Source organism: Phalangium opilio, unplaced genomic scaffold, assembly GCF_054372755.1.
Source record: "Phalangium opilio isolate 3A_F unplaced genomic scaffold, DU_Popi_V2 ptg000038l_1, whole genome shotgun sequence".
Classification (NCBI taxonomy): Eukaryota; Metazoa; Arthropoda; class Arachnida; order Opiliones; family Phalangiidae; genus Phalangium; species Phalangium opilio.
Genome location: NW_028324161.1, coordinates 3313853 through 3385941, shown reverse-complemented (window position 1 = coordinate 3385941; position 72089 = coordinate 3313853). Strand labels below are relative to the sequence as shown.

Sequence of the window (72089 nt, the reverse complement as noted above, 5' to 3'; positions counted from 1 at the left end):
ACTGAAATGCCGAATTCTGAACCGAAATTAATGTAAGATAGAGACCATCTGAACTTTTTTGACTATTTTGCTGAAATGCCGAATTCTGAACCGAAATTAATGTAAGATAGAGACCATCTGAACTTTTTTTACTATTTTGCTGAAATGCCGAATTCTGAACCGAAATTAATGTAAGATAGAGACCGTCTGAACGTTTTGACAATTTTGCTGAAATGCTGAATTTTGAACCGTGAATTTTGAAAATGGAGTAGAATGGGGACCGTCTGAACTTTTTTGACTGTTTTGCTGAAATGCCGAATTCTGAACCGAAATTAATGTAAAATAGAGACCATCTGAACTTTTTTGACTATTTTGCTGAAATGCCGAATTCTGAACCGAAATTAATGTAAGATAGAGACCGTCTGAACGTTTTTGACTATTTTGCTGAAATGCCGAATTCTGAACCGTGAATTTTGAAAATGAAGTAGAATGGAGACCGTCGGAACGTTTTTGACTATTTTGCTGAAATGCCGAATTCTGAACCGTGAATTTTGAAAATGAAGTAGAATGGAGACCGTTGGAACGTTTTTGACTATTTTGCTGAAATGCCGAATTCTGAAACGAAATTAATGTAAGATAGAGACCGTCTGAACTTTTTTGACTATTTTGCTGAAATGCCGAATTCTGAACCGTGAATTTTGAAAATGAAGTAGAATGGAGACCGTCTGAACTTTTTTGACTATTTTACTGAAATGCCGAATTCTGAACCGAAATTAATGTAAGATAGAGACCGTCTGAACTTTTTTGACTAATTTGCTGAAATGCCGAATTCTGAACCGTGAATTTTGAAAATGAAGTAGAATGGAGACCGTCTGAACTTTTTTGACTATTTTACTGAAATGCCGAATTCTGAACCGAAATTAATGTAAGATAGAGACCATCTGAACTTTTTTGACTATTTTGCTGAAATGCCGAATTCTGAACCGAAATTAATTTAAGATAGAGACCGTCTGAACGTTTTGACAATTTTGCTGAAATGCTGAATTTTGAACCGTGAATTTTGAAAATGGAGTAGAATGGGGACCGTCTGAACTTTTTTGACTGTTTTGCTGAAATGCCGAATTCTGAACCGAAATTAATGTAAAATAGAGACCATCTGAACTTTTTTGACTATTTTGCTGAAATGCCGAATTCTGAACCGAAATTAATGTAAGATAGAGACCGTCTGAACGTTTTTGACTATTTTGCTGAAATGCCGAATTCTGAACCGTGAATTTTGAAAATGAAGTAGAATGGAGACCGTCGGAACGTTTTTGACTATTTTGCTGAAATGCCGAATTCTGAACCGTGAATTTTGAAAATGAAGTAGTATGGAGACCGTTGGAACGTTTTTGACTATTTTGCTGAAATGCCGAATTCTGAACCGAAATTAATGTAAGATAGAGACCGTCTGAACGTTTTTGACTATTTTGCTGAAATGCCGAATTCTGAACCGTGAATTTTGAAAATGAAGTAGAATGGAGACCGTCGGAACGTTTTGACAATTTTGCTGAAATGCTGAATTTTGAACCGTGAATTTTGAAAATGGAGTAGAATGGGGACCGTCTGAACTTTTTTGACTGTTTTGCTGAAATGCCGAATTCTGAACCGAAATTAATGTAAAATAGAGACCATCTGAACCTTTTTGACTATTTTGCTGAAATGCCGAATTCTGAACCGAAATTAATGTAAGATAGAGACCGTCTGAACGTTTTTGACTATTTTGCTGAAATGCCGAATTCTGAACCATGAATTTTGAAAATGAAGTAGAATGGAGACCGTCTGAACGTTTTGACAATTTTGCTGAAATGCTGAATTCTGAACAGTGAACATTGAAATTAAAGTATGAGATCGTCTGAACGTTTTTGACTATTTGCTGAAATGCTGGATTCTGAACCGTGAACTTTGAAATTAATGTAAGATAGAGACCGTCTGAACTTTTTTGACTATTTTGCTGAAATGCTGAATTCTGAACCGTGAATTTTGAAAATGAAGTAGAATGGGGACCGTCTGAACTTTTTTGACTATTTTGCTGAAATGCCGAATTCTGAACCGAAATTAATGTAAGATAGAAACCGTCTGAACTTTTTTGACTATTTTGCTGAAATGCTGAATTCTGAACCGTGAATTTTGAAAATGAAGTGGAATGGGGACCGTCTGAACTTTTTTGACTATTTTGCTGAAATGCCGAATTCTGAACCGTGAATTTTGAAAATGAAGTGGAATGGGGACCGTCTGAACTTTTTTGACTATTTTGCTGAAATGCCGAATTCTGAACCGTGAATTTTGAAAATGAAGTAGAATGGAGACCGTCTGAACTTTTTTGACTATTTTACTGAAATGCCGAATTCTGAACCGAAATTAATGTAAAATAGAGACCGTCTGAACTTTTTTGACTATTTTGCTGAAATGCCGAATTCTGAACCGTGAATTTTGAAAATGAAGTAGAATGGAGACCGTCTGAACTTTTTTGACTATTTTACTGAAATGCCGAATTCTGAACCGAAATTAATGTAAGATAGAGACCATCTGAACTTTTTTGACTATTTTGCTGAAATGCCGAATTCTGAACCGAAATTAATGTAAGATAGAGACCATCTGAACTTTTTTTACTATTTTGCTGAAATGCCGAATTCTGAACCGAAATTAATGTAAGATAGAGACCGTCTGAACGTTTTGACAATTTTGCTGAAATGCTGAATTTTGAACCGTGAATTTTGAAAATGGAGTAGAATGGGGACCGTCTGAACTTTTTTGACTGTTTTGCTGAAATGCCGAATTCTGAACCGAAATTAATGTAAAATAGAGACCATCTGAACTTTTTTGACTATTTTGCTGAAATGCCGAATTCTGAACCGAAATTAATGTAAGATAGAGACCGTCTGAACGTTTTTGACTATTTTGCTGAAATGCCGAATTCTGAACCGTGAATTTTGAAAATGAAGTAGAATGGAGACCGTCGGAACGTTTTTGACTATTTTGCTGAAATGCCGAATTCTGAACCGTGAATTTTGAAAATGAAGTAGAATGGAGACCGTTGGAACGTTTTTGACTATTTTGCTGAAATGCCGAATTCTGAAACGAAATTAATGTAAGATAGAGACCGTCTGAACTTTTTTGACTATTTTGCTGAAATGCCGAATTCTGAACCGTGAATTTTGAAAATGAAGTAGAATGGAGACCGTCTGAACTTTTTTGACTATTTTACTGAAATGCCGATTTCTGAACCGAAATTAATGTAAGATAGAGACCGTCTGAACTTTTTTGACTAATTTGCTGAAATGCCGAATTCTGAACCGAAATTAATGTAAAATAGAGACCGTCTGAACTTTTTTGACTATTTTGCTGAAATGCCGAATTCTGAACCGTGAATTTTGAAAATGAAGTAGAATGGAGACCGTCTGAACTTTTTTGACTATTTTACTGAAATGCCGAATTCTGAACCGAAATTAATGTAAGATAGAGACCATCTGAACTTTTTTGACTATTTTGCTGAAATGCCGAATTCTGAACCGAAATTAATGTAAGATAGAGACCATCTGAACTTTTTTTACTATTTTGCTGAAATGCCGAATTCTGAACCGAAATTAATGTAAGATAGAGACCGTCTGAACGTTTTGACAATTTTGCTGAAATGCTGAATTTTGAACCGTGAATTTTGAAAATGGAGTAGAATGGGGACCGTCTGAACTTTTTTGACTGTTTTGCTGAAATGCCGAATTCTGAACCGAAATTAATGTAAAATAGAGACCATCTGAACTTTTTTGACTATTTTGCTGAAATGCCGAATTCTGAACCGAAATTAATGTAAGATAGAGACCGTCTGAACGTTTTTGACTATTTTGCTGAAATGCCGAATTCTGAACCGTGAATTTTGAAAATGAAGTAGAATGGAGACCGTCGGAACGTTTTTGACTATTTTGCTGAAATGCCGAATTCTGAACCGTGAATTTTGAAAATGAAGTAGAATGGAGACCGTTGGAACGTTTTTGACTATTTTGCTGAAATGCCGAATTCTGAAACGAAATTAATGTAAGATAGAGACCGTCTGAACTTTTTTGACTATTTTGCTGAAATGCCGAATTCTGAACCGTGAATTTTGAAAATGAAGTAGAATGGAGACCGTCTGAACTTTTTTGACTATTTTACTGAAATGCCGATTTCTGAACCGAAATTAATGTAAGATAGAGACCGTCTGAACTTTTTTGACTAATTTGCTGAAATGCCGAATTCTGAACCGTGAATTTTGAAAATGAAGTAGAATGGAGACCGTCTGAACTTTTTTGACTATTTTACTGAAATGCCGAATTCTGAACCGAAATTAATGTAAGATAGAGACCATCTGAACTTTTTTGACTATTTTGCTGAAATGCCGAATTCTGAACCGAAATTAATTTAAGATAGAGACCGTCTGAACGTTTTGACAATTTTGCTGAAATGCTGAATTTTGAACCGTGAATTTTGAAAATGGAGTAGAATGGGGACCGTCTGAACCTTTTTGACTGTTTTGCTGAAATGCCGAATTCTGAACCGAAATTAATGTAAAATAGAGACCATCTGAACTTTTTTGACTATTTTGCTGAAATGCCGAATTCTGAACCGAAATTAATGTAAGATAGAGACCGTCTGAACGTTTTTGACTATTTTGCTGAAATGCCGAATTCTGAACCGTGAATTTTGAAAATGAAGTAGAATGGAGACCGCCCATGTAGCACACGACTGTCGGTTCGTAGTCGGCAGAGAGTCTGGCAGTCGGTTACTGGTCCGGTTGGCTTTACCGACCACTGCCAACCTCTGCCCGACTTATTAAAATATTTTATTATCGGGTCTTCTTTTCCTACTCTTTGCCGACAGTGAATAAGATCGTTATAACGGCGTTGGCCTTTCCGAAAGTTCTATTTCCAAAATTATTTTGTTAACTCCACTCATTTTGATAACTATAGAGAGTCGTTAGTACCGACGGTTGTTCAATTTATTTATTTTGTCTATAGTCGGCATTACTTACTGTTTTACAGTGGGAGGTAAGGGTTACCTTATAGAGTCGTTGGTACCGACGGTGGCTCCATTTAATTTTGTGTATAGTCGGCATTACTAACTGTTTTACAGTAGGAGACGAGGATCACCTTTAAGAGTCGTTCGAACCGACGGTGGTTCCATTTAAAATTTTGTATTTAGTCGGCATTACTAACGGTTTTACAGTGAGAGACAAGTACTACCTTATAGAGTCGTTGGTACCGACGGTAGCTCCATTTAGTTTTGTCAATAGTCGGCATTACTAACTGTTTTACCGTATGAGAAAAGGATTACCTTTAAGAGTCGTTGGTACCGACGGTGGTTTCAATTAATTTTGTCTATAGTCGGCATTCCTAATTGTTTTACAGTGGGGGACAAGGATTACCTTTAAGAGTCGTTCGAACCGACGGTGGTTCCATTTAAAGTTTTGTATTTAGTCGGCATTACTAACGGTTTTACAGTGAGAGAAAAGTACTACCTTATAGAGTCGTTGGTACCGACGGTGGTTTCAATTAATTTTGTCTATAGTCGGCATTACTAATTGTTTTACAGTGGGGGACAAGGATTACCTTTAAGAGTCGTTCGAACCGACGGTGGTTCCATTTAAAATTTGTATTTAGTCGGCATTACTAACGGTTTTACAGTGAGAGACAAGTACTACCTTATAGAGTCGTTGGTACCGACGGTAGCTCCATTTAGTTTTGTCAATAGTCGGCATTACTAACTGCTTTACCGTATGAGAAAAGGATTACCTTTAAGAGTCGTTGGTACCGAGAGTGGTTTCAATAAATTTTGTATTTAGTCGGCATTACCAACTGTTTTACTGTAGTAGCTTCTTTACATGATATAAAAGAAACGTTGGAACTCGGGTTGGGGGGTTTGCAGACAGTAAATGTCATGAGGCAGAAGTAGATTTAAATAGCGCTAACCTTTTATTTCTGCATTTGGGTTTCAATTCCCACTTCGTTAACGGTAAAAATATACTATTTATTTTCTAGAACAGTTTTTAAAAATGTTAGATAATACTAAGTGTGTATGATAGTGTTTTTTTGCGTTGTTATAAAATAAATGTAACAATCATTTGGTAATTTTCATTCCATTTACTTCTAAGGAGAAAATCTCCGTAGCCGACTTTAGGCGGAAGAATAAACAAGGGTAAAGTACAAAACGGAGAAACTATTTCTTCTGTACTGTGGGGTCGGACAATATATAAAAAGAAGCACTCTACATTAAAGGTTCTCAGCCTAAAATTATCACGATTTTTTTTTAAAGTAAAACATAAATCACTATTTTACTAACTAAACCAGGCGCAGTCAGCGCAAAAAAAAATTTATAGGTCTGAATCTCTCTCATGCAAGTGACCGACCCCTCGTTTCCCCGAAGCAATGCGTGAGAAAAACGGTTATTTTATTACTTTAAACTGAAGCGGTGACGCACGTGCGGGTGCGGTACAGTGAATCGCATTTTGTTCGGGCCGTGAACGATATTACTACGCAGTCGGACAACTTAACCTCAATTACAAAACTACCGGTATCCTAATTAAAATTGAATAGTTGTGTTACGTCCAAAGATAAAGGTGAGCTTTGATACTTTCAATTATCATGATAAAAATGACACCCAAATTCGGTAATGTGAAACTTTCATAGCTTGATACTTGGGCCTTGGGCCTTTTTTTACGAGATTTGAATAGAAACTGATTTTAAAGCAAATATTATGTTAAGAATTAAATAATTTTTAAGATGGATAATAGATTAAATATAGAAGATGACGTTGGGGTAAGGCAAAAGCGAAGGAGAAGATCAGCCTATTTGAAATCAGTTTTAGACCGAATTTCCACGGAAAATGTTAATCTAGCTGTACCTTTAAGTATTTTTCAAGAAGCCTCGAGTAATGGCACTCCTTTAGAATCGGATGACTCCATAGAACCTCCAGCCCATTTACATTTAGTACCCAGTTCATCTTCCTCCGCAGGGAATGGTTCTCAAATGGGTTCTGAAGCGGGTAACGAGAGTGACACGAACCAGAGTGTCAGTTCAAATTCTTCATTAAGTTCCTCAGAATCTGAAACTAGCGCTGATATGTCATCAGGTCTTAGAACGTGGGCTTTAGAACACAATGTTAACGCAGTAACATTAAACAGTTTACTAGTTCTTCTTCGTCAGAATGGTCATGATTTACCAAAAGACTCAAGAACATTGTTGAAAACACCAAGAACGACTAAAGTGACGCAGATTAAAAACGGTGAATACTGGCATGTGGGGTTTAGCAATGGATTAGACAAATTTTTGATGAATAACAAAGGGTATTCAGAAGAAATATCTTTTGCGGTCAATATTGATGGTTTACCTCTTTATCACAGTTCAGTTATTGATTTTTGGCCAATTTTAGCATCTGTTTTTAGCTTTACGAAGGGAATGATTGGGTCACCTTTTGTGGTTGGAGTGTTTTGTGGGGAAACTAAGCCTGGGAACCTTGAAGAGTTTTTGGGACCCTTTATAGAAGATTTACAAGATCTTGTAAATAATGGTTACAATTTTGAAGGGAATCAATATTCATGCAATGTTAAAGGCCCATTCATACTAGACACACCAGCGCGTGCTTTTGTCAAGAATACGAAAGGTCACACTGGATATCATTCGTGTGACAAATGCACAATTAGTGGTAAAAGACATCAACATACAACGTTATTTTGGGTAAATGATGAGGTTGAAGAAATTTTTGAAAGAACTGACGCGTCATTCAGGTCCCAAGATGACGAAGAACATCATTTAGCAGGTCCATTAAGCCCTTTATGCAGGTTAAATATTGATATGGTGCGTCAATTTCCACTAGACTACATGCACTTAATTAATCTTGGGGTCACAAAGAAGATGTTAAAGTCCTGGCTTAGTGGAAAACTAGCTGTGCGGTTAAGTTCTTTTCTAGTTGAAAAACTCTCAAAAAATCTGGAAGGTATTCGTAAACACATACCTCATGAATTTTCCCGAAAACCTCGTTCAATTAAACATATTGACCGCTGGAAAGCGACAGAACTTCGTCAGTTCTTATTGTACACTGGCCCAATTATCCTTGGAAATATTCAGAGACAGGACGTACTAAATCATTTCAATCTTATTCAGTGTGCCATTTATATTTTGGCGCATCCAGTTTTGCACAAGACGCATTCAAATTATGCGAATGAATTACTCAAAATGTTCATAAATACTTCATATGAGTTTTATGGCAAAAAATTCATGGTTATGAATGTGCACGCTCTTTCTCATATGGCTAAAGATGTAGAGGTTTTCGGGCCTTTAGATGCATACAGCGCTTACTCATTTGAGAACCATTTACAATTCATGAAAAAAACACTAAGAACCCCAAATAAACCGCTACAGCAGCTTCTAAAACGAATGGGTGAATCAGCTTCCTTTCAGATAAAAGAAAAAATATCAAATATTAGTCTTAAAAAGCCATTCAAGTCCAATGACCCGCATGTCCCAACAAATGCTATTTCGTACAAAAAGGTTCATACGCGTAAATTTGTTATTGGTATTAATGAGGCTGATAAGTGCTTTAAAGTGGAATCAGGAGAAGTGGTCGTGGTTAAATCAATTTATCAGACTCAAAATCAAGTTATTTATGTAACCGCAAATATTTGTAGATTTCACAGAGATTTATTCGATTATCCTCTCAAGTCCAGTGATTTGGGGATTTTTATTGGGAAAGTGTCAACTCAAACTAATTCTTATCCACTCGCAGCTCTTAAACAAAAATGTTTCTTAGCTCCTAGCGAGGGTCCTTATGCAACTGTAATTCCGTTGTTGCACTACTTTTAATATTTTTAAATCTTTTCCAAACGACATTTAAAAAACTACCACATTGTAAAAGTATTTCTTACTATTGAGGATATAGCTGAAATTTAAACATTTGATAATATTTAGAAATATTTCAAAACCCAGTCTGGTAGTTTATAATTTGAGAGATGTTTGCTGTTGTGCTTTTCGTAAATAATGACGGAGTACAGTATGTTCCATCTTCATGGCTTCAAGACAAAAAATATTGTCTGTGGCCCAATGGAGTAAAATCTAACGAGGTTTGCAAACTAATTAACTCGTGTAAACCACCTGGAAAAAATTGGACCAAGTACAAAGTGAAGATTTTGGCCCATGATGGTGAGAAAACTAATTTATAAGCACATTTAGATTAGAATGTATATATGTTTTTGTTTATTTACAGTTTCGGATATAGCAAGAGCTCGTCATTTATGCAAAAAGGCAGAAGACACGGATGATTTAGTCAGTGAAATTGACATTGGTAAACCAATAGGCAAAAGGAAAGCCAGCCAAAAACAAAAAAAAACGCGTATCGTTCATGAAGATACAACAGATAGTGGAAAATCTGAAGATCCATCTTCAAGTGAAACTGACATTGAAAAAGGTAATTTAAAAGTGTAGCTTATTCAGAAGTTAATTCATTATTTGAAAGTATTTTGCTTGCGCCGCTGATAATTTTATAGAAACGAAAGTTCCAAAAAAGCGGAAAAGCACCACAATACGAGAGAAAACAACGTCTTCCAAGTCAATGACAAAGCAAAAAGATAATGTTAAGGCCATACGCCTTCCAGAACCACCTGTATTCAATTCAAACGATGCGTCAAAAAAGAAATCTCAGGCTGATTTAAACCAGTTACCTTCAACTACAGAAATTAATAAGGATCTTTCAGGTAATGGAACATATCTAACATTATTTTCACTGATATTAGTGGGTCAAAGAGCTTGATTAATCATGAAATGGTATTAAAGGGAAATTTAAATAACCAAACAAGTATTTTTTTAATCGATTTTGACTCCTAAAAGAACATCATTATCATATGAGAATACTTACCAAAGATTAGCCGTTGATTTTAAATAAATTTTCAAAGTCTCAAAAGTTGACCTGTTAAGCCTTAAAGCAAAGCGCGGGTCCCCTACAAGGCGACTTTCCTCCTGTACTCCAGTTTTGGCTTGGCAAAGGCTAGTGGGTGGGATTTATAAGGGCACTTATAAATCCCGCCCACAAATGTCTCCTGCCTTAGCTAAGCCAAAACTGGAGTTCATAAGGAAAGTCAACTTGTAGGGGATCCACTGGACCCACGCTTTGCTTTAAACTTTAATAAACAACACGTGTATGTTTTTGAAATACCTGTAACCAATTAGCGACCGCGACTTCACGAGAGCTTTCTGCAGAGAACGCGCTCTTATTATTTATGAAGAAACCTCTAATTTTTTAGTGGCTATAAAATTAAAATACACGTGTTGTTTATTAAAGTTTAAAGTTAGGCTTAACAGGTCAACTTTTGAGACTTTCAAAATTTATTTAAAGTCAAAGGATACTCTTTGGTAAGCTTTCTCAAACGATTATGATGTTCTTTTATGAGTCAAAATCGATTAAAAATACTTGTTTCGTTATTTCATTCTCCCTTTAAGTATATGTGTACAAATATTCGAAAGAAAACTACTCTTATTGTGTGTTCTTAGATGGAAATACATCACCGAAGTATTTTAATTTTGCCTCAAGAGAACAACCGGCTGTTTGTTCTGCCAAAGAAACGGCCCACATTCCTGAAGGTATTTTTATAAGCTAATTTACAATTTGAGAAACACATACAACGCTGACATTAATTGGTTCTAATCTCATGCTAATATTATAGATTTAGGTCCTAATTCCCAGAAAAAGTCGGTTGAAAGTTCGATCTTTGAAGAAGAAATTAACGAAGAAGATTTCAGCACTGACGCACCATTAATAAATGATCTGAGGAATACTGAACAATATTGCCCTTCGCCATCACTATTACCACAACCAGAGTTGTTTGCTTCTCCAGGTGAAGATTTAGGTTATGAATAATAAATATATAAGATCGCTGATTGTACTGTTTTACATTTTCAGCAAGCGATAATCCTAAGACTCGCATTTCAAAACATAGAACTCTTTTTCAAGAGATAACTACTCCATCTTGTGGTATGTCGTCCACTATTATATGGGGTTTCGAAAATAATTATTGAGATTTGTGGTTGAAGTTTGACAAGTAGGGTTTTTTCTGGTTCTGAGAGAAGATAGAAGAAAATAACATAGATCAATTTCGAAAGCTATCAAAGGGGATCGCTGCAAATATTCGCGGATTTCGCTGCTTCTGTACTTCATATAAACTACCATTTCAAACTCTTAATTAGTTTTAAAGCGACCTCTTTAGTTTCTGCGACCCTCTTTCATTTTGATATTGGTCTATGACGTCAAAGAAACCTATGCAATCTTAGTCCTAAAACCAATTAAACGTCTGGAACGACGCATTTTAAAGATATTCATTTTCAACCCCAAATTAAATTTAACGTCCATTTATCTCCAAATTGCTGAAAAAATACTTAGCTAATCATTTTTTTGGATTGAATTTATCAGGTGACATGGACCGCACAAAAACAGCTCGTGATCCATCTTCTACCAATAGTGTACAAGATTTACAAAAAACAAACATTCCTTGCAAGAAATGTAATTATATTCTTGCTAACATTGACTGTCCCTTATACGATATTGTTTTTAGGCTTGGATAACGAGAACTTTCAGAAAAAAGTCATTGTCATGCTATCTGACTTGAACTGTAAGACAACACAGATTTTAGAGGCTCAATCAAACTCTACCGTTGCGGATGTTCAAATAAACGGACTTCCGGCGTGGCCGATAAACTCAAGAGAAAAATTAGAAGAGTTGGAAAACTTATTGGCAGATGGAGACAAGAGATTCCAAATTGTGAGGCTCATGGGACTGTGGGGCGGTAGAAATGCTAGAGACGCAACAAGAAGAGTCTTAAAAAACACAATTGCTCATCAATTGATCCTCCAGTGTAATTGGAATGGTGCTAATGGCAAAATAGCTTTTAGGGATTTGAAACTGAAGGGAGCTGTTATCGGTAATAAGTGCTTCATTTTATCTGAATTAAAATTCTAATAGCTCATTTTTATATCAGATGCAGTGGGCAATATCCCAAAACTCAATAACACGCGGGAATATGATATTGAAACTGTCATGAAAGGCTGGATAAAGCACTCGAAGGATCGCGAAGGAGGTAGGAGTGAAAGGCAACATCAAAAAAAGTCAACAGAAGAGACGGAATGAACAGAAGAGACGGAATGAATAGATGTAAAGACAAAAATTCCTAGTCTCATTCTATTTGATCTCATATTTAAGTTGTTCGTACTAGAACTGCTTGTTCTTTAATAAATGAAAACGTTTTTGAACTTAATTAGTTTTAATTGAACTTAACCATGGAGTTTTACGCACAAAATAAGCATTTTAATTTAAAGGTTAAAACAATTAATAGTGATAATTGAAATTACCGGCCACGTATCTCTCCAAGAAATTGTCGGTAAAAATATCTATTACCGCCACATCTCTTGGATCGGTATAATGATCTCTTTTACCGACCATATCTCTTAGGTCGGTAAAAAGATCACTTTTCCCGACCACATCTCTTAGGTCGGTAAAAAGATCTCTTTTACCGACCACATTAAGGGTCGGTAGAAGGATCTCTTTAACCGCCCACATTAAGGGTCGGTAGAAGGATCTCATTTACCGACCACATTAAGGGTCGGTAGAAGGATCTCTTTTACCGACCACATTAAGGGTCGGTAGAAGGATCTCTTTTACCGACCACATTAAGGGTCGGTAGAAGGATCTCTTTTACCGACCACATTAAGGGTCGGTAGAAGGATATCTTTTACCGACCACATTAAGGGTCGGTAGAAGGATCTCTTTTACCGACCACATTAAGGGTCGGTAGAAGGATCCCTTTTACCGACCACATTAAGGGTCGGTAGAAGGATCCCTTTTACCGACCACATTAAGGGTCGGTAGAAGGATCCCTTTTACCGACCACATTAAGGGTCGGTAGAAGGATCCCTTTTACCGACCACATCTCTATTAACCGCACACAATTAAATACCAGTAATAAGTAAGTAGGCCAACACTTTATTGGGTGGGTCATTAAGTGTATATTAAGGATATCTGTTAGAGGGAAGGGCCGACATCAAAACGTACCCTTAATAAAACTGAAGGCCAACGTAACAAATTTGAGTTGGGGAAGGTACCTTTTTAAGGTAGGCCAACTAGCATTCCTATAAAATTGTTGATATAGTTTCAAACGGAAAATTCCACTGTAGGCCGACCATAAAACTAACGACCATTAATCAGATGGCCGACTTGAAAATTCTTAGTCGGTAAAGTGTTTTATAAGATGTCGGCCGGATGTATGACGTTTGTAAGTCGGCCAACAGTCTTTTGGGTAGGACATCCCGACTCTTCAGTTGGTATCCTTTGCCCAGCACTACCGACCCCGTCTTCCCTACCCAAATTTTATGCAGTTGGGCCGACTGCTTTTTGCTACATGGGCGTCGGAACGTTTTTGACTATTTTGCTGAAATGCCGAATTCTGAACCGTGAATTTTGAAAATGAAGTAGAATGGAGACCGTTGGAACGTTTTTGACTATTTTGCTGAAATGCCGAATTCTGAAACGAAATTAATGTAAGATAGAGACCGTCTGAACTTTTTTGACTATTTTGCTGAAATGCCGAATTCTGAACCGTGAATTTTGAAAATGAAGTGGAATGGGGACCGTCTGAACTTTTTTGACTATTTTGCTGAAATGCCGAATTCTGAACCGTGAATTTTGAAAATGAAGTGGAATGGGGACCGTCTGAACTTTTTTGACTATTTTGCTGAAATGCCGAATTCTGAACCGTGAATTTTGAAAATGAAGTAGAATGGAGACCGTCTGAACTTTTTTGACTATTTTACTGAAATGCCGAATTCTGAACCGAAATTAATGTAAAATAGAGACCGTCTGAACTTTTTTGACTATTTTGCTGAAATGCCGAATTCTGAACCGTGAATTTTGAAAATGAAGTAGAATGGAGACCGTCTGAACTTTTTTGACTATTTTACTGAAATGCCGAATTCTGAACCGAAATTAATGTAAGATAGAGACCATCTGAACTTTTTTGACTATTTTGCTGAAATGCCGAATTCTGAACCGAAATTAATGTAAGATAGAGACCATCTGAACTTTTTTTACTATTTTGCTGAAATGCCGAATTCTGAACCGAAATTAATGTAAGATAGAGACCGTCTGAACGTTTTGACAATTTTGCTGAAATGCTGAATTTTGAACCGTGAATTTTGAAAATGGAGTAGAATGGGGACCGTCTGAACTTTTTTGACTGTTTTGCTGAAATGCCGAATTCTGAACCGAAATTAATGTAAAATAGAGACCATCTGAACTTTTTTGACTATTTTGCTGAAATGCCGAATTCTGAACCGAAATTAATGTAAGATAGAGACCGTCTGAACGTTTTTGACTATTTTGCTGAAATGCCGAATTCTGAACCGTGAATTTTGAAAATGAAGTAGAATGGAGACCGTCGGAACGTTTTTGACTATTTTGCTGAAATGCCGAATTCTGAACCGTGAATTTTGAAAATGAAGTAGAATGGAGACCGTTGGAACGTTTTTGACTATTTTGCTGAAATGCCGAATTCTGAACCGAAATTAATGTAAGATAGAGACCGTCTGAACGTTTTTGACTATTTTGCTGAAATGCCGAATTCTGAACCGTGAATTTTGAAAATGAAGTAGAATGGAGACCGTCGGAACGTTTTTGACTATTTTGCTGAAATGCCGAATTCTGAACCGTGAATTTTGAAAATGAAGTAGATGGAGACCGTCTGAACTTTTTTGACTATTTTACTGAAATGCCGAATTCTGAACCGAAATTAATGTAAGATAGAGACCGTCTGAACTTTTTTGACTAATTTGCTGAAATGCCGAATTCTGAACCGTGAATTTTGAAAATGAAGTAGAATGGAGACCGTCTGAACTTTTTTGACTATTTTACTGAAATGCCGAATTCTGAACCGAAATTAATGTAAGATAGAGACCATCTGAACTTTTTTGACTATTTTGCTGAAATGCCGAATTCTGAACCGAAATTAATGTAAGATAGAGACCATCTGAACTTTTTTTACTATTTTGCTGAAATGCCGAATTCTGAACCGAAATTAATTTAAGATAGAGACCGTCTGAACGTTTTGACAATTTTGCTGAAATGCTGAATTTTGAACCGTGAATTTTGAAAATGGAGTAGAATGGGGACCGTCTGAACTTTTTTGACTGTTTTGCTGAAATGCCGAATTCTGAACCGAAATTAATGTAAAATAGAGACCATCTGAACTTTTTTGACTATTTTGCTGAAATGCCGAATTCTGAACCGAAATTAATGTAAGATAGAGACCGTCTGAACGTTTTTGACTATTTTGCTGAAATGCCGAATTCTGAACCATGAATTTTGAAAATGAAGTAGAATGGAGACCGTCGGAACGTTTTTGACTATTTTGCTGAAATGCCGAATTCTGAACCGTGAATTTTGAAAATGAAGTAGAATGGAGACCGTTGGAACGTTTTTGACTATTTTGCTGAAATGCCGAATTCTGAAACGAAATTAATGTAAGATAGAGACCGTCTGAACTTTTTTGACTATTTTGCTGAAATGCCGAATTCTGAACCGTGAATTTTGAAAATGAAGTAGAATGGAGGCCGTCTGAATTTTTTTGACTATTTTTCGGAAATGCTGAATTGATAATATGCCGGGGGAAGGGCAACTAAATGAACTTCAAGGTCTGTCGACAGAAGTATAGCTATGGTATTTTTAGGACATACAGAATTTACCAAAACCATTCATTTTTGGTAAAGTAATCTGAGAAATTTCCAAATTATTGTGTGAAGAAAATTTTAGAGATTCCAAAAATAAGGAAAAGGAGAATATAAGCGGGAAGTTGCGAAAATTACATTAGCGATAATTTAGTTTCTAAAAAAAGCATTAAACCAATATTTTGGGAAAAAGGCACTAATTGGTTTTTAAGTAACTAGGGTTTCTCAACTAAAATTTTCTTTTTCCAAAATTTTTATACTCAAATAAAATGAGACCTTTTCTGAAATTTTTCTCAAGTAAAATCCACCTTTTTAAGAATTTAGATGCTTACTTCATTTACAACAAGAATAAAATGGGACCTTTTCCTAATTTTTTCCCAATTAAAATCCACCTTTTCAAATATTATTTGCATAAATTTCATAATTTTAATAGATTCTGCTTTTATTTGTGAGATCTAGAATTCAGCAATTCAGCAAAATAGTCAAAAAAGGTTCAGAGGGTCTCTATCTTACATTAATTTCAAAGTTCACGGTTCAGAATTCAGAATTTCAGCAAAATAGTCAAAAAAGTTCAGACGGTCTCTATCTTACGTTAATTTCGGTTCAGAATTCGGCATTTCATCAAAGTAGTCAGAAAAGTTCTGACGGTCACCATTCTACTTTATTTTCAAAATTCACGGTTCAGAATTCGGCATTTCATCAAAATAGTCAAATAATTTCAGACGGTCTCCAATCTACTTCATTTTCAAAATTCACGGTTCAGAATTCAGCATTTCAGCAAAATAGTCAAAAAAGTTCAGACGGTCTCTATCTTACATTAATTTCGGTTCAGAATTCGGCATTTCAGCAAAATAGTCAAAAAAGTTCAGACGGTCTCTATCTTACGTTAATTTTGGTTCAGAATTCGGCATTTCAGCAAAATAGTCAAAAAAGTTCAGACGGTCTCTATCTTACATTAATTTCGGTTCAGAATTCGGAATTTCAGAAAAATAGTCAAAAACGTTCAGACGGTCTCCATTCTACTTCACTTTCAAAAATTCACGGTTCAGAATTCGGCATTTCAGCAAAATAGTCAAAAAAGTTCAGACGGTCTCTATCTTACATTAATTTCGGTTCAGAATTCGGCATTTCAGCAATAAAAAAGTTGAGACGGTCTCCATTCCACTTCATTTTCAAAATTCACGGTTCATAATTCGGCATTTCAGCAAAATAGTCAAAAAAGTTCAGACGGTCTCTATCTTACGTTAATTTCGGTTCAGAATTCGGCATTTCATCAAAGTAGTCAGAAAAGTTCTGACGGTCTCCATTCTACTTTATTTTCAAAATTCACGGTTCAGAATTCGGCATTTAATCAAAATAGTCAAATAATTTCAGACGGTCTCCATTCCACTTCATTTTCAAAATTCACGGTTCATAATTCGGCATTTCAGCAAAATAGTCAAAAAAGTTCAGACGGTCTCTATCTTACGTTAATTTCGGTTCAGAATTCGGCATTTCATCAAAGTAGTCAGAAAAGTTCTGACGGTCTCCATTCTACTTTATTTTCAAAATTCACGGTTCAGAATTCGGCACTTCATCAAAATAGTCAAATAATTTCAGACGGTCTCCAATCTACTTCATTTTCAAAATTCACGGTTCAGAATTCAGCATTTCAGCAAAATAGTCAAAAAAGTTCAGACGGTCTCTATCTTACATTAATTTCGGTTCAGAATTCGGCATTTCAGCAAAATAGTCAAAAAAGTTCAGACGGTCTCTATCTTACGTTAATTTTGGTTCAGAATTCGGCATTTCAGCAAAATAGTCAAAAAAGTTCAGACGGTCTCTATCTTACATTAATTTCGGTTCAGAATTCGGAATTTCAGAAAAATAGTCAAAAACGTTCAGACGGTCTCCATTCTACTTCACTTTCAAAAATTCACGGTTCAGAATTCGGCATTTCAGCAAAATAGTCAAAAAAGTTCAGACGGTCTCTATCTTACATTAATTTCGGTTCAGAATTCGGCATTTCAGCAATAAAAAAGTTGAGACGGTCTCCATTCCACTTCATTTTCAAAATTCACGGTTCATAATTCGGCATTTCAGCAAAATAGTCAAAAAAGTTCAAACGGTCTCTATCTTACGTTAATTTCGGTTCAGAATTCGGCATTTCATCAAAGTAGTCAGAAAAGTTCTGACGGTCTCCATTCTACTTTATTTTCAAAATTCACGGTTCAGAATTCGGCATTTCATCAAAATAGTCAAATAATTTCAGACGGTCTCCAATCTACTTCATTTTCAAAATTCACGGTTCAGAATTCAGCATTTCAGCAAAATAGTCAAAAAAGTTCAGACGGTCTCTATCTTACATTAATTTCGGTTAAGAATTCGGCATTTCAGCAAAATAGTCAAAAAAGTTCAGACGGTCTCTATCTTACATTAATTTCGGTTCAGAATTCAGCATTTCAGCAAAATAGTCAAAAAAGTTCAGACGGTCTCTATCTTACATTAATTTCGGTTCAGAATTCAGCATTTCAGCAAAATAGTCAAAAAAGTTCAGACGGTCTCTATCTTTAATTTCAATGTTCACTGTTCAGAATTCGGCATTTCAGCAAAATAGTCAAAAAGGTTCAGACAGTTTACGTTTTGTAGGATGTTAGAATTTTATAGTAGGAATCCTACTATTTTCAGCAGTTCACACGTTCAGATATTCAGCAGATTAGTCGATCCCGATATTTTCTGGATGTTTCACTATGCAGAATGGTCTTATAATTAGTAGAAGAATCGATAAAAAAATTATTTGATTTTTCATTTCACCCTCCCATTAAACACATTCTTAATCGTATTCTAAAAGACAGACATAAACTCTAATGAAATTAGGAGGGAAAGCAATGTAATATTATAAATAGAGATGCGCCCTGTTCGCTGGTATTTTTTTTTCCGTATGAGTAACCAGCCAACGTCGTGACCGGTATTAATATTAATAACCTGATAGTTATTCTTGACTAACTTAAAACATTGTTTTAGTGTATGGTTTCAGGCTCAGCAGGACATTTGCCCAACCCATACGTCCCGACTCGTTGCAAGATTTCTGGAGAAAGAAGGAATTAACGCTTTGGATTGGTCCGACTTGAACCCGATTTAGCGTTTATGTCTGTCATTTAATAAAAGATTAAAAATGTGTTTAAGGGCTACGGGAGGTTAAGTAAAATATTAAGCTACAATTGAAACTGAAAGAGATAGTTGTTTGTAATAAATTGTTCAAGAACGCAGACCTGGATGTTTCACTATGCAAGAAGAATCGATAGAAAATCACTTTAATGTCCTCTTCATCCTCCCTTTAAAGGCTAGGGGATGTCCAATAAAATAGCAAGCAACAATTCAAGCTGAAAGTGACTGTCTTGTTTGTATAAAATAGTTCAATAAAGCACACTAGCATTCTTCAATTTGAAACTCGAAGGAAGTCTTGTTATTTGAAAATGTTCGTCCAAATTTTATAAATATTTTTCAACTTTTAACTAGTTATCAATAATGATATTAATAGTTATCCAAATTTCTTTAAAAAGGCTAGTTACCTTTCCTACACAATAAAAGGCTTAAAACACAAAATGGCCTAATATCCCAATACCTCCCAAAGTTAGTATTTTTGCCATAGAAAATAAACGAAAGGAGTAGCAGACCAGCAGCGCAGAGAGGCCAACTTCAAGTGTTTACCGTTCGGGTTCGTTTTAGCTGTTAGCTGTTATTTTCAGTTATGATCATTGTTACCGGCATTAATTTTTTTTCATTTAATTTTTAGGTTTTTCCATCGGTAGCTTTGAACGTCAGTTGTGAAATACTCCTTTGCCCATGCTTTGGTTGCGGTCGGCTTTATTATTAAGCCTCAATAGAGATAGATTTAATTTTAGAAGTAGGATTCGAGAACGGTTAGTGTTCAATTCAGTTCGACTCATTGCCCAGTATAGAGCCCTCCCTCTAACGCGTGATGAAAAGTTTAAATTTTCGTATTGCTCAATTAAACTACGTTTTGCTGACGTTGCTGACGGGATCGGCAAAAAATACGTTATTCCTTTTACCTTTGTCGCTTTGACACGCCTCTTCTTTCATAATCCTCCTTTAAGTGGAAGAGGGTCCGGGAATTTGACGCGCTCATAGATTACTCTATTCTCTATTCCCACTTCTAAAATTAAATCTATCCCTGGCCTCACATTTGCGCTAAACGCGGGAGGCTATAGCCAACCTCAGGCTCCGTTTAGCGAAGCTCAATCGCGTAGCGAACATTCCTAGCATAGAAGCCCTCTCCTCTGAAGTTGTTTCTTATATGGAATAGTCGAATATGTCTATTTGAAAGGATCTCGTGAAGCGCATAAGCCATCATGAATGAGATTTTCACTATGCTGCAATGAATCGGGCTGAAGACCTAGACGTAATTAATATGAGTTCTAAATATTATGATATCATGGGCTCATGGCCCAAATAAAAATATTTTAAAAACCGCTTCTCCCCTTCAAAAGACACGAGTTTTCTCTTAGAGGGAGTGGGAAGTGGAAATAAAGGTGTTTTTTATCGATTCAAGACCAGTCTGAACCATGAAAAATTCAGGAAATACCTCCCATTGATTTTAATATTCAAATTAGGCTAGGATTTTAAGAATAGTTTTAAATAAGGAACTCCGACCAATCCCGTAACGCCGTGCCTTTTTGTTAACAAAATTCTCGTGGCACACTCCATGTCTCGCGCCACAATTGTCACATCGTGCAAATTTTTTCAAATCTCGCAATAAATTGATTCAACACGGAGCGTGCCAAGAGAAAATTGTTGATAAAAAGGCGGGGTGCTACGCGATTGGTCGGAGATCCCTATTTAAAATTATCCATGAAATTTTAAACTATATTGTCGTTTAAAAATCGTTCGGTGTTATTTCCTGGATGTTTCACGATGCAGATTGGTCTTATAGAAGAATCAATAAAAAATTACTTTCTTTTCCACTTCACCATCCCTTTAATGAACGTCTGATTTGTTTCAAAGTATTGCGCCACAAGACCAATCATATATATATGCATAAAGTGCCATAACATCTAACAAAAATTATTACGACAAAGATTTGAATTTGGTGAAACTTTTCAAATATGAATCGACCCCAAGGAATCCGAAAATCGCATTTATATCCATAAGAATCCAATATTTTCAAAGTTGATAATTTTGACATTTCCGGTTTCCGGTATAAGTATGCAAAGGACAACTGTGGAACGGGTAAAATATGAAAGAGGAATGCAAAACTTTTATAACGCACTTTATTCCAGAGCTAGCTTGAATAGTTTTTGAAATATAGTAAAATATGTGCGAAAAACGCAACGCGCAAAGACTTTTTAACAGTCTGTACACTTCTATTTTAGCAACAATTTGGAAGAAATATTTGTTCATTGTTAACTATCTATTAAATTTAGTTTTTTAATTCTAAATTTTATGTATGAGCAAAACAGTTTAAAATTACTTTGTTATATGTATTAAAATTAGGCCAACATGATGGCGCTTAACAGAGCCTAGATCTGACTTAGATAACCAGCCTTCTGATAGATTTTCATAGCCTAATACCTAACTTATATTAAAGAGATAATCCATAAGGAAGAGAGAGACCAAATAAAATAACGAACTGTTTATTATTAAACAAGTGAGAGAGTAAGTGATATAAATGATAACATAACATTGCTATTTATAGCAGTTACTAAAAAACAGTATTAAGATATTATTAACCGGTTAAAAAACTAACATCGCATTTCGCGTAGAGTTCTATAGGCCCGTGGGGCCCGAGCCCCCCCAAAAATTTTAGAAGTGGCCACGGGCCCCTCCAAACATTTGTCATCCATAATACCGAAATCATGAAGATAGTGACCTCATAAAAATAATTTTTGCGTTTAACTGACTGCAAAAACCATTAAAACCACTACAGAGCAGTGTTTTCCGAACAGAATAGTTTTATTTTGTTCTGTAAAATATAAACAAGACGGTCCAAGGGCTGGGCCATAATAGTAGCCACATCGTTATCTACTTAATTATTCTTACTTCAATAAATTTACTTATGTTATAATTGTAATAGTGGGACAGAAACAGAGAACTTGAAATTTACTTCTGTTATAATTGTAATAACCCGGTTCCGAGAAGCTTTTGCTTTTAAAATTCCCGACGATTTCTTTGAATGTTGAAATAGGGGAGTGTTATTGAAAGCGTGAAATACTTGTCGACGGGTGATAGGAATTTTAAAGGGATTATTAAACCTTCCATTTTAAGGCTATATCATAATCCTTTCTCTCTCTCGCTTGAAACATAGAGAAAATGTGAAACAAACAATGTTTAACCTTACTAGTAAAATTTAATGCAATGCTTAATCCTCTCTTACTTCAATGACGAACGAAAAATATCACCTCATCACAATCTTCTCCCGTCAGCTTCCATTGACTCTCCCTTCAAAGAGGAACAAAAAATTTTATACAGCCAAAGGCAGTACAGAGAGACTCCTACATTGCCACCGACAACAGGGCAGGTCATACTAATGTCCACATCGCCGATACCTAGCCGAGGCTTAATGTAGTTTTCGAGTCTACTATTATTCGCAGAGCTATTTTTCTGTTGAAATTAAAAAAACTCTTATAATATTTAGTTGAATGACTCGAAAATTTTCGAAACTTGAGCTTTAAAACGTTTAATATAATATAACGACAAACGAACGATACCGCAAATTTGACTTTCGAGCTTCCCGGTTATGTCGCCGGCGAGGTCGAGTCGAGGTCCCATGCAAGAAAATAGTAATAGCCGTCGCCGATTGATCTGGTATGAAAGAGGCTATCTACGGTTAGGGGACTTACTGGTTGGTTAAAAGCTTTTTTGTTCGTCTGTTTAGTTTTTACTTCGGGAATGTCTTGAAATCTATGGCCAAAGCTATGGAAAAGTGGAACTTACGTACTTTATGTGTGAAGCATAATCCGCTTTTGGAATAGTGCGACGAATGTAAGGCCAGGGATACTAGATGCTTTAAGAAGGATTCGAAGGGAGACGGAAATTGCGACAGAGTTAACGGCGTGTCATGCGCAGTACAGTCTACCGGACTTCTAGATTTTAGTGCAGTTCAAAGCCAATCAAGGATGATTGCGGGAGGATGTGAAATCTGAGAGAAATAGGCGCGCTGTGGAACGGCTTAGGTCCGGTGGAACGCAAAAAATGGGGGAATACTCGGAATAGGAATTCAATTTGTACTTGATAGGGAAAAACAAGACGGCGCGCGTTATAGATCCCCGTTAAAAAAAACCTCTGCCGCAGTCTTATCTGAACCAGGGCTAATCCACCCCTGTCTGAACGTACGTGAAAAGGCTCTAGCTGATCATCCCTCTTTAAACATCTAGTATCCCTGGTAAGGCGCGGCGCTGGCCAACTCCATAGAGTAGATAAACAATTTTCAAAATCTTTTTCGAGGCACAAGTGTAAATTAGTCTTATGGGTTAAGTCGCTCTCATGGTTTCCTATGTTGGTGATTTTCCCGAGTTTTGAAAGTGGTCTCGAAATTTTTTGTAAGGATTTTTACATTCGTATTGTAATGCGCAAATACGGATAAATTTGTTTTAAAACGGCCTATATTATCTTTAGAGGAAACATAGTACATGGATATACTTAAGAAATATACTATATAATGTAGTATATATAAATGTATTACTTAATATTCGTTAGGAATTTATATACATCATATGCATGCATCATGTAAGTATTGGTCCAGTCCGGTTGGGCCGGGCCCCACCAAACATTTACGAAACTCTACGCCTATGTCTAAGGTTACAGAGTTAATATAATCCGAGTAGATAAGAGTCGATTTCTCCAACACCCCTTCTCGACGATTATCGGAAAATCCGGCCTTGGATATCAGGTGCTTTAGTTCTTCTTTTGTTAAAGGCTTGGTTAACATGTCGGCGGTCATTTCCTCGGTTGGACAATAGTTGATATCGATGATGTTGTTTTCTCTCATATCCTTGAGGAAGTGGTATCGGACGTCAATGTGTTTCGTCCTAGCGCTGATCCGTTCGGAAAGACTCATCTTGATGCATCCTTGATTGTCCTCAAATAAGTAGGTTGGCGTGGTAGCCGGGAATCCAACATCTTCATTCTCGTTCAACACCAACATATCATCTACGTATAGTAGGATATACGTCCAGGTACCGTCTTGTTCCAATTTCGAGTAAAGTCCTGGATCGGCTTTGCTACGACTGAATCCTTCATCAACTAGGATTTGATTTTCTTTGACGTTCCAGGCCCTTGCAGATTGCTTCAACCCGTATAGGCTGCGCTTTAGTTTGCAGACCTTCTCTTCATTTCCAGGTTGGATGAAACCCGGAGGTTGTTCCATGTACAGGTCCTGGACTATGTCTCCATGCAGGAATGCGGTTTTGACGTCAGAGTGTTTGACCCGTAAGTTCTTGGCTGCGGCGATACTGAGTAGAAGTCGTACGGTCTCGTACTTCACAACAGGTGCAAACGTCTCGTCAAAATCTTCGCCAAACTTCTGAGAATAGCCTTTGGCCTCTAATCGGGCTTTATATTTGCTGAGTGCTCCATTTTGATCATGTTTGGCTTTGAAAACCCAACGACAACCAATGGCCTTCCGATTTGGTGGTAGGTCTGTTAACTCCCAGGTTCCTCTATCATGTAAAGATGATATTTCTTCTTTAGCAGCATCTGTCCAGTTTTTCCTTTCTCTCGGATTTAAGTCGGCGAGTTCCTCCCATGAGCTTGGTTCGCGTGGATATTGAACCGTTGCCTTGTACGTCAATCTCTTTGATGGAATGCCCTTATTATCCCTTTCTGATCGCCTTGGAAGAATAGGAACTGATGGTATTTCTTCAGATTCTTGTTCTCCATCAGATGATGATTCTGATTGTTCCTTTTTCGGATGTGACGTGATCAAGGAGTCAGCTGAATTAGTCTCTTTTTCCCCTTTTGGCTCTGATATGATGCTTTCTTCAAAGGTGTTGTCTCTTGTTCCTTCGTCGAAAGTGACAGAACGGCTGAAGTGAACTTTGGCAGTCTCAGGATTGAGAATACGATAGCCTTTCGTTACTAAGCCATATCCGACCAGGACTCCTTTAAAAGCTTTGTCTCCGAATTTTACTCGTTTCTCCTTGGGAATGTACGAATACGCTTAACTTCCGAATACACGGATGTGTCCAATTCGTGGCTTTGAACCACTCCAAAGCTCATAAGGTGTTACGTCAATGGCTCTTGTTGGCAGAAGATTTTAAAGATAGGCGGCGGTCGTGACAGCTTCACCCCAGTAACGGTCCTCAAGTTGTGCGTCTAACAGCATGCATTTGGCCATTTCCGTCAAAGATAGATTCTTGCGTTCCGCAACTCCGTTCTGTTGTGGATTTTACGGTACGGTCAACTGGTGTTCGATGCCAAGATCCTTGAGATAATCTTCAATTTCACGGCTGATATATTCTCCACCATTGTCTGATCGAAGAGCTTTCGGGTATCTTCCGAATTTGGTCCTTACGGATGCAATGAAATCCTTGAATGCAGTTAGAACGGAGTTCTTGGTCTTCATCAGATAGAGCTGTGTAAATCTTGAGTAGTCATCGATGAATGTTACCATGTATCGATTACCGCTAGGTGTCACAGTCGGCATTGGCCCGCATACGTCCGTATGGATTAGTTCCATAGGCTCCTAGGTCTTCGATGTAGATGTTGGGAATGGTTTAGCTGTCATCTTTCCCTTTAGGCAACATTCGCAAATAAGCTTCCGCTGACATTCGGATAGCTTGATACCATCGGCAACATTCTTCGATGAAAGTGACTTCACAGCATCTATATCCCGATGCCCTAGCCGTCTATGCCATAGGTGAATGCAATCGGCTGTATGCGAGTTGCTGGCAAATTTTGCTATTTGCTTGGTTTGAAGTCGATAAAGGAATCCATCCATCTTGGCGAAAGCTGCAACGTTTTAACCTTCTATGATTCTGCATTCGTCGCCTTCAAAGATAACAGTGTGTCCTGTCTGCGTCAAACGGTTTACAGAAAGTAAGCTGCCTCCTAGTTTTGGAACATAAAGGATGTTCTTCACAGCTATGCTATGTACTTCTCCGTTTGGAGCGAGGCAGTCAATCATGCCATCGCCAATCCCTTCTGCCATTATGATTGAGTCGTCGGCGAGATGAATCTTTTCTGATTTCGGCGTTATGAATTTGAAATTCTTCCGATCGCTGGACATGTGACTGGTGGCCCCTGAATCCACATACCATGAGTTCGCTTGTGAGCCATTCGAGGCCTTGAAGGCTGTATACTCCCCGCTCGTTCTCTTTTCTACCGCTGCTTTACTTCGCTCACTTCGGGATGCAGCATGTTCTCGATCCAGCTTATCTTTGTAGCCTCGGCAGTCCTTCATATAGTGCCCTGGCTTGTTACAATGGTAACAGACTCCTCTGCTTGGACGACGCCGTTGATTATTGAATCTTCGACCTTTGCTTTGACTTGAAGTCTGCAACGCTGTGTCATTCCTAAACGAAGCTGCTCTAGTCTCTTGACGTCGATTGAATTCGTCCAGTAATTTCGCTTTCACTAAGTCTAGTGTCAGATCTGCTTCCGGTCTCACTTCGAGGGCTGTGACCAAGACATTGTAAGATTCCGGTAGACTGCAGAGTAGCATGGCAGCGACGTGTGTATCAGGCAACGTTTGTCCGATTCCTCTCCAACATGGACCCTATGTGGTCTTGCATACTTTGGTCATCGTCCTTGAAGCGCATTTGATGCATCTTCCGTAGCAGGAATAATTTGCTTGTGATGTTCGCTTGCTCATGTAGCTTCTGGATGTATATTAAAGCCACAATTTAAAAAAGAAAAATTAAAAAGGGTGGGGAATTTAAAAATGGCGGGGCATGTTAACACAACCTAACCTAACCTAACCTAACCTAACCAAACCTAACCTAAGCCAACACCAATCGCCGGTACCCTCTATTTATATATAGGTTCTATATAGTAGGATGTATAAGATTTTAATATACATTTGCGGACAAAAATTCTTGCGTCATATTTTTTCTTACACGTTATTCTTTCAAATAAAAGATAAAAAATCAAATTGGCCGCCTGGACCTATTCTTAAAAATGGCCTTTTATTTATTTAAGAAACTATTAAGATTAGTCATGGTAAGTAATTGACTACACTTATTATAAGTTAATATCAACAGATAATTAAATAAATTATGAAGAACGCTTACAGGCAAATTTAAACTTCAAATAATAATTTTGGTTTGTCAAAAATTGTATGTGAAAAGAACCTTACAAACTGCCTGGTCCAATTTATTATTAAGGGTTATTTGAGTAATCAGACGTTAATAGAACGATTTTGTTGCGAATACTAATGCTTATAATATAATCTACAAATTATCATGTTTGTTTATAAAAAATTGTAACTGAAAATAACCGTTGAAAGTGCTTTGTCGAAACTATCATTAAGTTTATCAAACCGCACTAGAAAGATTTCATTGTGAATACTAATTCAAAAATAGTTTGAATAGTATAAAAACAACTGTAATTGTTTTTGTTAAAGAATTTATTTTAAGGTCAATGATTATATTAAACCAAAGTCATACTAAATTGATTTTGTTCATAATCGAAAGGATATTTGATAAAGAAAAAGAGAATACCGCCAAAAATATTTGCCGGAATCACACCAGTTCTAGCCAAAAGAGGGCGCGCAAAGCATAATATTGCCGGGGCCATCTTGTTGAACTTACAACTTATTACGAGGTTGTTGGTTTGATTCCTAGAAAAATACGAATTTATTTCGAGGTTAATGTTTTTAGAAAGGTCAAAAATACACGACTAGGTATTACATGATACCCTAACTTAGATAATATGTGATCTTCTGTCTATTATCCCAGATTTAAATATTACACGATACTCCAAATATTCTTCCAAATTGGCGTATTATACGAACTTCTTATATACTTCGAAATCTAAATGTTACTCCATACCCCAAATATATAATAGACCCTTAAAGAAATTAAACAAGCTGGACACCTTATATCGCCGAGTCGGGATTTTTTCGAATAGAGTACCAACGCCATCTAGTGGCGAAACGTTTCGTTGAATAAATTTTAAAAACTTTACTAAGCCTTTGCCAAAATCTAAAACTGTGAAATTTCAATGACAAGCTTTGGAAATCTCCTTACCTTTCCATTGCGAAAAACAACAAGGTAATTACGTTGTGAGCTTGTGGTATAGCGAAATCTGCTCTAAAACAGTTACTAAATCACTTTCACCTGAAACTTCAATTCCAAAGTTCCGCCATTAAATTTTTAAAGTACACTTCCTTGTCACTACTGCGCAAAATCGGCACATAGCCGTCTAAACCAATCAGATTAATATACTGATTACCCAGAATGCTCTGCCAATCCTCAAAAGACGGTTGGGAAATTTGAACGATTTTCTTTAAGGGTCTATTGGCACTACAATGCTTATGGCGTTCCCTGGGCTGCTCTACTTTCAAAAATGTTAAAATATCCTAGAGTTTGGTTTCCTTTTTTGGCCTCCCTTATTGTTACGAAAAAATAATTTATAGCTTGCAAAATATCGGTTCGAGGAGAAAGACATTACAGTGACCGTTTTCTATCACACGGCAGCGCTTAATTAATAGAAAAAATATTTTGTTAATTACTCGATGCTACAAAACCGAATTCTTTATGTTCGTAACTTTTCGCAAACTTTTACGATTTTTCTAAGTACAACACCGCGTATTTAGCAATATTTTTGATCTAACTTAATCACTGGAAGTGTAACGAAACCCAATGTGCACCTATTGAGAGCAAGACAATTTGGTGAAAGACATTTGGGTCACGACGACTGGGTGTCCGACAGTTTGTAGCGCGATTATTTGGTGGGCTAAAAATTGGGAAAATTTAAAAATTGGTGAACAACAAATGAGTGGCGATGAAACCGACCGTCAATTGTATGATTAAAAAGTTTACTTTGCAAAAATACGTATTTCTTAAAAACCACAATAATTGGAAGCTCAAAATTTTATGTATTGTGAGGTCAGGTTTGGTTTAGTTCAACTAGGTTAGGTTTTGTCTTTCGCTAAACATTTATGGTTTTACCAGAAATATGAACTTTTTGAAAATTAAATTTTCAATTCATCTAATTAACGCTCTGTCGGTTCGATTGCCTTCCAATTGTCACTCACCCAATTTTAAATTCTCCCAACTGTCCGACACCAATTTTTCAGTCCTCCAAATTATCCCGCTCCCAATTGTCGGACACTTAGTCTGGGTCACCCAATTGTCTTGGAGAGAACGACTACATGTAATAGCCATGGGAAAGAAACTTCTTGCCCACTTTCTTTTGAACCGAACATAGAAATTGAACTCTAGAATTTAGATTGTTTCAACTTATGACAGAAAATAATTGGAGAGGTGCCAAATAATTATTCTTAAAACAGTTGGATGTAGTAATTTTGATACCAGGATAGTTCAGTGAATTGGAATCTCAATGGAGAAGAAAATAACAAATGCGGTCGTTCTACGAAATATAGCTCGCAAAATATATTCCTGAAAGAAAAATAACGTAAACTAATGAATTTATATAAAACAAAATCCGTCAAGATCCTTATGTTGAATCCCATTTTGCCTGCACTATATCTGTCTACAAGCTTAGATACGCGGCACTGACCTAATATTTTAAGGGTGTCATGTCTATGTAGACACAAAACGCTTAATCTTCAGGGCCACCCAAATGAAATATTTGCATGATGTTGTTTTTTAAAATCCAATTTTCAAAACATTCAATTTCATAAAAACCATACTTATTTAGGGGCTACTCATAACTCTAAAATGTTAGCTACTTCTAAAAACTTCTGTTGGTACCGATATCAAAAACGCAGTTTGGTAACGAATTGAGACTGTACATTAATAACGAACAAACCACTTTCTAAAATATATATAAGAGTACATATTCTCATTATTGTAGGTCAGAAGAAAGGTATTTGAATATATCCGAAGAGCTACGTGGTCAAAATTTAATTGTTTTCAAGCATAGGCCTCAGTATAAAGTAAGTGGTGTTAATATGTATAATCTATATTCTTGGACATGAAGAACCAAAGTGTATTTCGCGCTGCTCAATAATTAATGTTTCAGGTCATGGACTTCTTCAGTTCAGTAGGTGGTTTTCTAGGAATATGGCTAGGTCTTTCGTTGCCAAAACTCTCCAGTTTTCTATCCAATACGGTTGTGGGTCAGAAGTAAATTTCCAACCCACAACTTAAATTTAAATCAAGAAAAGACTTTATTCACAAAAGAATCGAATAATTATTTATTTATTTATTTCGACGGTGGCTATTAGATGAATAAAATTAAAGAAAATATTTATTGAATTTTCAAGTGGCTCAAATAGCATACATAGACTGTATTAATATTAAATTTTCTTTTGTTAATTTCGCCGTTGGTTCGGTTTTTGGCTATGCTTCTTTTGGTTATGTGCTTAAGAACAACTATGTAACTTTAAATGATAACGTATTGCATGTTAAGTTTCTACATCATTATATTGTTGCTTGATAACATGACGGTGATGTGGAAGGAACAGGGAATTAAGGGGGAACAACGCTGAGCGCAATTTTGACGTTCTTAGGTCTTATATGGGTTCTTGACAAGAATAATGTAGCAAAACATTTTTTAAATAAAAACACCTCATTCGGCAAAACTACCGTGACATACTTTAACGCACTCGTATCAATCAATAACCTGAAATATTTTTCTAGATGAAGATTTTCATGCATATAAAATTCAATCGACCGAGTTACACCTAGTAAGATATTTTCTTTTGCTGTGAACCACGCAAATGGTCAACACACATACATAATGGTCCAATCGATGGAAAAAGAAAGACATACACAGTATAATTGTAGATAGCTCCTTTTTTCTCAATTATGGCTATGTCGCAACCGAGGTGTGGCGTGTTATTTTGTATTAAAATAAATATAAAGAAACAATTGACACAGTCCATGTTGTGATCGAATAGTAAAAATATAATTGATACTATTTACTAATATTGGAAATGCAATTATAAATGGCAGCTCTAGGTGTTTCGATAATTTTAATGTTAATGCTTCTACCTTACAAAGTTAAAACTCAAACGAAACGGAAAATATTGTATCGTAACCGATTTCGAATTAAGCTTGTGGTTTCGATTCTGTGTACAATCTTGTGCGTTTATCAGTTGGTTGAATTTTTCGTTGTCTACTTTTCATACGAAACGGCAGTGGATGCGGATGTTCTCGTTCAAAGGACCCCAAAAATTCCAGCCACAACTATATGCTTCAATCCCATGTTCGTACTTTTTTTGGCAAATTTTTCATTTTTCAAACTGGTAGCGAAAACCAGGTACTAATGTCGTTAATGTACCAAATTTTCTTAAATATCACTTTTCGTTGTTAATATTGTCGTTTGCATTTTACTGTTAGAACAAGTTCAAATCTGGGGAATTTATTTTCTTTAAACGTTTGGACGCTCTCGCTTTCAGTATTTTTATGGCTTTACTAGCAAATGTTTTGGTGTCTAAACTGTTCAAAAAGTACGAAGTGAAACCAAACATAACCAAAATTAAAATATTTTAAGGGTTTGATAGTAATTGCATTTCACTATTACGATAGACCAGACTATTATAAAATGAACCTGCAATTGTCTAATGATTTCAATCTAATCCATTCTAATTAAATTTTCAAATCAACCGAAATGAAACAGTAAAATACACCTTTTTTAATAATAATAATAATATTTATTTCTCAAAAACCATACAGAAAATGAAAATTTGTGTTCTTGGAAATTACTTTCCCGTTATATGAACACTTAAATGGTACAGACACCGAAACGTCACACACCGAATATTCTGTATACCATCAAGGCTCAGCATGTTCACGTGTTCTTTTTTTTAAGGGAAGCTTCTAATTTATACCAAAAAATATTATGATCTAAAAGTGATCTTCAGTATATAAACTCGAGTGTGAAGAATGTATATTTTAAGGTATTCAAATTTGCATAATTTCTTAGACATTGAACCTTTTTATTACAGAATTTTGTTCAAGTATTTCTGCGGAAAGAACGAGGGGTTTTGCAAAATGAAGGTGAAACAATTATATTCATTAGATTAACTTATACCTTCATTCAATACATATATTCCAAAGAATTCACCAAGAGGGGATGACGCTCTCTCGTTTATGAGTAATCGAGAAAACTACTTAGACGTTTTATACGACTGCCAGTTCTTCACCGTTGAAAATAGAACAAGTATTCCCATAAATCAGTGTAGAAGGTAAATTACGATTTTAAATGTGTAAATAAGTGTATTACCTGGTTTACACATCATTACAGCTCATGGGTATCTTCAGGACACGAGCCTTGCGTTGTTATTAGTGTGATGTGGGGTGTTCAGTTAAATATCTTAATGAACTACACAGGTAGTCGAACGATACATGATTCTTCATCTTCAAAACTCATATTTCCTTGGTACCTTTTGCAGAATTTATGATTGGAGTTAAAATGCCAATTTTCACTTCTGATAATGATGAATACGGAGTTGATATATTTGTGCATAGCGCCTACATAGTGCCCAATAGAAACATAAGATCCTTCTATCTGACATTTGGTAATGTCTACAAAATAGTTTTCCAAAAGGTGCCTACACGTCTCAATATTGGAATTTCTGCTTGAAAAACTCAGAAAATGTTTTTCCAGACTGTCATATACTCTCTTGAAGCCCCCTATAAAACAAAATGCTTGAACTACAGAAAAATGTACCAAAAAAGGAGTGAATTCAAAGCCGTCAGTGCTAATGTAATTGTGGTATTGCCTTCTTTCTATTACGTTTGCATGATAATCGGTTAGGCAAGGAGTTGACCAAGGATATCCACCGTCAACTTCGAGTAAGAGCAAAAACCAGGTTATTTTAGAGATGTTTCAAGACTACACCAAGTATGTAAAAAATAGCGCCACCTATACTAATTGGTGGCACGAAATGTATAATTAGGTAAGGCCGTATATGAGCGGACCGCATAATAGGTAAAAATCGTAGTGTCAAGGTTCAGAGTCGGACGTCTTTTAGGGTTATGACCCAATTAGGAACCCCAATATATTATGGTAGTAGGATTAGGTTGTGTTATTTGAACTCAAAAAAATTATAGGTCAGTTTAGGTTGAGTTATTTGCACTAAAATATAAATAATAATAATACTTAAGTTACATTAGATCAGAATAGGTTGGGCTATTTGAAGTCAAAAGTAATAGGTCAGTAATAGGACCCAATGGTCAGGTTTTGTTATTTGAACCATATTTATGTCCGGTATAGGGTTATGTTGGTTCATTTGAAGTTTTGAACCCATAGGACAGGTTGTTTATGCGAACCCCAATTAGGACAGGTTGTTTATTTGAACCCCAATTAGGACAGGTTGTTTATTTGAACCCCAATTAGGACAGGTTGTTTATTTGAACCCAAATTATGTCAGGTAGTGTTATGTTGAACTCCAATTAGAATTATTCTTCTATATCATTTAAGTTAGGTGTGGTTATTTGAAGCCGCATAGTTATAGGTCAGGTCAGGTTTGAAAGTACAAAAGTGTTAGGTCACGCAAGGTTTGCTTATTTGAACCCGGATAGTACTACGTGAGATAAGGTTAGGTTAGATTATTTGATCCCCAATTCTACTAGGTGATGTAAGTTTAGGTTAGGAGTGGTTATATAAACCCCAATACTATTAGGTCAGGTAAGGTTTGGTTAAATGTACCCCAATACTATTAGGTCTGGTATGGTCAGGTTGGGTTTGGTTAATTGAACCCCAATTCTACTATTTGAAGTAATATAAGGTTAGATTATGGTTATATAAACCCAAATTCTACTAGGTCAGGTTTGGTTAAATTTACCCCAATACTATTAGGTCAGATATGTTAAGACTATGTTCTGTGTTTTCTTAATAAGTTAGATTAGGTTTCATCTTTCTTAATGGGTAAGGTTACGTTTGTTTTTACTTCATGGATATGTAGAGAGATAAATATGATTCAAAACTCTTTTAAAGCACTACTATCCACCAAAATAACAACGGCTATTTCAAACAAAGCAGGTTTTTTTACACCGCTATTTTTGGAACCGCATTGAATTTATACATATCCATAGTGCCATCAACTTGACCAAATGCGCAAGATTTAGCACGGTTACACGAAGTGTTAAAGGCCTTAATATTACTTCCTTTTATTTTCTGCCTAAATGATTCTATGTTGATTTACCGTGATCACGTTCGTTGTAATGAAATTATTTACACATTAATACACTTTTTTTAATTTAAGACATGTTTTTACTATTGCCTGTGGAGCAAACTTAATGAAAAATGTGGATGTATACCTTCGCCGATTCCTTTCATAAGCGGATACTTGGCTTGCAACGAAACCCAAAAAGGCAAGTGTGTAATACAAGTGTTGTGTTGATTTGATTGGTTGGCAGTTCGAAGCGAGTGCAACTTCGTCGGTTCACAATTTAAGACGCTTTTATTTGTGGTGTCTGATAAGTATTTCCGTTAATATTTCCAAAAATACCCTTTAAAATAGTCTCAACCAATGAAAAATACCATAAAAACTCGGAACTATATAGCTTCGAAATCAGCTTTAAGTTGGTTCACGAAGCAACTTCAAAAATCCGGGTTTTTAACTAGATTCTCGATTACAAGTTTTAGTCTAAATTAACTTCGGAAGTGGCATGAATCGCTTCGAGACAGTTTCCCCTGTAACTGTGAATATGGGTTTAATGTAGGGTTGGCCAAAGGTTTCTTCTAAAGGGCCAAATTCGAAAAATCGAACTATGTAACGGGCTGCAAGTTTCTAATTCAGGTCTGAAACTAAGAGTTGATAAATAAAAACAAGAAATACGCATTGTTTACAGTTTCCAGCCCTTGGCTGTAGATGCCTTATAAAATGAGAAGCAAACACTCTCCTCTCAGCACCTACACTAACCAACCAATCAATCAATCAGATCTCCATGTGTTTGGTTCACTGTGCATACAGCCCAATATTTGGGAGATTAAATTACTAAATAAGAAATTTTAGTTAATTGCAAATCTTTTCGATTCTAGTCGCATTGCATAATTTTCGAGAGCATTCGTTTCCAAATATTATAGACTCAATTCCAAATGTGGGTTTGGTACCCTCGATACTAAAATGTTTTATTTGATGCAAAATTTCGATTCAATTCTATTCGGTACAATTCCTCGAAAATAAATTTCGGTACAATTCCTTGAAAATAAATTTCGGTACAATTCCTTGAAAATAAATTTCGGTACAATTCCTCGAAAATAAATTTCGGTACAATTCCTCGAAAATAAATTTCGACACTATTCTGGTTCGACTATAATAATACGCAAAAAGTCAAACAGTTGTTTCTTAATGATTTTTGATTTCTTGGCTTTCTTTTTTGACAAAGTGGTAATCGATTAAAAGTTTCTAGCATCATGGATGTGTATATAAAGTACTTTTCGTATTATCTACACTTAGTATTTATATAAATTAATGCTAGCATGTAGGATGTAGAAATGATGTTCCCTTATTTTTGCAGCGAATTGCTTTTCAGTCAATAAAAGGAATATTAAGGAAGTATGTCAATCAAAATGTCCATTGGACTGCAGAGTTGAGCATTTTGACTACAGTGTTGTTCAAACAGGAAAATTAATGTTAGTACCTTTCTAGTAAATTTCTATGATTAAATTTCAATAACTCATTCTTACAATGGCAGGAATAGGGAAAGATTCATGGACATTTATCAGGAGCTACGTGGCCACACCATTATAGTTTTCAAGCATCGACCCCTAATTGAAGTAAGTTTCTAAATAAAACTTTTAAGGCAGGCTCATGTCAATTCACAAAAACACTTACCTTAAAATTCAAATAATTCCTCGCTAAATCCACCTTTACTTCAGTTTATAAACTTCTGTTATATTCTTTGTCAACTTACTCATTCTTCAATTCCTGTATTTTTTGTATTTATTTTCTTTTGTAAAACATCTTATCTTCTTTGTGGCACCATACCCCGTACGTCATCGGATGATTGACCTGACCCTTCCCTTTAACCAATCATCTACTCGCCTTTCTAAGGTAAAAAATCAGCCCAAAAACTATAAATAGCCCGAGCCCTACACTACAGGTAGGCTCATTCTTACTTTCGCTCCCCCGAGAAAGACGCCTCTAAACGGACCCCCTATAGTCCGTCGCTATACCCTACCTTGTGTTGGAAGTAGCTCAAACTTTTCCAACCAAAGTACGGGTTGTTTACCTGGACCCTCGTGTCCCCGCTCTCGCTATTTAATACCCCCCTTTGGCACTTAGAAATTATCAGTTGAACATTTTTTCTTTATGACAATAAACTTTGTGTTTTTTTTATAGTTAAAATTATTCGTTTTGGAGTTTTACTTTAACGCGGCTACTCAATTATCGTTCCAGACAACCTTTAGATTTTCAGTAATCCCTTAAACTTGAGACCACAGCTCATGGACCTTATTTTCCCAATATTTTATTAATTACCTTTTATTTACGTTTATCTAGTACATATCTTAAAGAACGCTACATTTTTCATTTTAAGGAATCTTATCTCGAAATTAGAATTAAGAATCCATATCATAAAAGTATATATATTAAAACAAAGTCTTTATCAAGCAGGAGAAAGTTTCCCTAATGCCCTAACCCGTTTAAAGGCGTTTTAAATCGAGCCACGGTAATTCGATACAATAAAGAGAGATACCCCTAGAGGCCTAGACCTACTTACTGTATCTCCGGTTTCTTGTATATTGTTCAACTGATGCCGAAAGGGGCTTTATAGTTCGGTAATTTTTGGTGAAATACTTTCAGTCTAATTTAAAGATGTTTTAAATCTAAAAATCGGGGAGTTTTTTGTAGTTTGTATTTTAATTAAAAGCTAAATTGCGTTTCCTTCGTATTAAAGTTACGAACCTTTGTAAAAGACGTATTGAATTCCTAAAAATATTACACTTAAAGAAATTATTTCACATAGAGAACGCAATCACTCATTCTACCCCATGAAATGAACAATTAAGAACAATACCGCCCAGAAATGTTTTCAAAGTAACGTAGCTAAAACTGTTATTAGAGCTTGGCAGTATCTATTCATTATCCACGTTATTTTATCTTTATCCATACTCGAAAATTTTCCACAGAACCATAAGGACATTATCTCTCTTTAAGGATCCAAGATTCTATGTTACGGTTGAAATGTATGTATGTCCGATTTGGTCAGTCATCAGTCTCATCTCAAGTGGTATAATAATTGTATAGCCTAAACAGAGGCCCAGCGCATTAGCTGCAGAGTAACCCGGCATTGAACATTTTTCCCTCCTTCAAAGATTTCTCACGACAGCTCTTCGTGAGAGATGATGTCCTTATGACAGAACTTACATGTTAAATCGTATTATAATCCACAAGTTTGTGTATAAATAATCAGTTATCAACCAATTTGTGGATAATGGATAGAAAATGCAAAGCTCTAACTGTTATTGGCAAAGACCTTGATTAGCAACGTCTGCTTCGTGAATATGGTGGCGGCATATGCAACAGTGTTAAGGCCTGCCTAGACTGACAAATTTTGCGCGTTCACAGCTTCGCTTTGCTTGCTTGGAAGATCGCACTACTGTCCACATTTGGTTTTCGCTACTTTGCGTCCTCACCTCGCGAAGTTACAAATTTCTTGCGACAAGGCCAAGAGTTTCGCGCCTTCGCGAGAAAAGCACCAATCACAGTCGAGAGGAAGGATGGGGTGTGGACGCCGTACATTAGTTTCTCCTTTTTGTTACTTTTTCACAATAGCAGAGTTAAGCAGCTTGCAGCTCAGAAACCCCGTCGAGTCACTATTAATAAATATGGATCACGTAGATGGTACTGATTGCTCAAATTTCATTGACTATCAGAATAAGAAAAGCCATATATTAGCAAATATCTGAACATTAGCGCAAATAGTTTCGTGATCTGTTGCGAAGATGCAAATAGTCGAAGGCGCGAACACGCTGGCGCGAGCCTAATGTGGACAAAGCTTTAAACCGAGACTGTTATAATATATACTTTTAACATCATCATAGAGCAAACTTACTGTAGACAGAATCGTTTTGTCCTCTAAGCCCATGCTTCGTGAGGAATGGGGTGTATAGAAGATGTTTAATTGGTCTATTACCTGATTTATATTACGGGACCTCTCACTCTAAGAGAAAAGCGTTCAATGGGTATTCAAACTTGAACGCAATTGTTCATTCTTGAACAGTTTCGAAATATTAGGTGTTCACTTGCGAAAAGTGTGCTGGATTATCCTATATGGCATAGAAGGTGTTGAATCCTGACAGTTTGCCTAATAAGTTTACGTATTTCAATTATATTACCCCCAAAAATGTAACAAAATTTTCATAAAAATCCAAAAATATCTTACTAATTTACTACAACATGCTTATTTACCTCAAATTAAATATAATTGGTCTTTACAAACATCATTTTACAATAATATCAAAGGAAATGTGACGAATTATTGCGTGTTTCACCTTTCCCTTATATTTACGTAAGACCTCAAAGCGTTTGAAAATTTATATTTTATACATATAATGACTGACTAAACTATTCCAAACTGGCACTATGAGTTTTCCAAATTGTTATTTATACCGTTCAAAGTTGATACATTATGTGTGCCAAATTTTCAACTGTACTGTTCATGGAACAGTGTTCACTTTTGCATCCCTAAGAAGAAATCCTACCACACGCAGTGTTCAACAATGAGCATGAAAGTGCTCAACCTACCACACAGTTTTAGTGTTTAAATTTGGTACCTGTATTTACTGTTCAAAACTGAACGCATAAGTGTGTTCCCAGTGTGTTAAGGCTTTGCACAATTATTTGTTCAAGTTGGAGCAAATATTTCTTAGAGTATAGGCAAAAGGTTTCCTTTAAAAACGGGTTATTATGAAGCTAATTTATTTTTGATTAAAAGGCTCTCAAAGGCCATTTGCTCGTTACTGTTTGACCAAGATTTTTGAAGACAGATAGGCCTATAGTCTATATGGTTTTGATACATATTTGTTTTTTATAATTCACAGGCCATAGATTTCTTCAGTTCTGTTGGTGGTGTTGTAGGTATTTGGTTAGGTCTATCCGTTCCTCGACTCTCGGATATTATTGTAAATGCTATTACACTAGTATTTCTTAAGATAAAATTTATGTTCGTTACATAAGATTTCAATCATATGTCATCATTTTATCATCTCTGTTAATATTAAGTGAATACAGACGTTAAATAAAAACTACCGACAAAACGTATCAAGAAGATATGTCTACTGTAAAAAAATATATTGGAAAATGAAACCAAAATGACTGTTTGTAACCCAGTGCAAAATTCATTTATGCATCAATTGAAATAATAGAAAATACAGTTTCTGAACTTCGTTTCATAAGATGACGAAGCCGAGTTTTATATTTCAGACCAACAAAAAAACGATTGAATTAAATATGTTTAGTGAAGTTAGTCCACAGATGATTAACAAGTTGTGAAAACCAAAATATGGCCTCATCCAGTAGAATATTATCGAGATATTAGTGTAACCACGGACGCACATAAACAGACACAAAGATATACTACTATATTACATTTTCTATATTAACTCTGAGATGAGAAACAAGATTTTCTTAAATATAAAAATAAATATATACTTTATTCGTGAATTATTCACTTTTTTGTGCTTTATACGGTTTGAACAAAGAAAAATTGAACATTTTTGAGACACATGACTAAAAGAAAATTGAAGTGAAGCATATGCCTTTTGTTTCGCCATACGCAAATTGGTAGTCACTCTGTATCCTATTAATACTTTAGTTATCTTCCCAGGCATACTCTTTTTGTTTTCTCTCCTGCTCATCAAATTACAGATGGACATCTCACCATGGTTTGAATTCTACAACTGAAATCCTCAGCAATCAACCCATAAACTTCGTCTTGACGTAGCACAAAATTAACAAGGTACAAGTGATAGGAAAGTAATGATAAGGGAACTGTGATTCGGTTTTGCAACCTTGCTCTAATTGTTCCGATGTTGGGAAGAATCATGTTACTTTGTGGAATACTTCTTAGGAAGAGATATATTATACTGTGTATTTCTGGTAGTATATAACGGTTTCGAAATACAGTTACAAGTACGAACAGCGCAAGTGCGCAACTGCGTAAACCTTTGATTGAAGCTCCACGACATCTAGTTTTTGAATTAAGAACAAAAAATGTTTCTTGATTTTTTTAAAAACATTTTCATTCTTTATGAATTAATTACTACCTGAATCCCAAATTAATTTAATTATTTTTAATATTCCGTAAACTATAATAGCTACAAACTTGTTATTTGGGGGTAATATATTCGAACCATTTAGTTATCTTGCTATGTGAAATTTCAGAATTCCACTTTTAGCTTCAATGAAGATACAGGGAACTTTTAAGTGCCCAATTTTCTTCAAGAAAAGAGTGTCCGAAGTATTTTTGGCGAGTGTTCGGAGTGATTTTCGTGAGTGCACGAAGTGCTCAAACTTGACGGGTGCACTACCGTACACCCAGATTAGTTGATTTTATACATATCCGTTTTCATAACATTCGATCAAATACTTAGTTCGCGATTTTGTGAAAGGTTAGTAAGTTTCTAAATCGAATTTTCATTTATGATGACCCTTTAAAACATTATCTACTCCTCTAATCGCATCGCGCCTCGACTTTAGATGGGGGAGCAGTTTCCAGCCCCATGTGTACTAAAAAAGGGAGCTTTCGAAAAAATTTCATCATCAACGCCGGCAACAGTATTAAGCATTGCTCCTGATAATGTCGATTGATTCGAATCTCATTATTTATACTGGAAACTCAACAATATGGGTTGCCTAACAAAACCTATCACAGAAAAGACTAATCCGACCAAGAGAAAAGTTCATAATATTTCTATGGAGTTAAAATATCATACTGTACGCAGTCGCAGAAGAGGACAAATGAATAAAAAACGAGATTCCATTTCACTGAAACAACTTTAATTTAACCACTCTTGCAGAAAACCGCACATTCTATACTTCAATATTCATGATTAATAATTTATACCGAAAGTTTTTTCATAAATTCTAGGAGAGCGATAGCTCTCTTAGATAAGACTTCATACCGACTTTAATGTATAAGGATGATTTTTTGATTGGTTATAACTTTTTTTGTATCGTATTAACTGCTTTGAAAAAATTCCACAGAACTACAATTCAATATGTGGTTAAAATTTCAAAAAGATCCACTCATTAGTTTATTTTATAAAAAATAAAGTTGCTAAGGGTGGTTTTCATTTGCATAAAATGATTCAGCCCTTTTGGTGAAAAAGTTAAATTTTCCCCTAGAAATAACATGGAGTTTTTTCAAATTTAGCCATTTTGTGGCCACCCTTTTGAAATGAAATATTCGTTTGTTACGTTTAGGAACGGTTTTATATCAAAATTTAAACCTTTTTCTAGGACCGTTTTTAAGGTTTTTTAGAAAAATTAATTTTAAGTATGTTTAATTTTAAATTTTAAAAACTACCCCAATCTGCGATATTTTAGCATGGATACGCTGTTTTATTGGTAAATATCAGCGCGACCAATATTGGCCTTTTTTTACGTATAGTTGCGTCATAATAATCCGATTGTTTTTTCTTAATGCCTTTTGGTTGAAATGGCCTATCGATAGTGAGATAAGACTGCTTTAACGATTACAGGTAATTAAAGTAGATTAACGATTACAGGTAATTAAGCTAGATTAACGCTTACAGGTAATTGAGCTAGATTAACGCTTATAGGTAATTAAGCTAGATTACCGGTGGCGGGTAATTAAGCTAGATTACCGTTGGCGCCTAATTAAGCTAGATTACCGTTGGCGCCTAATTAGGCTAGATTACCGTTGGCGCCTAATTAGGCTAGATTACCGTTGGTGCCTAATTAAGCTAGATTACCGATGGCGGGTAATTAAGCTAGATTACCGGTGGCGGGTAATTAAGCTAGATTACCTGTGCCGGGTAATTAAGCTAGATTACCGATGGCGGGTAATTAAGCTAGATTACCGGTGGCGGGTAATTAAGCTAGATTACCGATGGCGGGTAATTAAGCTAGATTACCGATGGCGGGTAATTAAGCTAGATTACCGATGGCGGATAATTAAGCTAGATTAACGATTACAGGTACTTAAGCTAGATTAACGATTACAGGTAATTAAGCTAGATTAACGATTACAGGTAATTAAGCTAGATTAACGATCGATTACAGGTAATTAAGCTAGATTACCGGTGGCTGGTAATTAAGCTAGATTACCGGTGGCTGGTAATTAAGCTAGATTACCGGTGGCTGGTAATTAAGCTAGATTACCGATGGCGGATAATTAAGCTAGATTACCGGTGGCGGATAATTAAGCTAGATTACCGGTGGCGGGTAATTAAGCTAGATTACCGATGGCGGGTAATTAAGCTAGATTACCGATGGCGGGTAATTAAGCTAGATTACCGATGGCGGGTAATTAAGCTAGATTACCGATGGCGGGTAAGAGAATAATACGGCAGTACAGGGAATGGATCTCCCGTGCGACCCCCCTTGCTGACCCCCTTTTGTATTATAGGGAAAACTCCCCCCTCCCCTCCCCCATTTTTGTACTCTTTTTCTGCGACCCCCCTTTGCCGACCCCCATTTGGTATTATAGGGAAAATCTTTTTTAGGGTTTATAGGGACCCTCGACGACCATATTTTCAACCCCCTTCCCCCATTTGTACTACAGGGAAAATATATATTTTAGAGAGGCGAAACTCTTTTTGGGTTTATAGGGAAAGATATTTTTTTCACCGCTAGATGTCGGTATGGTCATCCTTATTTGAGGGAAAAAAAGAAGAATTTCTTCGAGTCGAGAGGGGTCCTCTTTAAGCTCAGATTTGTTCTTTTCGGATCTTATTTAAAAGGGTACGTTGTAGTAGGAAAACAAGATGACCAAGACCCTAATACATGTTTTTAAAAAATAACAAACGTGTATAAAGTTTAAAAACTTTATTAAATAACTAAAGTTATAAGAAAATTGACAATACATCAGAAATAATATCCAAATGTCAAAAATATTCTAATAAAAACAATACAAAACATAAAAAAGCCTTTTCATAAGACCTCTTTTTAAATTAATGCAATCCTTTAAAATATTACCACAAATTCATAACTAAAGGTATAAGAAAATTGACAATACATCAGAAATAATATTCAAATGTCACAAATATTCCAATAAAACAATACAAAACATAAAAAAGCCTTTTAATAAGACCTTTTTTTAAAAATTAATGCAATCCTTTAAAATATAAAGTTGTCCAGCTAATATACTAAAGATATTGTAATTGTTAAATTCGTTTTCAATTTCTTGATTTTTCAATTTCTCTTCAAATTCTTTTATAATTTTAAAAGCGGAGATGTAATTTGTAAAATAACTGTAAACGCGATCAAATTTTTCGTGTTCTTCAATCATGTATAAATGAGAGGGGAGTATTTTAGTGTCGAAAAGCATTTCGTAAATACTCGAAAGATAATCATTTATAACTTCAATCATGGTTCTGAATACGACCTTATGAGATCTTAGTCTAAGTAAATGAGTGTTAATGGTTTCTGAGCTTCTATTTAATTCGTAAGCTTCAAAGGAGTTATTTCACACAATTTTTTATCATTGATTTCGGAATAAAATTTTAAACAATCTTTAGACGCGAGAGCGACTACTTTTCTATTGCCGTTGGTAGAAAGGAGCGCTTCGAATTGACGGGGTTCATTCCCCGATGTCCAACCGTCTAGAGGACCAATCTTTAAGGGGGAGGACAACTGACCTAAAGTTCGAATCTTTTTCAAACGATGGCGCTCAGATCTGCGGGGAATAACACAATTCTATCCCCCGTGTAGTAGGTATTATAGTGGATATTTAGAAGTTTTCCTTCTATAAACCATCCCTGTAACGGAATTCAGTTAACTATTTATTATTATTCAACGCTATACTAACGCCGATAGAAATAACTGTCATGAAGGCTTTAATGTATTGACCATAAGGTGAGACGAACCTGATCTCGCATCTTTGAAAATGGGGAATTTTTTTTTTTTTTTTTCAAGCGCGGTTAAGATTACCAGTGAAAGGGAAAGGGCGTGCGTTACTGATCAGGGATAGATAGCGACCTGAACAAGAAGGGATGTTCACCTCGACATTTTTTATTAAGGGGGAAGATCACTGAAGACAACCCAAAAGAGTTCGATTCCAGTGTTCAAAATAATAGCCCCATACGGATAAAATTTTACTCACTTATAGTTTAAACCCTCTCGTAGCGATTAAAATAGTTTTCATTATTTTTAACTCAAAATTTAAGTCAGAATATTTTTTCCCGCTGGTGAAGTTTTGGCTCTTACAATTCAATACCTATTTTTTTGCCCAAAATGTCATTCGAAAGACAATTTTGAGCTGTATCGATTGAAATAAGTTTCAATTAAATCCGTCCACCTGACCTGCGAACACCTGAGAATGTTACGGGAATTTTATCTTTGCATAGCGCAATTTCTTTCATTGACCACCATTACGCGAGTGGTTTGCCCCTCGCGTGACACCGTTACCCCTTTTTCAATAGAAACGCTTGTAATATCTGTAAAGTGTTTTTTATTGAAACTACAATACCTATAAAACTAGAGCTGTACTTCTCTTCCCTATTGAAATACATTTAGTATAGCTTTGAAGGCACTGAAGTATTCATCTGAAACATGGTGACATTTAACAGGGTCTGGACTAGGCCTAATGCACAATAAATGTAGCGCTATTCGAAAGAAGGGATAATTTGAGTGTCAGATGAGGTGTGAGTCTTACTCCTAAAATGTACACGCAGTTTACGGTTAGTGAACCTTTGCATCATTTTAATACAGTAATTGCAGTGCGTATGCAAACGTCATACTCTTCTCTCTTAACTCAGTGTCATGACTGTCATCCCCCTACTGGGCGCGTACAGTATCCCCTCTTACAAGAGCGAGCCCAGATGGAGGGATACACAGTCTACGCCCCTCTCTACCGCCACTAGTAGTCAATTTTGTTACAACGAGATTAGTTTTTAATTTATTTAGCAAAACTTTTCCTGACCAACTTCGAAATTAAAATGCTTATGGCAACAGAGTTAAGTCTTCCTTAATCACCCCTAAGAAAAAAATCAAGTTAATAGAAAACAAAAGACCACCAGGTAAAGTTCTTAGTCGCAATAAGCGCCAACGACATTATAGGAAGAAATATTACGGCAATACCAAGAATCAGACAACGACCACATCTCTTTTCGACGCCAGACCGTTTGTGAGCCAAACAAAATGTAGAGAGGAAGGCTAGCAATTCAGTTTCACTCGTTACTGGACAAAGTCGGCTAATTTCAGAGGACCTGACTGCACTGCAGTTAAAGCTGAGAGAGGGGGAGGAAATATCTCTAGCCCTTTTAGTGGAAGCTATATATATTTAGAATAATAAAATAACATGAAAATTACTTTAAATTAATCTAAATCGATTAAAACTGGTTGTATGACCATTTCTGACTCCCTTTAATTATTAAAAATCCTTTAGTAAAGTAAATTTTATTTGAACACCCGTGAGAGGGTCAGTGAGGCTTAATTTCAAGAAGGATAAACTAGAATTTTGTTGGTGATAAGCGGGAATAGCCCCGAAATCCACGAGCAACAAAATTCTTTGACGAAGCGAATGAAGCCTTTGTAAATCGCATTCAGTCTCCCGTATTAACCCCTCCCCTCGGTAGTTCTGTACAACAAAAAACTTCAAAATCTCGCTGTGGGGGCCAGCCGACCAGTTTTGCCTTTGCCCTTCGTTCCGCTAGTCTTTATACCAGCATAGAAGGAAAAATTCTACATAGTATGAGAAGTTCAGAGTTTAGCCTATACCCAGATAGGGTGCCCTCTAGGAATTAAGTATTGAAGCTGTCTAAATTTGAAGTTTTTCTGGTGCAGCTCTTTTATTAGTGGACGGATTTAATTGAAAATTATTTTAATCGATACAGCTCAAACTTGTCTTTCGAATGACATATTGGACAAAACATTAGGTATTGAATTGTAAGAGTTGGACTCGAATAACTACATCCAAAACTTCACCGGCGGGAAAAAATATTCTGACTTAAATATTGAGTTAAAAATAATGAAAAATATTTTAATCGTTAGGAGAAGGTTTGAACTATAAGTCAGTAAAATTTTATCCGTATAGGGCTATTATTTTGGGGACTGGACTCGAACTAAAACGGGCTATTTTGATTAGTCTTCAGTTGTCTTCCCCCTTAAGAGCAGATTGTGAAAGTCGTCGTCGGTTAAAGCGAAGGTTTCGAAAGAGTTTTTGTTGTTAATACGGAGTTCTATGTCTAGGTGTAAATTCTCAAAGCCGAAATTTAAGCATAATTTATCGCTTAAATGAAAACGGGTATTGATTTTCTTAATCGGAGAAATAGAGACTTTTCTTCTGACGCCGGTATTCGGGTCGTAGAAAGAGACTTAAATAAAGAGACAGAGTTTCTTTAAATATTAAGAGAGAGAGTTAAGGGGCTAAAAAATCTATATTTACTGTTAGAGTCTCCGTGTTCCATGTTTCCTGGTCGGTGTTCGTCGAGAAAGTGTGGGTAATATGGTAAAGTAGGGGTCCTATTTATACTCGAAAATTAGCGTTGGTACTATTAGGGTATTGTTGTAAATGTAAATAAGATGGATAGTCTTTAGTCTCATTGTTTGATCTTAAATTTATCTTAATGTCAAAGTTCTGAAACCATAAATTTACAAATTCCAAAATTCCCAGAATTATAATAAAACACAAAGAAATAACAATAGTATTTGGTTTTTTACGATGCTATTTTCCTTTCATTACGACTTGTTTCCATGTTGACAGGTGAATGACAACTAATAATTATCAGTAACTAGTGGCCCTCTTTTATTTGAAAATAGTGGGGGTAGTAACAATATAGCACCTGGTCCCGTAAAACACCTCACAAAGACTTTCTATTATTCGTATCTTTCTTATATTCTCTTAGAGGTTAAGTGAATCAGGACCTTTTAAACGTTGGTAAATACCTTTTCATTTCACTTTGTTGACAACCAATAATTGAGGGTCCTATTTTATTTCCTTTTCTTGACACATAGAGGAGCATTTTTTATAATATAGGTATGAATAATAGGAAAACCCGATTATTATACTAAAGGTATTTAAAGTCTTTTTTTCGGTATAAGAACATATTTACTATTTTATTGTGGAGGGGATCGCGAAAATTAAGTGAATTATGACCTCTTAAACGTTAGTAAATACCTTTGCATTTCACCTTGTTGACAACCAATAATTAAGGGACCTCTTTTATTTCCTTTTCTTGACACATAGAGGAGTATTTTTTATAATAGGTATGAATAATAGGAAAACCCGATTATTATATTGAAGGTATTTAAAGTCTTTTTTCGGTATAAGAACTTATTTACTATTTTATTGTTGAGGGGATCGTGAAGATTAAGTGAATTACGACCTTTTAAACGTTAGTAAATACCTTTTCATTTCACCTTGTTGACAACTAATAATTACCGGTCCTCTTTAAGTTTCTTCACTGTTTACATGATGACAAATTTGAAAGAGGCGTATTTTTAGGGGATAGTAATTTATCGCTTAAAGGCAACTGTTCCTTTTATACGAAATAATAACGTATTTGCTATTTATTGTTGACATGATTCAATGAAAGGTACTATTAGGTAATTAATTTTGCCAGCTTCAACATGTCAAAACTAAAGTAAGAAGTAACCGTAGAGGGTGCGAGGGAGGGGAAAGTTATAGGAGAGTATAAATACGGAGTTGTACTCTAGTTGTACGTAATAGTTTTCCAGAATACGTCTTGAGAAACACGCACCTATCGACTTAAACCTTCCAAAATTATGGACGCGCGGAAGGTTTGATTTGGGAATTGGAGGAACTAGCCTGTTGTAGGCCTTGGCCTATCGAAAAAATATATAGATTTTATTTTTTCCTATGCCATTTTCTATACGTCGGTCCTTTAAAGACTTTTCCATTAGAAATACCAATATTTCTTAAAAACGCGAGTTTCGGAGTTCTAGAAGCGTTCGTAGAAATAATTCGATTTATGAGCGCCGTCAAACTTTCGCCGAAATCTTGCGAAACATCAGAAGAACTAGAGACTTTACATAGTTTTATACCGCAACCATTTAGACCTTTATACGAACACAGTATAGAAGAAAGACGTTTAGAATTAAATGAAAATTTAACACTCGAGGAAGACTTTATGAATTCGCAGTATGACAGGGATATATTGAATTATCTCGAAGAAAATAACAACAAACTAGAAGGAGACGCGATAGAAGAGGAACCAAATGAAATCAACGAGATTGAACCAAGCGATGACGAATCGATTCGGGAAGTTGAACTTTTACCCAGTTCTAGCGAAGAGGACGATATTACGTATAACCAAATAGGAAGAGGGGTGGAACCTTCCTTGATAAATGATTTACCTTGTTGCCAAATAATAAGTCAGAATCAAAAATACATAGAACAGTTCAATTTACACGGAAGAGAATTAGTCGTTAAAATAACGGACGATATAATGGAAGGTATTCGGAATATAGTAGAAACTGTTTTAAGGCAATACAAACCAACAGATTATATTCAAATATCTATGAGTAGTTACAATTTACCATTAAGAAACGAGTTAGAAATATCGCTTCAAAGAGCGGATCAGATAGATATTGATTCGATATTTGAACAAATATCCGAGATATTGTACATTGATGAGCTAGAGAAATTTTTCATGGGTCCTATAAATATAACGTTTCACGTGGTAAGGGTTCCCGAAGGTCGCGGTCGTAAGAAACCGGGTGGTCTTAAACCTTACAATTTATTTTGTCGCGATCGAAGGGGAATTACCCGTATAGAAAATTCGGATGTATTGTGTCTTCCGCGTTCCTTGGTTGTCGCGAAAGCGCATTGGGAGCATAAGAATGACAATACCAACGATACGTTCATTAAACGTCATTGGGAAAACATCAGAAAGTCTAATAACTCAAAGCAAAAAGACGAAGCGCTCAAGCTTTGCGTCAAAGCGGGAGTCAGACCTAACAAAGATTGCGGTAATGCCGAATCCCTCGCTAAATTTAGAAATTGTTTAAATCAGTTTTCTATATTAATATATAAATTCGAAAATAACGTACCGATATTAACATTGGGGGAAATTGACGACGAGAGACCGAGGTTGTTTCTCTTAAACGAAAAAAATTCATTATAACGTGATAACGAACATTAGACCCCTTTTTGGACACGACAGATTTTGTTTTAAATGTTTAGTTCCTTATTGGCAATATCAAAATCATCAATGTAATGATTTCTGCTATAGATGCGTGAGAGGTAAAATTTGCGTAGGCGAACACCTAAATTGCGACAAATGTTTAAGAACGTTTAGGGGCGAGGAATGTTTTCAAAGTCATTTACAAGGCCCTAAACCTCTTTGCGAAAAATTATTTCTCTGTTCGTTATGTTTTAAGGTTATAGATTATAGCAAAAGAAAAGAAAAACATATCTGCGGGGAAATGTATTGCAACGTGTGTGGAAAATATCAGGGTCCCGACCATCTTTGTTATATTCAAAAAAATCAAAGATGCCCCGATTTTAGCTTCGTCCGCGAAGAAAAGACAAACTAATTTACCGAGTTTCGTCTTCGTGTTTTTCGACATAGAATCGGTACGAAGAAGACGGTAAAGAGAAAGGATTCGAACATCAAGCGATATTACTTATTAGTCAAATTGTTTGCGAAAACTGCGTCGACGAAATAAATTTAAGATTTTGCGCGTTATGCGGTCAATTTGGAAACAGAGAAAGAAAATTCGCCGGATCGAATCCTATACACGGTTTTATCGAGTACCTAAGAACAATGGCCGACGTTAAAAACGTCGTTATAATTAGCCATAACGGTAGTAAATACGACCAGCAATTTTTATTAAGAGAAATAATGGGGCGCGACGAAAATTGGCAGCCGGAATTAATCGTGAATGGAACCGAGGTATATCAGATCAAACTTTACAATTTTATTTTCTTGGACTCGTACAAATTCGTCCCAGTAGCTCTGGCTAAATTCCCCGCCACTTTCGGCTTTAGAGAGGATGACGAATCTAAGGGGTATTTCCCCCACTTTCTATTTAATGTAGTCGATCATAATTTCGACATTAACAATCAAGAACAGACTAATTACGTCATAGAGAAAGGATTACCCCCTAAAGAAGCCTACGGATGCGAAAATTTCACCTCGAAAAATTACGAATCGTTTCTTAAATGGTATAACGAAGAAACCCAATATGAAAATGGTTTTAATTTTTTAAAAGATCTTAATAAATATTGCTCGAATGACGTGACTATCTTAAGAAAAGGTTGCATGATATTACGTAAACTTTTAATAGATAGAGTCGGTGTAGATCCTTTTCGATGTGGGGCGGTAACAATGCCAGGGGTTTGTAGTCACGTCTATCGCAAAACCTTTTTAAAAAAAGATACCATAGGAATAATACCCAAGAATTTATACCGCCTTAAAGAAAATCAATCTCGCGTGGCGATTGAATGGTTAGTATGGTTAAGTCATAAAAGAAACATTCCAATTCAATCGGCGTATACGGGGAAAGAAGCGAGAGTCCTTAATATGAAAGTAGACGGGATGTACGAGAATGAAGTGTTTGAATTTTTCGGATGTTGGTTCCACGGGTGTAAAGTTTACTTCCCTTTAAATAGACATAAACTTATATCGGGTGATCCAGGTCAAACTTTAAATACTAGATGGATTCGAACGATGAAAATAATTAACAAGCTGAGATCGTCAAATAATATAAAATTGTCCACGATTTGGGAATGCGAGTGGAATTTAGAAAAGAAAAATAATCCCGAAATTGACGAGTTTCTCTCGAACGAGAACTTATTAACTAAAATTAAAGAACCCTTGAATCCAAAAGACAGCTTTTTCGGAGGTCGAGTAAATACTTTGAAAACATTCCACGAAACAAGGGGTACCGAACAGATTCATTATTTAGATTTCACATCTTTATATCCCTATGTAAATAAATGTAAAAAGAACGTGTTAGGTCACCCCAAAATATTACTCGAGAATATACCCGACATTTTTGAATTTGAAGGGTTACTAAAATGCGAAGTTTTGCCCCCGTCTAGCCTATACCACCCGGTTCTTCCGGCTAAAATTAACAATAAATTAGTTTTTACATTGTGTTACACGTGTTGCAAAACTAAAAATCAAGAGAAATGTAACCACGAGCCTCACGAAAGACAATTAAACGGTACTTGGGTTATTGACGAACTTAGACACGCTGTTAATAGAGGTTACGTAATTTTAAAAAAGATCGAAGCTTGGGTCTATGAAATAACCGAATACGATAAAGTAACGGGAAAGGGGGGATTATTTCAAGAATATATCGATACCTTTTTAAGATATAAAACCGAGGCTAGCGTTTTTCCATCAAATTGCAACACCGAACAAGAAAAGAGACAATACGTTAAAAATTTCAAATTAATGGAAGGTATCGATTTGAATCTAGATAATATTAAGAAAAACGAGGGGTTAAGATCATTGGCAAAATTTATGCTTAATTCTTTATGGGGAAAACTCGCGCAAAGAACTGTTTTAACCAAAACGGAAGTTTTGAAAACTGGTCGCGAGTTATTCGAATTATTATTAAATCCCGAAATCGAAGTTAGAAGTATTATGACAATAAACGAAAAGACGATTCTAGTTAAATATATACCCACCGAAGGAAACGAAATTGAACACAAACACACGAATGTAGTAGTCGCCTCGTACACTACCGCAATGGCGAGACTACATTTACTCGAGTCTTTAGAACAAGTTGGTCAAGCCTGATATTATTACGACACTGACTCATTACTGTATTTATCCCCTAACGGAGACCCTTTATTACCTACGGGAGATTATTTGGGTCAACTTAAAAATGAATTAGAATGTTTTGGCAAGAACGCGTATTGTCAATTATTCGTAAGCGGTGGTCCTAAAAATTATAGCATGTCAATATTTGATCCTGACTCGGGGAAAAAATATAATATTACTAAAGTGAAACGATTTAGGCTCGATATAAATTCGGAGAAAATTATAAATATAAAAAACCTTAAAGCCTTATTAGGCGTAGAAATTGAAGAAAATGAAACTACTGATTTTAAAATACGTATTCCGAAACAAATTAGAAGATTACCAAATCATATTGCCGTATCTCGCGATGAAACTAAAGTATACTGAATAATATTTGATAAAGTAAGAATTTTACCTAACAATTTCGAAACATTACCTTATGGATATAAATGAATTTTGTAAATAAAGTATACTCTTTTTTTAATTTATTGTGTCTTTATTTGAAACATTTATTTGAATGGTAAAGAAATAAGAAAAAAAATATTTGGAGGGACTTCGTCCCTCCAAAAATTTTTTGGTGGGGGCGGGATTTTGGCCTCCCCTTCCGCGCGCGCGTAAAATCCGCGACCGCGAACGCGTTAATTATAATTTAATTAATATTTATTTAATAGCATTTCTTATTTTTGATTCATTCGTATTAATATAAAGTTCGAAGTAAGACGTATGATAATACCTTTTGAACATCCAGCATCGATATTGTTAGCCGGTAGTTCCGGTAGCGGTAAAACAGTATTCTGTTATAGAATTATTAAAGAATTAGAATATATGTTTAAACCTAAAATTGATCAAATTGATTATTATTATTCGGAATGGCAACCTTTTTATGACGATATGAAAAGCAATAGTAATATTAATTTTATTCGCGGATTACCGGATGATATTACTATTTACGACGGCTCTAAAAATATATTAATGATAATTGACGATTTAATGAGCGAAAATAAAAGTACTTTAATAGCCGATATATTTACTAAATATAGTCATCATAGATCTATATCGGTTTTATTTTTAGTACAAAATTTATTTCATAAAAATATAAGAGAAATATCTTTAAACTCTAAATATATTATTTTATTTAGACAAATTAGAGATAAAATGCAAGTCAATTTTTTATTCAAACAAATCGATCCCTATAATTGGAAATTTATTCAAGAAAGTTACAAAGACGCTACCAAAAATCCTTCTTCTTATTTATTATTCGATTTAAGTCAAAATTGTCCCGAGGAATGGAGAATTAGAACTAATATTTTCCCGAATGAAAAAATTACTATCTACGTTCCTAAATAAAAGAAGATAAATTTCGATACCTAGCTTCATTTTTAAGATGGCTATGAAACGTAAAAGACCTTCTTCGAAACGACGAAGGAAAGGAAATTTTTGTCAAAGTTTAGCTAAAAAGAATATACATTTAATTAAAACTTTAAGTAAATTAAAAAGAAATCAACGTTTAGGTCTTTTGAAAAACGCCGATAAAGAACTTATCGAAACTCTAAGCGAAGTCGCGCTTAATACCCTTAACGGAAATCTCGAATTAAGTTCGAACAATTTTAAAAAAGTTATCTAAATATAAAAATAAATTAAGAAAAATCGCCGATAAAAAGTTAATTGGAAATTAAAAAGATCAATATTAATTAATCAAAAAGGCGGAGGGATCTTTTCTTTGCTTTTACCCTTGGCCGCGTCTGTTATTGGATCTTTATTTAGTTCTAGAAAATGAAATTCGCTAAAAAATGACTTTAGTACCCTACGAAAAACCCGAATCGTCTCCGGTTTCCAACGACGTCAATACGTTAACTAATTTGGAAAATGATATGCGCGAAATAATTAACAACGTTAATTTAGACGATAAAACTAAATGGGTTTTATATCAACAATTATGGCAAAGATATCAAACGACTAAAAATCCTCAAGAACATAATTCTTTACAACCTTGGATTAATTTATTTTCAATGGAATATAGATCACGCGCGAGAGATATTTTAAATTATTTGTCGACTAACGAAAGAAGAGTAAAGTGGTCTGATAAAGACGGGTCCGTTTTTATAGACGATTCTCGAGTATTAAATAGCGATATTAGCGAATTAGTTTATTACGCCATTAAATATTTCGACGAAGGAAACGTTTTATTATCCCCACCTATTGGATGGAAAGAATTCGAACCATTTGTCGAAAATTACATTAAAAAAACTAAACCATTATTTCTTCTTCAACAACAACAACAACAACAACAACCGTCCCCACCACCACCACCATCAACACCCCAATCATTTCAATTAACAACAACACCGAGTTCGTTACCGATTAAACAAGTTGGGAAAACCAAAATATTACCTCTCCGTGTCAAGAGGTCTACTACTACAAACGTATTTACCTAGATATGGAATTATTTCACATTTTTGAAGTAAAAATTTACGAAATATTGAAGCAGTATTCCAAACATAGCGAATTTACAGTAAAGCAGACGACATTTTACATCCAATAAGGATAAATCTTGGACACATGGAAATCAGTCAATGGGGAAAAGAACAGGAAATGAAGTCTACGCTTCAGCTGTTTACCCTATATTCTGAAAGCTACATTCACAACTGGTTTGCAGTGTAAACACTATCGTCTCGTCTCACCTCAACAATATTCTTAGTTTGCCAACATGAATGTTAACATTAAATAACAACAAAGCTAATTTGTAGCTAGACGCACTAATAGTCAATGCGCACCATAAAGAGAATAATAAGTCTGTAGTTAATACCCGTTTACCATTAGCCCTTTTACTAACCTTATTATTATTATTTAAGAGTGTATTTAACTTTCGGCTCACTCTGAACGGTTGATGTCTCTTCATTTTAGACACGAAAATCAAAGCCAAGAGTTTACTTCACCTCAGGCCTCAATTATTTACTCTTTGTTTCACTAAGCCTATTGCGGATAATACTTGTTATACGCGCCGGAATCTAGGTCTTAGTTTTCTTCATGAAATCACTAAACCAATGATTATTCTATATACAGATGTAGTATAGCTTAAGCAATATATAAACAGCCATTTCAAATAACAATATTAAAAAAAATCTTTGGAATATCAAAATGAAACAGAGCTTTAAAGCTACAAAAGTACTAAATGCATCATAATTACGAAAAATACTTCCACATATTCACTTTATATTATGGAAAAAGGGAATATTAAGGTTCTGTATGATTTCTTAACACATCAACACAAGGCTAACTGCTAACGCGACGCACTAGTGTAACAATGGACGGACACACACAGACAACAAGAGTAACAAGGAGTATAAACCCATTAGTGGAAGCAGTATTTTTTTTCCGAAACAATCTCGCTTATGTTTATCCTCTCTAGACTTCGCTAAAAACGTATTACTACTACGTAAAATATTAATAGACAGGCAAGGATTGATACCATTAAAGAAGGAGCGCAATATTATCCATATTTTCATTTCATATACAGAGAAAAGAAATTATTATGTTTCTGAGAGGAGCTTCCCATTTAGGTTGTTGTTTTGAAAAATATATCGCAATGCACGGGCCTTGATAGATAGGAGGCAATGAATGAAATATATCGCATGCACGGGCCTTGGCAGATATAGGAGGCGATGATAATCTCTCTCTTTGCACGAGAGGTTTATCTTTAATATTTAGATAAATATAATTATTTTTAATTATTTTAATCTTCAAAAATTAACATTAATAATAGTTAAATCGTTTAAAATAAAGTTATACCTATTATCATCTCAAACTTTGCTAATATTGACGTTTAAAGTGAAGGGTACCCCTCTTGCCCACTTTCTTCAAATTTTGGGGTATATATACGATTCGTTTCCATTATAAGAGTAAGGAAAAAGCGCAATTGCGAAAACCTTTGGTGGCGATCCCACCTTAGGGAGGCTAGACGTTTCTCGTAACCCTAGCTGATCGCCGCGTATATCCTAAAACCAAACGATGATAATGGAGTAGAAGCCAATGATACAGATTGGTGTCTATGTGGAATAGACGGAAGACCAGTGGATGGTGGTGTTAGAAGCCAATGATACAGATTGGTGTCTATGTGGAGTTGACGGAAGGCCAGTGGATGGTGGTGTTTAGGAGCCAGTATGTACAGACTGGTGTCCAAGTGGGATGGACGAAGACCAGAAGATGGTGGTGATTAGAAGCCAGTATGTACAGACTGGTGTCCAAGTGGAATGGACGAAGACCAGAAGATGGTGGTGATTAGAAGCCAATATGTACAGACTGGTGTCCAAGTGGAATGGACGATGACCAGAAGATGGTGGTGATTAGAAGCCAGTATGTACAGACTGGTGTCCATGTGGGAAGGACGAAGACCAGAAGATGGTGGTGATTAGAAGCCAGTATGTACAGACTGGTGTCCATGAGGGATGGACGAAGACCAAACATGGTGGTGTGAGAACTCAAGTATAGAGTAGCCAACGGAGAAAAATACAATTTTCTAAATTTCTGTGACTGTCAATGCGATCCGGAAATTGGGAACACGTTTGCTCCGATACGCAAACTGCGAACGCGGTCACGTGGGTGTAACAACGGACAGACACACACACAGACACGGCCGTTACAGAACCTCTCCTGGACTACGTCACACGGAGAGGTAAAAAAGACTTAGAAATAAAACTACTACCGCAACAACGCCGAATAGGTCAATTTTAAAACCTAAAAGAAAACGCGTTCTTACAATAACCCCGGGAATAAAAAAGAAAAAATTTAACAAAGGAGAATGGGAGACTTATCGAACAATCAAGAAAAATCCTTAAACGAAATCTATTTCGACGTTTCGCATCCCGCTTCATTTTCGAGTATCGAATCTTTATATAAGGCCGTAAAAGATAAAGGAATTTCGAGAAAAAATGTACGCGAATTTTTAGAAACTTCGGAAGCTTATACTTTACACAAAACTCCTTTAAAAAAATTTCCTAGACGTAAAATACCCGTTTTTAATATAGGCGACAGATTCGAATTGGATTTAGTCGATATGAAAACCTATTCTCAATATAACGATAATTTCAATTATTTATTAATGGGCACAGATTGTTTCTCTAGAAAAGGTTTCATTGTCCCTTTAAAGCGAAAGACGGCCGACGAAGTATTGAAAGGTTTAAAAATTATGTTCTCTCCGGATAAAAGCAATTCGCCTCTCAAAATCTATTTCGATTCGGGTAAAGAGTTTGTTAATTTCAAAGTCAGAAAGTTTCTTAAAGAAAGAAATATTAAATTCGACACGATGACTTCCGAACCTCACCACGCCCCTTTCGTAGAAAGATTCAATAGAACGATTAAAACACGAATGCATAAATATTTCACCCATTATAATACTTACAGATACATCGATCAAATTGATAATTTTCATAACGCCTATAATTCGGCTTATCATTCGAGTATTAAAATGGCTCCGAATAACGTCAACCCTACCAATATTTTAAGAGTTTATAAAAATATTTATAAAAAAGACCAGAAAACGAAGAAAATAATCGTTAAGACTCCCAAATTTCAATTGGGGGATTACGTACGCGTGTCGAAACTGAAATCGGCCTTCGCTAAAGGGTACGAAGGAAACTTTTCGATCGAAGTATTTAAAATTGTCGGAATTTTAAAATCGAGAGTTCCACATTTATATAAATTGCAAGATTTGGAAGGTTCAGATATAAAAGGGTATTTCTACAGTCAACAACTCATTAAATGCTCCAAGCCTCGTAGCTTCAAAATAGAATCTATTCTCAAGAAAAGAAAACGTAAAGGAAAACTAGAATATTTCGTGAAATTTTTAGGTTTACCCAAATCTCAAAATTCTTGGGTGTTAGCCGAAAATGTCGAACAAATCGGGATTTTACCTGACGCTACCGAGTGATTCCTCTGTGGATTTTTTCCCTTCGAACAAAATCTCGTCGTATATTACAAAATTACCTAATCCTATTAATTTAGAAAGTTCCGATAAAAATTGGGATATAGCTTTAGTAGAAATTATATATACAAACAGTTTCTATAACGTTTTAAAAGAAAACGAAAACGAAAAACTCGCGAGGAAAAAAGAAATACATTCAAAAGCTTGCAAACGAAAGAAAGAAAAAATCAAAAACCTCTCCCTTCTAAACGCCTTTTGTTACCACCACCGCCCCTCCTTTACCCGGGGAAGTCGTTGACAGTTCCGAGAAAAAGGATGGGGAAGCGAAAAAGAGAAAAAAAGATCAAGAAGTTGATGAAGAAGAAGTTCACGTTGATAAATACTTCGTGGAGGATATTAGATCTGGAAATTATCAATCTATAGATCATATATTGCAAGTTATTAACAATACCGAAATATGTATTTCGGCATTTATAAAATTAATTCACGATGGAATTAGCGGTCACGTAATAGTAAAACAGAAAAATAAAGAATCTATCGACTCGACGGCTTTTTTAAGTTTAAGTCGTCATTTGGCGGATATTTTAGGATTCGTCGATAATAAAAATATACAGGGCACAAGCCAATATCCGGCGCGTCTTAATTTTCACGTACCTTCCGAATTATATATTTATACGGATATTGTCGAAAACGAAATTGTCGGTAATTCGACAGTGCCTTTATTGAGAATCGTACCCGTGGATTATTATAATAATAAACACGGTTCTACGATCGTCAAAACATTCGATTCCCCTCATTATATCCCCTTATCCAAAAAATATTTCGATACGATAACCATAGATATAAGGAATCATCTTGGACAAATGCCCCATTTCAATTCGGGACTTTGTCTTGTAAATTACACATAAAATGCGTCGAACAGCGGCGATAGAAAATAAAAACCATCAGCCATGTTATTATAATACTTATTACTTAAATCAAGCCCAAACGGATCAAGGGGTTATAAATAGCGTATATCTGGGAAGACCGTTTCAAAGGGGCTATGGGGGACAAACCAGATTTGGTATTGGGGCTATACTGGCCAGATTCGGTAGATACGTCGCCCCTTTTCTAGTGAAAGGAGCAAAGTTTGTTGGAAAACAATTAATAAGAACGTCTCAAAACGTTTTAAGCGACGTAGTTAAAGGCGAAAATCTTAAAGAATCCGTTAAAAGAAGAGCTAACGAAACGTTAGAAAATGTTAGAAAACAATACGGATCTGGTCTTAAAAAAAGAAAAACTACTAAGAAAAAAGATAGCCTAAAGAAGAAGAAGAAGAAGAAGAAGAAGAAGAAGAAGAAGAAGAAGAAGAAAAACACTATAAAACGTCGTGTCAAGAATCATTTGAAATCAGTTGAAAGAAAACTGGCGTTTAAGACGCCACGTGATATTTTCTCCAAATTTTAATTAAATAATAAAAAATTAAAAATGGCTGAAGGAGTTCTTTCGGAATTGGACATACATACAATTCCTCCAACGCAAACGTCTGTCGAAAATATAAAAACTATCGCTGTACAACCTTTAACATCTCTGAAAGGAGATCAACCTATCGAATTTGATTGCCCAGGTACGGGTAACGAATATACCGATACTTCTTTAATAATGTTATACACTCGAAATAAAATAACCGATGAAAATGGTGACGATATAGGCGATACGGATAACGTAGGTCCGGTAAATAATTTCGGACATAGTCAATTTGAAAGAGTAGATTTATACGTCGGAGATTGTCTCGTTACGGCTTCCGCTAATATGTACGCCTTTATATCTACTATAACGACTTACGGTTCCGACGCTATGAACTCTCATTTACAAACGGCTATGTTTTATAAAGATACTGCCAGGAAAATGGATTCTCTAACGGAAAACCAAGGATACCTAAAAAGAAAATAGTTTTGCGCGAAATCATAAGAATTCGAAACATATTTCGCTCTTTGTTCGGATTTTTGTAACGTTTCAAAACTCTTAATTAATGGTGTAGGGTTAAGATTGAAACTTTATAGAGCCAAATCTTCGTTTTGTTTAATGGGGCCTGACGGAAAAGTGTATAAAAACGAAATAGTCGAAGCTATTCTGTACGTTCCTAAAGTTCAAGTCGCTCCTAAAATATTATTGGCACACGAGCACGCCTTAAGTGTCAAAGCGGCTCAATACGCTTTCACTCGCACCGAAACGAAAGTTTTCACAATTTCTCCTAACATATTAACTACTTCTATCGAAAATATATATTTAGGACCCAACCCTAATAGGTCTTTAGTATGTTTCGTAGATCACGAGGCGTATAATGGCTCTTTCTCGAAAAACCCTTTAAATTTTGAAACTTTCGGACTTAATTATATAGCGTTTTTTGCAAACTCTGAACAAATACCTTCCAAACCTTTAAGACCTGACTTTGACAAGGGGCTGTACGTACGATCTTACTATACTCTTTTCAGCGGCTCTGACACACACTATAGTGACCAAGGAGTAAACATTAGTTTCGAAGAATTTGCAGCTGGTTACGCCATATTCTGCTTCGATTTAAGTCAAGATAATTCCGCTAGTCAAACAAATCATTGGAACCTTGTTCGACAAGGGCAGCTGAGACTAGAACTAGGATTTAAAAAGGCTCTCGCGAAAACACTCAGTTGTATCGTATTTTCGGAATTCCAATCTTTGCTAGAAATTGACAAGAATAGAAACGTCTCTATTGTTAGTTAAACACAATGAATGCCCAAGAAATAACGACTATTTTAAAGAATTATAAACATTTCAAAGGGGTTTACCCTAGTGACATGTTACCGAAAATAATAGAAAATTACCCTTCATCGGTAATAGTAAATTTAGATCCTAAAAGGGCTAAAGGCCTTCATTGGATTGCTATATACTTTGACGGACGTAAACACGCCTACTACTTCGATTCACTAGCTATTGGGAATGTAGTACCATCAATCAGGATATTTATCAAAACGAATTCTTCTAAATGGTCTTATAACAAAAGAAGACTACAATCCTTATCAAGTTCATCTTGCGGACCCTTTTGCATCGCCTATATTTTACATAGATCTAAGAAAAAAAGTTCCGCCTCTTTCATGAAAAAATTCAAGAAAGATCCTTTGAAAAACGAATTTATTATATCCAAAATGTTTAAAAGCATTATTTCTACCAAACCAAAAGATGTTCGACAGTAATTACTATAGTTGACAGGGTATTATTAGCATTAATCTTCGCGCCACTTTTGTTTTCTCGGGGTAGTATAAATAGGACCTATCCCTATTGGGACTATTCGTACTCTTCAACTAGAACTACCCTGGTACGGATCTTCATTTTTTCTCCGACAATATGTCTAAATCAGTCGTGGTAGAATTCGACTATCTTTTGGGAAAAACTAAAGAAAATAAGCGTCCGTCGTTTATACCTAAAGAATTGGCCATCGCTACCGTAGAATCAACACCCTCCGTCATTTCATGGACCTTCAAATCGCCGTACGATGAATACCACGTAGATCCCGATAACCGAAGAACCAATTTTTATACTACCCGATACATCCACGGCATTTCTTTCCGAGATGGTGACGTACCTTCCCATAGACTATCGGCATGCTTTAATTACGCAACGCGAGACGTTGCCACCTATTTTTCTAAAGGAAAAGAAAAATGCGCTTTTTTAGAAGAAAAGTTTAATATTAAAGACGTTATTGATTTAAACGAAATTGGTTGCCCTAAGGCAACGGAAATTGAGGATGAGCCCCCCGTTAAATGTTTATTCCCCCATCGATTTCTCTCCCATCGCTCAAAACCGTGCGCTTTTGAGAGAAGCGCACTATTTGCTTCGTATTTGTATAAAACAAAGAAAATATTAACTTTTAAATTTTATTTTTAATTGTTTCATTCGTAATTATTTTGTAAAACTTTTAAATTTTATTTTTAAATTTTCATTCTTAATTATTTTGTATTTTTATTTTATTGTAATTAAATATTTTTTAAATGTATATATCGATCTTATTTATTTTGACGTCATACACCTTTTTTTTAACTTCCTATAAATATCTCAACATCGTCGACAAATTTCTCATTTACGATTTAGACTCTCCAATATGAACTACGAAATTCAAAGATATCACAGTTTTTGTCATTTTCCTTTCCCCGAAATTGATAAAGGAACTTTAGCTAGAGCGGGCTTTTATTATTTACATTATGGTGATCATGTACGTTGTTTTCATTGTAACGGTATTTTAAATAACTGGATGAAAATCTCCGACCCTTTCGAAGAACATTGGAAACAATTTCCTACTTGTAAATTTATAAAAGGATATCCTACAAATAACATACCGAGAATACCCGATGTACCCGATATTATACGTCTTAAATCTTTTAAAACCTGTCATGATTTAACTAAAATAGAAGAAGAAAAATACATAAACTAAAAATTATGGTTAAATTTAATAATGTTATAAAAATATATCATATTCCCCACGAAGATCGAAGAAATTATTTTTTAATAGGTAAATTAAGATTTAAACATAGAATACATCAAATAAATTTATTATTAGAACCTTTACTTATTAAAAGAGCCAACGAAAACACTTACATCACCCCCTCACCCCCCTTCCCGATCAATAATTATATAAAAGAGAATTCGAACGCTTTCGAATCAACATTCGCTAGTTTACAACCGAACGAGCAACATCACGCCAAAATGTCTTCCGAAATTTCTAATAAAAGACCTATCGAAAACCCTGAATCTACCGTAACTAAAAGAAAGAAGATGGAAGGACGTCTTAAGAAACTTAATTCGAAATTTCATCTTAGTAAAACGCTTTATCTTACATTCTGTCTCGTCGATGATATGGAAATTGAACTTTTTCTTAGAAGAAAAACTAATCTTAAAGGATTTCCTTTACCTCTCGAAACCTGGAAACATTTTATGGACAAATGGAATGATATATATATCAATTAGTAACTTCGAATCCTGATAAAAAATCTAAAGAATTTACCATTTTAGAGGATAAGACGAATCAGAGTTATATTAAACTTCACGCGTCTTTAGACGGAATAATTTTTACTTTTCAAGATATCGAAGACTTTAATTTTAAAATATCACCCAAAGAAGTCCTAACTTTAAACAGACAAATACCTAAAATAACGAAACATTTAGAACTTTTAAAGGCTAATACTTTATCTCTGGAATGCATGATTGAAACTGTATACGATATTCTTTTCAAACTTAACAAATATTTATTCGAAGACGAACCGTACATACGTATTCTCGAATCATTCTACGAAAACTTCGATGAATTAATTAATTATATTATGAATTATATTACTCCTACTGAAATCATTCTTAAATTTAAAGAAAACCTAGAAAAGAAAAAGTGCATGTGCACTTTAAAACCATTTAATCTTTATAACTTAATAATTTCCCAACAAAAATATTTTAAAACTAGATTGGAAAAAGATTTGTAAAATCTTGTAAAAATAAAATTTTTAAAAAACATATATTAGGGTCTTGGTCATCTTGTTTTCCTACTACAACGTACCCTTTTAAATAAGATCCGAAAAGAACAAATCTGAGCTTAAAGAGGACCCCTCTCGACTCGAAGAAATTCTTCTTTTTTCCCTCAAATAAGGTTGACCATACCGACATCTAGCGGTGAAAAAAATATCTTTCCCTATAAACCCAAAAAGAGTTTCGCCTCTCTAAAACATATATTTTACCTGTAATACCAAATGGGGGGAGGGGGTTGAAAATATGGTCGTCGAGGTTCCCTATAAACCCCAAAAAAGATTTTCCCTATAATACCAAATGGGGGTCGGCAAAGGGGGGTCGCAGAAAAAGAGGACAAAAATGGGGGGAGGGGAGGGGGTGGAGTTTTCCCTATAATACCAAAGGGGGTCGGCAAGGGGGGTCGCAGGGGAGATCCATTCCCTGTACTGCCGTATTATTCTCTCGGGTAATTAAGCTAGATTGCCGACGGCGGGTAATTAACCTAGATTACCGATGGCGGGTAATTAAGCTAGATTACCGATAGTGGGAAATTAAGCTAGATTACCGATGGCGGGTAATTTTGCTAGATTACTGATTGCGGGTAATTAAGCTAGATTACCGATGGCGGGCAATTATGCTAGATTACCGGTGGCGGGCAATTAAGCTAAATTACCGGTGGCGGGTAATTAAGCTAAATTACCGGTGGCGGGTAATTAAGCTAAATTACCGGTGGCGGGTAATTAATCTTGATTACCGTTGGCGCCTAATTAAGCTAGATTACCGATGGCGGGTAATTAAGCTAGATTACCGATGGCGGGTAATTAAGCTATATTACCGATGGCGGGTAATTAAGCTAGATTACCGATTGCGGGTAATTAAGCTAGATTACCGATTGCGGGTAATTAAGCTAGACTGCCGATAAGCATATGACTTGTGTTGGTGCACAATTCTTTGTCATCTGATGGTGCTCAGATCTTTGGAATGCTCAGGTCTACTTAATCTTTTTGCGGTATAACTACCGCTTGCTCTGTGATTTGAATGTGTAAATGACGGGAAAGAAATTTTTGTTTGACTGGACGTTGATTGTCAAGTCAAGCAGTGAGGTTTGAAGTTCTGTAATAGATAATTGGTCAGTTCAAAAGCTTTAACTAATGTAAGTGCAACGCCCTCAAACGTTTTCTCTCCTAAGGTTTCTAAACTATTTTAATTAATATTAAGACTGAAGTAACAGATATTAATAAAAACTGTCTTTGTAGACAAAGACGGGAAAAAGTAAGAGATAAGTGTAGAAAATTAAATGCCTGAAGTTACAGATATTAAATTTTCACTTTTGAACACATGATTATAAATCATCAATTATTTGAAAAAAATTCTTATCTTAGTTTTTTTCACCAAAATTTCATATGCGGAAAAATTTTTTAACATTATTAACCCTAGTATTTTGCTCCCAATCAAGAATTTTTTTAAAGGATACTAGCTTGATACTACGTTTTACCAGGGAGGAGAGACTGGCATGGTCTTTAAGAAGGTTCAAATACTTTCATATCTGAAAAAATTGAGATTTACGAGTTTAATTTTTATATTTTTAAATGAGAAATATTGCGAAGCGGAAAGTAACATAGGCAGTTTTATTGTGATGTTGATATTAGTGTCGAAAAGATTTGTAGATTGATCGTGATCTTTAGAGAGCTATACATTACGTCAATTTTTGAAACTTGGAAAACTTTGAAGTTAACGAACACTTCTTGTTTTAATACGCTTTTTACTTTATCAGCTATTAACGTTTTTCTGTTCATTTTATTCTCCTTATAGGGCTCAACCTAATTGGAATATTTGAGAGAAAAATGGAAAACGCCTATTATTTTTCAAAAGATGAATTATTGTGTCATATTAAAATATTTTTACTTAAGTAATTTTGGTGAAAAAAACTAAGATAAGAATTTTTTCAAATAATTGATGTTTTATAATCATGTGTTCAAAAGTGAAAATTTAAATATCTTTAACTTCAGGCACTTAATTTTCTACACTTATCTCTTACTTTTTCCCGTCTTTGTCTACAAAGACAATTTTTATTGATAAATAATGTATATATCCATCTGTTTCATTTCGCACCTGGGTTATCGATCATTTTTATGATATCTTTAGGGCTGTGCGAATAGTACTTTTTAAGGTATTCGTCGAATACCAAATAGCACTGTTTTTGGGAGCCATCTCTCGGCTCGGAATAGGAAAATGACCAAATAATTTGACCAAATAGTGTGAAGTTCAAAAATTCGACCAAATTTAAATTTCTATAAAACTATTCTAAGAAATTTCAAATTTATAAATAATATGACACGGAAAGGTACTTTTGAACAGCTGAAAACTTATTTTTGAACGAATCAAAGGTTTTATTTTAATCAAAATTAGATTAGTTGTCAATATATCCCTACTCGCTTTGCAATGTATGACCTCTTCCATGATACTATATTTTTTAATAGGTATACTATAGTGACATATTATTAGGAAGTTCAATATAGTTAGCGATAATGATTTATCCTTGTCTATGAACTTCTAAAGACTGAGTGGCTGATTCCAGCTATAGCCTCCTAGATCACGCGACTCGGTGAACGCGGGTAATACTTAACAGTAGCCACGTCAGAATTTTAAGGCTGTGTCTGCCGAGTCGCGTCATCTATGAGGCCACGGTCCAGCGGACTCTATCACAGCGCCCATAGGGATAGGAGCATAACATTTATGTTTATATCTCTATGACAGCGCCCTCAAATTCACAAAATCAACAGAAAAATTCAAAAACTGGTTGCGAATACCAAATAATTTGGTCAATAGACTGTTAAAAACATTCACTTTCAAATTGTTTTATCCGCTATAGAATAGTCGGTTTTTCGAAGCTCATTATTTGGTACTCTAGAATTTTGAAAATCATTATTCGATTCGTCGGTGCGAATAGTAAACGCCAATTTTGACCAAATTATTTGGTCCGACCAAATAGTAACGAATAGTCTGCACGGCCCTAGATATCTTTGAAGAGTAAGGAAAGTGGTCATTTTACTCATAGACAGTCTAATGGGATAAAAAAGCGCGTACAAAAAAGGACCAAAGCCTTTCAACTGAAATAAATAATATAATATTAAATATTGGTAAACCCTTTCATTTGATGTTAAATCGGTTTAGGATCATTTACTGAAGTTATGAAGACAGTATAGTAAGCCAAAAGACTCTACAATTTCCCCTGAGCGTTAAACATGAGACTTAATGAATGTTTAGTGAATTCTTTAATTGAATTTAACTCGGTGTTAAATTATACTCGCTGAAATATAATTAATTTTTACAACGTTGTGTTTGATGCCCCCAATCAAGTTTTTCTTATTTCCCAATATAATAATATAAGTACTTGTACAAATCAAAAATTTAATATAATATACACTATAAGAGAGATCAATAAATCTTACAATATTTAAGAGTCTATTCAAGTGAATTTGAAAAAAACTGGGCGAATCATGTCGTCTACCACAAGAACGAGAACAGTGTTACTGATGGTTTCTAGTGTCAATGAGATCCTAGCAGAAATGAAACCAAACACCCAGCGATTCAAATTGAATAAGTTTCGTTTAAACAGTATAGTTTACTTAGTGTGCATCGTGTTTTGCATCAGGCAGTTGGTTTCGTTCATGGCTAACTTCTTTGCATATGAAACGGCCGTTGATGCTGAAGTACTGATACAAAGGATACCAAACCTTCCAGCCATAACCGTTTGCTACAATTCAGCGTAAGTAACAATTTTTATTTCAAATGTGTCAAGAAGTTTGTGCATGTTCAATTAGCTGCGTTGGGCTGTGGAACTCTTAAAACTCAACGTAACTCCTTGGATCTAATCGATTTTTTAAAATATTAAGTAATCCCACCCATAGTTAACTATACATGTGTACAAAGTATCATTTCTACACGAGGCCACAGTCGTTTACTATTCCTGTCCCTTTGAAACCGATTGACATTTTTTACTTACCGAAGGGATATACTCTTCTGACGGGCTTGTATCCATTCGCTCTATTAACATAATCGGTTTATAGTCATTTGATCAGACCAATATAGTATGTTTTGTTGGCTCCAATAACCGTAAATGTTAAAAAAAATGGGTAAATTTTCTATTTAAAACTTGTTTACAAAAAGAAATGATACTTCATGGATTTTATATTTTACTTTAATTAAAAATAATTTAAAATAAAGAAAAATATAAAATTCATGAAGTAGCACTTTTTATAAAAAAAGTATTAATAGCTCCAATGAGCACAAAGGTTTTTAGCCCTTGTACTTTAATAGAAACATGAAAAAAATTAATTATGAAAACGATTACAATCCTCCTAGGCGTCTATTGGTAACACTTTAATCCCACAGCACATTATGGATCTGTAGTTGAATTGTTATAACAACTCCATACTATAATCCTCCACACTCTAATCCTACCTTACTTCAACACTTCTTTTCTGCTACATTTCTTAAATGATGGTTTGAGTGGAGTACTACAGATTTTTAAAAAACAAAATATCAAAATACAAAAGACTGTTTGGCCTCATACCTCTTCCGAAAATGACAAACGCAATAACGCATACTTTATTTTACTGGTCTGATTTTCAGCATTTTATTGAGGATTCTGTGCTACAAGAGAAAATATTTATGCGGCGAAACTGTAAGTTCAGGTTATCGGATATATGTTTCGCAATTCTTCAACTTATTTAACATTTTCCTAGGATTCCAACGTGCTAAAGAGTGATGACGCTCTAGCTTTCATGACGGAAAACCTTTTAGAGACCGTAACTTCAAGATTAAAAATGATACTTATATACCAATTGACCGTTGTAGAAGGTATGTCATCTCATGGACTAAGCTAATTTAATTTCACGTTTCAGGTTATTGATCTTATATATATTTGAGAAAGTGATTTGTTGTTTGTTTGTTTTTTCTTTATGCACAGTCACAACTCGTTGCCTAATCTGAAAAACTGCGTTGTTATTACAGTAGCACTGGGGGATTCAGGTTTTAGAAGTGGTTTTTTTGAGTTCCTCAAGGCTGGGTTCGCGAGGCTCTAGCTTATAAGCCTCTATACAACGTGCTAGTTTAGAGCTTTACTAATTACCTCCAAATAATCATAATTTTAAGAAATTATTACTGGTTGTGGTCTAGATGGCGGGATGTGGACTAGATAGCAGGTTGTGGTCTACATGGCAGGTTGTAGTCTAGATAACGGGTTGTGGTATAGATGCTAGGTTGCCCAGAACGTTTTGAAAGAGCAAGTTTAGTTATAGTGATTATCCCCTCGATGAGTTACCTTTAGCAATGCTAAAATTATCAAACGCATAACGCTCACTAAACTTTACAACATAAACTTATGCCGACACATACATATCGCACTTTATAAATTTATAACATGAACTTGTGCCCAGAAGCGTTTGAAAGAGAAAGAATTCGGTAAAACACCCAACTGGAGTTCTTTCTTTTTGTAAAACCCGTACTTTTTATTAGTCAAAAATGTCTTGATTAGAATCAAGACTTAAAAAAGTATCGATAAGACTGAGGTTATCACTTAACTTAAGGTTCAGATATTAATTTTTCTTTTTAATTGAAACTTAAAGGCATGCTTAAGAAAAAAAAACAACGTCTCATTACCGTTTTACGTTGAAATAACTTATTTTACAGGTAATCAATTTCAAAAATTTACTTATCTCGGGTTTTCGGGCACAATTCGGAGCAACTCTGCCAAACCTTCCGTTTTTTTATTTTTGTTTCTTTCTGGGTAGTTGTAAACCGTTTTCACAACGTGTAGTAACGTTGATGAGCTACCTGGGTAAGTATTCGCGCGCCATAGTCCCAGTCCCACTTTCAAAATACAAGGGGGGGACGTAAAAGGAGGCCGGGCTATTTCGCCTCTCCTCAGTCGGAAAATACGTAGTTTTCGTCATTCGCGTCGCGTTTACGTGAGTTTTCTGGTCCGTGACCAAATAAGGATTTTTTAAACTGGACATTAGGCCAGCGACTTTCCTGACTTGGAATAAGTAAACTGGTCCGTGATCATTGACCAGAGCACGTCGTCTGCTAAACCAAAGAAGTGGATAATTAAAATATTATATTTTAATATGTGAAGTCTGGTTACCCTTGAGCTTTCTTAGTAGTGTCGTGGACCACCGACCCCCTCCCCCTCCGATTTAATTTTTGAACTGGACCAGGCAATTTTTAAACTTTTCATTTGCCCTGTGTCACCGCCTTATTTCCCACGCTGGCGCGAGTTGCTTTGAGTTGTCGAGTGCGTGATGGAGTTGGCTATGCCTGGAGTCCCAACCTTGAATTAGAGAGGAATGGAGTGGAAACCCCCATACCTATAGCGTTGCCTGTGTACCCCCACCTACGGCACCATAGTCCTCCAAGCATCCTCAGCGGTTAGGTAGGGTCGTACTTCACGAAATTGTAAAAGGGCGCTCCCTCTATCTACAAAATAGAAGCTAGTTCTCTTACAAATAAAATGGCGCTACGCGGGAGCACTTAGCAATCGCCTACCGAAGGGTAGGGGCGTGCGCGAGGTACATTGGGAGAGATACGGTGCCGCAGGTCGCCCATCATCATTTTTAATCCATATCAACTCGTTTATCCCTGTCCCAACCCCCGCGACTTCCAACCACTAGCATAGCCCACTCGATCACGCTCTCTTTTCCCCGGCTACATATTTTGAAGATGGCACTTTTTAGGCGTATTTACAATCTTGGATCATCTTTGTGAACTTTTTAGGGTAGCCCTGACTATATTTTGTTTGAGGTTTTAAGCTTAATATCAAACATACGTTAGTTTTTGCAACATAAAAGTTTGAAATTGACAATCTCGGATCGTCTTTGTGAAGTTTTAAGGATATCCGAATTTCATATTGGCCTTATGACAATTTTGAGCTAAATGTTAAACGGACATAAATCAGCATTTTTAAAAATTTTGTAAAATTGTCAATTTGGTCCTATCTCTGGGGTAAAAAATTGTATTATGTTAATTACAATGAGAATACAAACTTTTATTGATTTACGTTTATTTAAGTATCATTATAAATAAATGTCTGATTGAGCTAAATTTATGGTCTCCTTTATATATGTTTCTGCTTACTGCAGATTTTGAAAATGTAAAACAGTTTCTTAACATTCTTAATTAAAATGAAGATTGAAGGAACAGATATTATTCAAAAATGTCTTGATTAGAATCAAGACCTAAAAAGTATCGATAAGACTGAGGTTATCACTTGTCTGAAGGATCAGATATTAATTTTTCTTTTTAATTGAAACTTAAATGCATGCTTAAGAAAAAACAACGTTCCATTACCGTTTTCCGTTGAAATAAATTATTTTACTGGTAATCAATTTCAAAAATTTACTTATCTCGGCTTTTCGACCACAATTACATTCCCCGAAAACATTTTATCATTACATTAAATACTTTTGGGAGATATCGTGTCAAAATAACCTATAAAACAATAAAAAAAACTGTAATAGCGGTCTGTTTAGCCATGACAAGAACCTTTTAAAAGTTTCAAGCACTAAATTACCCTTTCGAGACTACTGAGCAAACTATGGCTTAACCTGCTTCTAGTACGACCAGGGAGAATTGATGTAAACTGGAGTTGAAATTTCATCATGTGCGACCTCGGCCTTGAAACTCTCCCATAGTCCCAGTGTGTGTAGAACATAATTTTTTCGCTGTTATCTGCCAAAATCCATCTTTCTTGGTAGTTCCGCCTCCTCACTTGAATTTTTCATGATATATTAAGGTTTGAACGAACAAAATTCTAGATTACCATTTTCACTACCATGTCCCTCTGCTAACTTGAAGCAAACTTTCCTCTCTTTTTGCTGCTCATTACCGGTGCCATTCCCTTGACTTTCTGCTCGTTATAACTACTATCATGAGTTTGTTCAATTCAAACCAAAATATAAAAAAATTGGATTTTTTTCCTTTTGTGCTACTTAGAATTTACAAATGTATATAACTTTGCCCGTGCCATATCAAATAGTCTCTAACCATTGTTAGAAACTAGAGAGAGAAATTGGGCAGTAACACTGATCATGCCCTGAACTGAGAAAGAACAATACGACGGTTAACTAAAGTACACTTGATATTACATCATTTTGCTAAACCGCGAGTAAAAATCTTACTGTCCCTATTGAATTTGGCGCCATTGGTTTTAGAATAATTAAAATTTTCCACTGCGAAGCGTGCCGGTCACGAATGTGGATGTAGCGTCTTTTGGAACCTTTTAAAACGCAAAACCATACACGTACTCTCCCAAAAGTAATTAATGTAATGATAAAATGTTTTCGGGGAATGGAATTGTGGTCGAAAAGCCGAGATAAGTAAATTTTTGAAATTGATTACCAGTAAAATAATTTATTTCAACGGAAAACGGTAATGGAACGTTGTTTTTTCTTAAGCATGCATTTAAGTTTCAATTAAAAAGAAAAATTAATATCTGATCCTTCAGACAAGTGATAACCTCAGTCTTATCGATACTTTTTAGGTCTTGATTCTAATCAAGACATTTTTGATTAATAGTAAATTAAGTTAGAGTAAATTAAGTTTCCACCGGCCTACCAATGGTGAATTAAGTTACCACCCGCCTCCTAATGGTTAATTAAGTTACCGCCCGCCTACCAATGGTGAATTAAGTTATATTAATAATATATAATTATAATAATTTATATTATTAAAGATTCCATAAACAAAAATTAACCTTTACGGATGTTTTGTGTCTAAACAAGGAATAAATAGCAACCGACGACAATCAGTCCAAAAAATACAAGGGTAGGGAAAAGTGTCTAGCAGCATTGCACCTCCGAAAATGGTGCTAGGTTTCACCGACGAAAATGAGCGACAGCCGTATCAGCGGCGTTACTTCAATATGGACCAAGACT

The 72089-nt window shown here is 35.5% G+C and overlaps 5 protein-coding genes and 1 long non-coding RNA gene across 16 annotated transcripts; 5 read left to right on the top strand and 1 right to left on the bottom strand.

Moving 5' to 3' along the window:
• Window positions 1–6342: 6342 nt before the first annotated feature.
• Window positions 6343–12286, top strand: LOC149682690 (uncharacterized). 3 transcript variants are annotated; one of them, XM_089834326.1, is made up of 10 exons: window positions 6403–6607; window positions 8973–9185; window positions 9250–9450; window positions 9530–9736; window positions 10530–10619; window positions 10703–10873; window positions 10939–11010; window positions 11446–11535; window positions 11588–11953; window positions 12011–12286. In XM_089834326.1, the coding sequence occupies exons 2-10, from the start codon at window positions 8996–8998 to the stop codon at window positions 12157–12159; spliced, it is 1536 nt and encodes a 511-aa protein (XP_089690452.1). In that variant the 5' UTR covers window positions 6403–6607; window positions 8973–8995; the 3' UTR covers window positions 12160–12286. The 3 variants fall into 3 exon arrangements, with proteins under 3 accessions (XP_089690450.1, XP_089690452.1, XP_089690451.1); XM_089834325.1 differs by having other exon boundaries at window positions 6404–6607; window positions 8955–9185; XM_089834324.1 differs by lacking the exons at window positions 8973–9185; window positions 9250–9450; window positions 9530–9736; ... (4 more) ...; window positions 11588–11953; window positions 12011–12286 and adding an exon at window positions 8955–8972 and having other exon boundaries at window positions 6343–8894.
• A 19395-nt stretch (window positions 12287–31681) lies between these two features.
• LOC149682689 (uncharacterized) lies at window positions 31682–36866 on the bottom strand. Of its 9 annotated transcripts, none has more exons than XR_016365465.1 (7): window positions 36730–36866; window positions 35511–36650; window positions 32432–35426; window positions 32260–32347; window positions 32100–32198; window positions 31908–32013; window positions 31682–31839 (listed from the first exon to the last, which is right to left on the bottom strand). It is a non-coding gene; the product is annotated as an uncharacterized LOC149682689 (long non-coding RNA). The 9 variants fall into 9 exon arrangements; XR_016365466.1 differs by having other exon boundaries at window positions 32100–35426; window positions 35511–35591; window positions 35659–35751; window positions 36545–36650; XR_016365464.1 differs by having other exon boundaries at window positions 32260–35426.
• Window positions 36867–47942: 11076 nt separating this feature from the next.
• LOC149682688 (uncharacterized) lies at window positions 47943–51725 on the top strand. The gene is made up of 2 exons (XM_089834354.1): window positions 47943–48920; window positions 49545–51725. The coding sequence occupies exons 1-2, from the start codon at window positions 47943–47945 to the stop codon at window positions 51723–51725; spliced, it is 3159 nt and encodes a 1052-aa protein (XP_089690480.1).
• A 4801-nt stretch (window positions 51726–56526) lies between these two features.
• On the top strand, window positions 56527–57654 carry LOC149682687 (uncharacterized). Its single transcript, XM_089834353.1, has one exon. It carries the CDS (start codon window positions 56527–56529, stop codon window positions 57652–57654), a length of 1128 nt encoding a protein of 375 aa, XP_089690479.1.
• A 1461-nt stretch (window positions 57655–59115) lies between these two features.
• Window positions 59116–59580, top strand: LOC149682686 (uncharacterized). The gene has a single exon (XM_089834352.1). It carries the CDS (start codon window positions 59116–59118, stop codon window positions 59578–59580), a length of 465 nt encoding a protein of 154 aa, XP_089690478.1.
• Window positions 59581–59712: 132 nt separating this feature from the next.
• On the top strand, window positions 59713–60387 carry LOC149682685 (uncharacterized protein F54H12.2-like). The gene has a single exon (XM_089834351.1). The coding sequence runs from the start codon at window positions 59713–59715 to the stop codon at window positions 60385–60387; it is 675 nt and encodes a 224-aa protein (XP_089690477.1).
• The last annotated feature ends 11702 nt before the right edge of the window (window positions 60388–72089 follow it).

Excerpts from the sequence above, each read along its gene's own strand:
- LOC149682687 (XM_089834353.1), top strand. The coding sequence starts at position 56,527 with ATGGGAGACTTATCGAACAATCAAGAAAAATCCTTAAACGAAATCTAT.
- LOC149682686 (XM_089834352.1), top strand. The coding sequence starts at position 59,116 with ATGGCTGAAGGAGTTCTTTCGGAATTGGACATACATACAATTCCTCCA.
- LOC149682685 (XM_089834351.1), top strand. The coding sequence starts at position 59,713 with ATGGGGCCTGACGGAAAAGTGTATAAAAACGAAATAGTCGAAGCTATT.
- LOC149682688 (XM_089834354.1), top strand. The coding sequence starts at position 47,943 with ATGAGCGCCGTCAAACTTTCGCCGAAATCTTGCGAAACATCAGAAGAA. Across the intron at positions 48,921-49,544 it reads AGCTTTGCGTCAAAGCGGGA|AATCGGTACGAAGAAGACGG; the intron begins GTCAGACCTAAC and ends TTTTCGACATAG.
- LOC149682690 (XM_089834324.1), top strand. The coding sequence starts at position 6,771 with ATGGATAATAGATTAAATATAGAAGATGACGTTGGGGTAAGGCAAAAG.